This window comes from Heptranchias perlo, unplaced genomic scaffold (assembly GCF_035084215.1).
Source record: "Heptranchias perlo isolate sHepPer1 unplaced genomic scaffold, sHepPer1.hap1 HAP1_SCAFFOLD_63, whole genome shotgun sequence".
Classification (NCBI taxonomy): domain Eukaryota; kingdom Metazoa; phylum Chordata; class Chondrichthyes; order Hexanchiformes; family Hexanchidae; genus Heptranchias; species Heptranchias perlo.
In genome coordinates, this window is record NW_027139655.1 from 1,350,848 (window position 1) to 1,417,909 (window position 67,062).

Consider the following 67,062-nt stretch of genomic DNA (forward strand, 5'->3'; position numbering starts at 1 on the left):
GGATGCGAACGTCCCGAAATTGTCCCACCACCGCACTATACGCCCGATTGCCCACCCAAATCCACAAAAGGAAGGGTTTTGCAGGGTCCGGGAGACCCAGGGAAGGTGCATTAGCCAAAGTGATTTTGACCATTTCAATGGCTTCGACTGCCTCAGGTGTCCAATCCAGTCTCGCCTCTCCCGGGGGCCCTCCCTTTAGGAGGTTGTTTAAGGGACTTGTCAATTCGGTGAAATCGGCTATGTACATGCGGCAGTAATTGAACAAACCCATTACACTCCGCAGGCCGGAGACGGTTGCCGGTCGTGGTATTTGTAAAAGTGCTTGGACTCTCTCGGGGGTTAACATTCTCCCTTCTGGTTAGATGATCTGACCCAGATAGATAAACCGTGGGAGCCCCACTTGGGCCTTAGTCGGATTCAGTTTAAAAGCTCCTACGATTAGCGTCTCCAAGGCACATGTTAGGGCGTCTAAATGATCTGAGGGTGAAGGGCTTCCGATGAGAATGTCGTCTGCATACTGGAGACCAGCAGAGGTTTGCATGCGGACATCCACTATTGCCGGTTGGAGAGCCTTTTCCAGACTCTCGTGAAAAATAATGGGGGAATTGTGGAATCCCTGGGGCAGCCGCGTCCAGGTATATTGAATGGACCGCACAGTGAAGGCAAAACGTTCCCGGGACCCAACGTCCAGAGGACAGGTCCAGAACCCGTTTTGGATGTCCAGTGCCGTAAATATGGACAGACCTGGGTGGAGGCCAGGGTTTGGTAGCGGGGTTTGCTACGAGAGCATGGAGTTTGTCTGTGACTTTGTTCAGGGCCGTAGAGTCTATGATCAGCCTCGAGGACCCATCTGGCTTTTGCACAGGCCATCCGGGGAAGTTGGTCCGGTTTCCAACAAATCTCCCACTATTGACTTAACGGCACGTTGGGCCTCCAGCCGAAGGGGATACTGCCGGTGAGCCTCGTGGTAGGGTCCGTGGACCTGACAGGGTCCATCTGTGCCCGACCGCAATCTAGCTTGTGGGTGGCCCATGTGAGAGGGTGAACTGCGCAAACTTTCCCCCGGAGCCCGTCCTCCGCTCAAGCACGCTCAATCGATCGGAGGACCTGTACCCTACACTGTTGGGTAGAATCTGCTGAAAAGGGAAACCTCCCCCCTCCCGGCCCCCTTATTTGCATTGAATGGTCACTTAGAAGCAGGTTCGCCTCTATCTGGTGCAAGATGTCCATTCCCAGAATCAGACCCTCGTTATTGGGACCTACCCAGAGCGTGACCCACCAGGTTCATCCTCCGGGGGATAGCTGTATGGGAATTGTGATGCTCCGGTGAATGATTACGCTCTCCCCACTAACCCCGCTGATATGTATTTTTTTGTTTACGGTAGGAAAATCTGAGTCGGTTATCGACACCGAGGCTCCCGTGTCGAAAGAGCACAATACTTCGGGCCTCCTAACAGGACGTTTAGACACGGGCGGGTGGCCCCCGGTTATCCGACGGAGACCTTGATGAGGGGAAGATGGGTGGAGGAGAGTTCGCAGTCCCTCCAATTCACGGTCGGATAAACCCCCCTTTGGTGGTCTCTGCGACCCCTGATGGTCCCCCGGGGCCCCTGTCCTCCCTTGCCCCTCCTTTCTGTAACACATGGTTTGGCTATGCCCCGGGCGCCAACAATTGGTGCATGGTTTCCTTTTCACGGGGCAATCTCGATATAAATGGCCTGTTTCCTGGCAATTATAGCAGGCACGATCCTCTCGGGCTACTGCTACTGGTTCTCTTTTAATTTTTGGGCTAGTGTGGTGTGGGGTCCACGGCAGGACGGATGGGGTGTGGCCCTGGCGGTGAGTGTGGGTGTGTGTCAAATGGAACCCGAAAAGCCGACTCGTCCATTTCCGAAGCCCTGCCTCAGTGGCCTGTGGACTGGCCCCCATCCGAAGCGCTGTTTGGTATGGTTTATCCAGTCCCCGAATTAAGCTATCTATAAATGTTGGATCGTTGCGGTTAGCGGGGATGCCGTTGGTCTGTCCCCAATGTTCACACCATTCAATTACCCGGTCAATATACGCATTGGGGTCTTCCCCCGGGTTTTGTCGTAGGGCCGTGAGTCCTTTCCAGGTAGCAGTGCCGTTTCCCAATCCAGTTTGAACCCGGGTCCTTAGACCGTCAAATTGGGTGTTATACTCTACCATAGTGGCTGGGACCTGCAAACTCCAAGGGGGCAACGCCCCATAGACAGCGGAGGGGCACTTAACCTCAATGATATCTTTTATGTCCTGCATGGACAGATTAAAATGTCGCGCTGCGCTGCGTATCTTTGCCCAGACGTCAACATTGGGGTTATGTCGCTTCAAGTCGGGAATGAGAAGGATCACGCTGGATCTCTCCTGTGGTGTAAAAGGCTGAGATCTCCCCAGTGTCCCCCTGCCTCCCATTTCCCCATTTGCTGCCCCTCCGGCTGGGTTTACTCGGACAGGGGTCATGGATTTCGGCTCCCCATTTCCAGGTTGTACCGGTGTCGAAGGGCAGATACGGTTGTATTCGGGCAGGCACTCCGGCTGCGGCATTTTGTGCTGCTGAGCCTCCATTGCCTTAACAATTCCCCCCCCCCCAATCCTGTAAATCGTCTAACTCCTCCGTTGCTGGCGCTTCCAGATCCAAAAGACTGCTAACTCGAGATTTAGCCTCTTGTACAGGTCTCAAAAAGTCCTGCAGATGATACAGTCTCCCCCATTTGTCCACGATTAAAGGTCCTGTCTGACCTGCCCAACTAGCGAGCAGAACAGTACCATAATTAGCTTGTTTAGCAGCCTTTTGCCCCGCCCACCACTTAATTTGATCAACTACTGGACTCGTCTCCTTCCATCCGTTCCTGATCATTTCACTTTGATATTTTAAAGTAGCCTCTTGGACTCGTTTTACAACAGCAACGCTGGTGGGCATAGGCGGGACGTCCGGAGGAAGGGGTTACCCCTCGTTACTCATGTCAATCATTATGTATATCCTTATGCTCTATCTTATACTTTAATTTATTTTACTCTAATCTTACACTTTAATCGGCACAAACGGATCACCTTATACTCTAATTTATACACACTCACTAGTCACGGGATCACAATCCTGTGATGGTTGTCGTTCCCAACGCCGACTTAATCCTGGCCGTCACGTGGGACTACGCCCTCTTAATTCAGGCTCAGGCTCGGTGTTTGAGATAAACCACCACCCTTGTCCATGTTGATCACCATGTGACTCTCAAAATCCAATCTTATACTGTATCGGAATAACAGCATAAACTTGTACTATAAGTAAACAAACACTTATATTCTATCTTATGTACCTACAGGTCTAGTCAATTCCGTCAATCCGTCGTCTCCGTGAGGAATTTTACTGCATGGATAATTTTAATACTGTGGCAAGTGCCATTGCCAATCCTGTCTCCAATGATGAGCCGAGCCCCTACCATAGGTACCGGCCTCACCCTCGAGGGCTTTATACAGGGGCACCCCCTGTCTCGAGCACAGGGCTAACCTGTCTCACGATACTACCACGTCCCCTCCAATACAGGATCCGTTAGCCGATCTGCAGCGCAGTATGCCACTTCTGACACCAACTGTTAGACTCGAATTTTTGGAGCAAAACCAGATGGAGACGGAACTGCTGACCAAGTTAAAGTTTATTCGAAAGCTTTGCACACAAAGGGAGAGTGGTAAGCTTCCTGAAGCTCGCACCAAACTCTCAAAGGAACATCAGCACTGCAAGCATCTTTATACCTTCAATAAGCAACACCCACCTGCTGTGAAAGATGAGGGTACATGTTTACGTAACTACAGTGGGTTTCAAAGGGTGGTATCGTCTGCCACTCACTTGTCTGGGGCTGCCTTGGGTCATCCCATAACATTAAACATCTCACATTCCTGAGGAGGACCCTTATCAGTAATCACATAAGTCCCAGACATTGAGACGACACGGAGGGTCTTCCCAAACCCTTGATCCGTTAATCCCTCACTCCCTTTTGTGCTGGGGTGACCTTGGAGATCTGCACCGCTCCTCCCTTAATCATCCGAAGTAAGCTGGTTAGGATAAACAATGTCAGCCTCGCCCTTGTTAAACATTCCTTAATGTGTTCTGGAGATAAGAGAGGGGGTGGCCATAAATCCAACAAACCTGCCTTTGTCAGCTTTTACAGTGTGGGTTACGAACTGCTATCATAATGGTTGGGTATCCCATCACGATTTGCTGCTACCTAAATGCTGCGTGTGCGATTTAACTACTTATGTATTTGGGGAAAGGAGTGGCTAATCATTCTTTTATATATATATATATATATATATATATAAATGGTTAGGTGAGGGGAGGCTGGAGGTTTTGGATTTCTGTTCACAAGCCTACTTTTCCAGTCCCAACAGTGGGTAGAGTCCATGATAGGGGAGACTGCACATGGGATGTGGGAGGAGGTTAATAGGTCGGTAGAGTCGATGATAGGGGAGAGTGTACATGGGTGGTGGGAGGAAATTAAATGGGTGAGTAGAGTCCCTGATAGAGTATTGCATAGAATGCACAGCACAGAAACAGGCCATTCGGCCCAACAGGTCAATGCCGGTGTTTAAGCTCCGCACAAGCCTCCTCCCGCCCTATTTCATCTAACCTTATCAGCATATTCTTCTATTTAATTCTCCCTCATGTGTTTATCTAAATTCCCATTAAATCCATCTATGCTATTCACCTCAACAACTCCTCATGAAAGCGAGTTGCACATTCTAACCACTCTCTGAGTAAAGCTCTTGTCTCCCTGCAAGTGGGAACATCTTTTCTAATTCCACCCTAATAAACGCTTTCCTAATCTTAAAAGCCTATATCAAGTCTTCACTCAGTCTTTTTTCTGGAAAAAAATGCTCTAGCTTGCTCAATCTTTCCTGACACTTATCACCTCTCAGTTGTGGCATCATCCTTGTCAATCTTTTTTGCAACTTGTCCAGTGCCTCTCTTTATTTTTGATAATATGCAGACCGGAACTGTAGAGTGCACATGGGCTGTGGGAGGAGATTAAATAGGTGGGTAGATTCCATGATAGGGGAGAGTGTCCATGGGCTGTGGGAGGAGATTAAATGGGTCGGTAGAGTCTATGATAGGGGAGAGTGTACATGAGGTGTGGGAGGAGATTAAATGGGTGGGGGAGAGTCTATGATAGGGGAGAGTGTACATGGGGTGTGGGAGGAGATTAAATGGGTGGGTAGAGTCTATGATAGGGGAGAGTGTACATGGGGTGTGGGAGGAGATGAAATGGGTGGGTAGAGTCTATGATAGGTTACAGTTTACATGGGGTGTGGGAGGAGATGAAATGGGTGGGTAGAGTCTATGATAGGGGAGAGTGTACATGGGGTGTGGGAGGAGATTAAATGGGTGGGTAGAGTCTATGATAGGGGAGAGTGTACATGCGGTGTGGGAGGAGATGAAATGGGTGGGTAGAGTCTATGATAGGGGAGAGTGTACATGGGGTGTGGGAGGAGATTAAATGGGTGGGTAGAGTCTATGATAGGGGAGAGTGTACATGGGGTGTGGGAGGAGATGAAATGGGTCGGTAGAGTCTATGATAGGGGAGAGTTTACATGCGGTGTGGGAGGAGATGAAATGGGTGGGTAGAGTCTATGATAGGTTACAGTTTACATGGGGTGTGGGAGGAGATTAAATGGGTGGGTAGAGTCTATGATAGGTTACAGTTTACATGGGGCGTGGGAGGAGATTAAATGGGTGGGTAGAGTCTATGATTGGGGAGAGTGTACATGGGGTGTGGGAGGAGATGAAATGGGTGGGTAGAGTCTATGATAGGGGAGAGTGTACATGGGGTGTGGGAGGAGATGAAATGTGTGTGTAGAGTCTATGATAGGTTACAGTTTACATGGGGTGTGGGAGGAGATGAAATGGGTGGGTAGAGTCTATGATAGGGGAGAGTGTACATGCGGTGTGGGAGGAGATTAAATGGGTGGGTAGAGTCTATGATAGGGGAGAGTGTACATGGGGTGTGGGAGGAGATTAAATGGGTGGCTAGAGTCTATGATAGGGGAGAGTGTACATGCGGTGTGGGAGGAGATTAAATGGGTGGGTAGAGTCTATGATAGGGGAGAGTGTACATGCGGTGTGGGAGGAGATGAAATGGGTGGGTCGAGTCTATGATAGGTTACAGTTTACATGGGGTGTGGGAGGAGATGAAATGGGTGGGTAGAGTCTATGATAGGGGAGAGTGTACATGGGGTGTGGGAGGAGATTAAATGGGTGGGTAGATTCTATGATAGGGGAGAGTGTACATGGGGTGTGGGAGGAGATGAAATGGGTCGGTAGAGTCTATGATAGGGGAGAGTTTACATGCGGTGTGGGAGGAGATGAAATGGGTGGGTAGAGTCTATGATAGGTTACAGTTTACATGGGGTGTGGGAGGAGATTAAATGGGTGGGTAGAGTCTATGATAGGTTACAGTTTACATGGGGCGTGGGAGGAGATTAAATGGGTGGGTAGAGTCTATGATTGGGGAGAGTGTACATGGGGTGTGGGAGGAGATGAAATGGGTGGGTAGAGTCTATGATAGGGGAGAGTGTACATGGGGTGTGGGAGGAGATGAAATGTGTGTGTAGAGTCTATGATAGGTTACAGTTTACATGGGGTGTGGGAGGAGATGAAATGGGTGGGTAGAGTCTATGATAGGGGAGAGTGTACATGCGGTGTGGGAGGAGATTAAATGGGTGGGTAGAGTCTATGATAGGGGAGAGTGTACATGGGGTGTGGGAGGAGATTAAATGGGTGGCTAGAGTCTATGATAGGGGAGAGTGTACATGCGGTGTGGGAGGAGATTAAATGGGTGGGTAGAGTCTATGATAGGGGAGAGTGTACATGCGGTGTGGGAGGAGATGAAATGGGTGGGTCGAGTCTATGATAGGTTACAGTTTACATGGGGTGTGGGAGGAGATGAAATGGGTGGGTAGAGTCTATGATAGGTTACAGTTTACATGCGGTGTGGGAGGAGATTAAATGGGTGGGTAGAGTCTATGATAGGGGAGAGTGTACATGCGGTGTGGGAGGAGATGAAATGGGTGGGTCGAGTCTATGATAGGTTACAGTTTACATGGGGTGTGGGAGGAGATGAAATGGGTGGGTAGAGTCTATGATAGGGGAGAGTGTACATGCGGTGTGGGAGGAGATGAAATGGGTTGTTAAATCCATGAAGGCGGAGAGTGTTCATGGGCTGTGGGAGGAGATTAAATGGGTGGATAGAATTCATGATGGGGGAGAGTGTACATGGACTGCGTGGGGAGATTAAAATGGGTGGGTCGAGCTCATGATAGGGGAGAGTGTTCATAGTCTTCCAGAAACCATTTGGCCGCAGAGAACTCCCCTGAGCTTCGTTCAATTCGATTTCATCCTGCAACCCACTCCCAGGTATCCGTTATGCTATTTATAACCCCCCACCCCCCACCCGCAAACAGCTCGATAAGATTCCAGCCTCTAACTCACTCCCGGGTATCCGTTATTCTATTTTTAACCCCGCCCCCCGAACACCTCGATTAGATTCCAGCCTGTAAATCTCCCGAGTATCCGTTATTCTATATATAAACCATCTGAACCCTTCGATTAGATTCCAGCCTGTAACTCACTCCTGGATACCTGCTCTTCCATATATAAACGACCCGAAGCCCTCGATTACATTCCAGTCTGGAACTCACTCCCTGGTTTCAGTTATTCTGTATTGAAACTTTCTGGGGCTCAGTTCCACACCAGGTGAGATCAGTTAACTGAGCAAAGAAAGTCTGTTGTCAGGAGCATCTTAAAGGAGGAAAGGGAGAGGTTGTATAGATTTAGAGATGGAATTCCAGAGCTTAGGGCAAAGACAACTGAAGGCACACTCGCCAAAGGTGCAGCAATCAAAACTAGGGATGTGCAAGAGACCAGAATTGGAGGAGCACAGGGATCTCGGAGGGCCGTTGGGCTGGAGAATGTGACAGAATTAGGGAGGGGGCGAGACCAGGAAGGGATTTGAACACGATGTGAGGTTTTGAAAATCGAGGCATTGCCGGAGCGGGAGCCAATGTAGTAACACACGAACAGAAACATACGGTTCACTGCCCGGCAGACATGTGGAGAAGACATTGATGTCCGAGGGGGAACAGTCAGGGTCACAGCGACAGGCGAGTTCACAGACTCCCCCAGTCAGGTTACAGGTACAAATGGGAACTGCGGGAACAAGACACACACACAGAGATCTTACAACAGAGCACGGACGGTCTCAAAGACCACCTCCCTCCCTTGTCTGAATCCGCGTTCGCCATCATCTCCATCGCCCAAAATCAATCTGCAGACTTATCCTCCCACTGCTTCCAACGCACCGAATTACAGCCTCCAGATACCCAGCGCAACTCACTTAATAAAAAGAAACAATTACGTTTTTTTTTTGTTGTACAATTTTCAATGGGGTGCAGGAATAGAGAGACTTTATGATGGCCGGGCGATGCTATGGCTGTTAAATAAGTACACGGGATCAGTGGCTTTATAAATAGAGGCACAGAGTACAAAAGCAAGGAAGTTATGCGAAATCTTTATAAATCACTGGTTAAGCCCCAGCTGGAATAATTCTGTCCAATTCTGGGCACTGTACTTTGTGACGGATGTCAAGGCATTGGAGAGGGTGCAGAGCAGATTTACCAGAATGGTACCAGGGATGAGGGACGTCGGTTTGCGGAGAGACCGGAGAAGCTGGGGTTACTCCCAGGGTCCGTAATCAGAGGAAACAGATTTAAAATAATCGGCAAAAGAGCCAGGCGCGGAGGTGAGGAGACGAGGGTGGTGGAAGCAGATTCAATAATAACTTTCAAAAGGGAATTGGATCAATCCTTGCAGGGGGAAATTTGCGAGACTGTGGGGAAAGAGCAGTGGAGTTGGAATAATCTGCTCGCCCTTTCACAGAGCCGGCACAGGCGCGATGGGCTGAGTGGCCTCTTCCTGTGCTGTTTGATTTTCGGTCACTTTTGGGCTCCGACTCACTGCCCATTTGACTGGGAGACGGCAGAGTGACCGCTCCATCCTCCCCTTCCCCCGAGCCCAGCTGTTAATTGTATCCATGTGATTTATGTCAATTAGTGTTAATTGTATTCAGCTGGTGCGGATCAATTGGGGACTCTCTTGTATCAATAAAAATGACAGCTTATCCAGAGGGTGGATTGTGTTGGTTCTCTGTGAATAAAGACTTGGAGGCAACTGAAGACCAGATATTAGTATTCTATCCTTCAACACATGGATCTCCAGTTATAACACCAGCTGGACACCGGGCGCTGCGAGAGTCAATATTCACAGGGCCCGCAGGAGGCCCCAAGTAACTCCACCCGTCTCCCCACATCTGCTCCGTAAGACGGTCCCCTTCCCCGACAGTCCTTCCCCCAGTTACCCTCCTCAGTCTCTCCCATTCCCATCTCCCTACCTCTCACCCTCAGAGCTTCACCATCCTGTCCCTCCCCGTCTCACCCAGAGATCCTCCCCACCCCTCAGTCCCTCCCTTTCCCATTTCTCCACCTCTTCCCACTCAGTCCCTCTCCATCACCCATCATTCCCTCTCCACTCTCCCCCCTCAGTCCCTCCACCCGTCTCCGCAATCAGTCCCTCCCCTCCCAGTTTCCCCACCGATCCCACATCAGCCCCTCCGTCCGTCTACCCCTCAGTTCCTCCACTCCCCGTCGCCCAACTCTCCGCCATCAAAAGCCCCCCTTCACTGTTAATGCCTTCTCCCATCTCCCCCTTTAATCCATCCCCTTCCCATCTCCCCACCTCTCCGCCATCAGACCCTCCCCTTCCCCCAGCAGGCCGTTCTCCCGTCTCCCTTCTCTCGTTTCTGTCCCTCCCCTCCCCGTCTCCCCACTTCGCCACCCTTAGACCCTCCCTCCGTCAGTCCCTTCTCGAGTCTCCCCCTTCAGTCCCTCCCCTCCACGTCTCTCCACATCTCCACCCTCAGACCATCTCACTCCCCCATCAGTCCCTTCTCCCGTGTCAACCATTAGTCCCTTCTCCCGTCTCCCCGCTCAGTCCCTCCCTCCGCATCTCCCAATCTCTCTGCACTCAGTCCCTCCCCATCCCCATCAGTCCCTTCTCCCCTCTCCCACTTCAGTCCCTCCCCTTCCTGTCTCCCTACCTCCCGCCATCAGGCCCTCCCCCTCTCCTTCATTCCTTCCCGCAGTTACACCACTCAGTGCTCCCATTCCCGTCTCGCCATCTCTCCCCCTCAAACCTTCACCCTCCCGTCCTTCCCCGTCTCCCACTTCAGTCACTCCCCTCCCCTTCTCCCAACGTCCCCTCCCTCAGACCCTCCCCAGCCCCCATCATTCCATTCTCCCGTCTCCCCAACTCTCCGCCATCAGACCCTCCCCCTCCCGTTTCCTGCCTTGATGTTCCAAGTCGCGCTTTTTGCTGCTACATCGGCTGGAGATTGGGTCCCTCCGTCCCATGGGTCGCGGTCCCTCCGTCCCGGGGTCTCTGGCCCTCCGTTCCTGGGGTCTCGGTCCCCCCATCCCGGGGTCGCGGCCCCATTAACGCCGCTCGGGCATGGAATCAGATGAGCTTCAGCTCGGACCGCCCTCCGTGTGCGGGCCCTCCCTCTGTCGGTCTCGCCCCCGCCCGCCAAGCCCAGCCCGAGGCCGCCATCATCATCCTCCCGGCGCCGGCCTGTTGCTGTGGGAATGTGGCACAGGGACCGCGCGGCGCATGCGCGGCGTCCCTCGGGTGGGGGCGCTCGGGACGTTTCATGTCGCTTTCGCGTGTCACGTGATGGGAGGAGTCAGCCCAGGAGGAGGCGGGGGTCTGGGTTGGAGGTGAGAGCTGTCAATCAAAGGGCCTGGAGTCAGCATTCACAGCGCACAGGGTTTGGAGATTTTGTTTAAAATGCAAAATCTGCAAGAATGAATTAAAGACAAGAAATGTACAAAAAAGGGAAAAAACCGCAAATGCAATAATCTGCATTTAAAACAGAAATGTCCAAACTCACATAAATCTGTGACAGTCTTGAAATTGGGATCATTATTATTTATACATGTGCACAAACATTTATTGATTGGTGTACCTGGACATCCAAATACCTTTACTCCTCTGCAGTCACTAGTTTCTCACCATTAAGAAATTACTCCTATTTCTCACCTGATGCCTGCAATAAATGCTCTTTGTATAACTCCCCACATCTTTACTGTCCAGCTCTGTTTCCACTGTTCACTGTCCAATAATAACAGACACTGTGAGACTTTAACATTTTTTAGATTTCGAAATATACTTTATTTCAATAAATTAATGGACACACACAGTTCAATGTAAATATCACTTAACCAATTCAAAACAATACAATACAGATCGTGCACACTACGATTCCATTATTACAATTCAAAACAGGGTATATATCTTCCAATACATGCAGTACAATGCAAAGTGAAATGGCCTTACACAGTAACCATTCCCCATAGACCCTTTGCATAGGTCGCACTTTGCTTCAGTGCGTCCCACAGCACGTACTCCTGGACCTTGAAGTGTACCAGTCCGCAACACTGAGTCATGGACAGATCCTTCAGATGGAAGACCAGCAGGTTTCGGGATGACCAAACGGCCCCCTTCACCGAGTTGATGGTCTTCCATCAGCAGTTGATATGTCTCAGTGTGTGTCCCGGGGAACAGTCCGTAGAGCATAGCGTAATGTGTTACTGAACTGTTGGGGGTGAACCCCTCTTCGACTCCATGGTATCGGGATTCTGTGGAGGGGGGTTATCACCTTTTACCCGAGTACACGGATCCATTCGACCGCATTCATGTCAATGTTTGGCAAACACTGTCCGATGTCTTTCACACACCTGTCGAACCTTGGGGTCAGAGACGGAGGGGGTAATTTCACCTTCACTGCTTGGTCGGTAAACTGATGGAGCAGAAATTAAAATCGGGCCATTTCTATAAGGGGCGGGTGATCCGCTCCACCAGTTCAGCCCCCAGCGATGGTGAAATTATCCCTCCACGTATTGTGAATACAGGCAATTTGAGACAATGGACCAGCTTGTGGACTTCGAAGATTGATACTAGGGCGGAGGTCAGGAACGGTGTGGCCGATTTTAAGTATCTCCGCCTGGTGGAAATGGGGTGGGAGAGACTGGTAAATGGTGTCAGGTCACTTACCGCCCCTTTAACACTGGCGCTGCTGCCTCCACCATCGTGGGTAGGGTCCTGAGAAGAGCAGACGGAGCAACACCCACTTGTTTCCGGTCAGGCCACGTGTAATATGTAAATCAGAGTATTATGACGTACACGGGACACCATTAAATGTTGGTTACAAATGGGTGGAGGAGCCGCCCTGTCGATGGGCATTGAGTGGTCCAGAACACTGAGCCGTTTCTTAATAACTGATAATTTCTGGGGCAAAGAGGAGCAGGAGAGCTTTCCCTTGGCCTGCTGCGGTCGAGCGAAATCTCCCGACCCCTGATCGTCTCCGAAATGTATCAGGAGGTTTCCTCCTGTGTAACCAGGTCCAGCCTCATGTCCCATTAATCTCCCTGCAGTAAGTAAACATTGCTGCACAGCAGCTCAGAGAGCAAACGATCTCCAGAACTCCCCACTGGAGTTTGAAATTACATTAATATTTTACCAGTTAGGAACGGTCCGCGTGTTGGTCCATTAGTATTCTGTTCTGGTCAAAACAAAGGCCCCAATGAACAGGACTCTGTCTGACCCTGACAGCTCACCCTCAGTCCATCCCACCGGGCTGTGTGTGTGATGGGAAATAAACATCAACCGAAAAGGAGGATTTGATTGTTTTCATTTCAGGATCAAACATTTAATATTGAAATCATATTATTTCCAAACTAATAACAGCAAACCATTTCATGTTAGAATCACATCTTTTATCATTTCACAATATTGCATTTATCGGGTAAAATATAATTCCTGTCTGGGATTTCCAAATTTTATTAAAGCATTGGATTGATATCAGTTACTTTAGTGAACTCATTGATGTCAATGGATGGTAAAATCAGGCGCGGTGAATAACGGGCGCCCAATTTACTACCGCCCGACTTACGCCAGCGCCAAACTTGAAAATCTACTCTAGTTGACTCTTTATTTAATTTTGGATGAAAAGTCTTCAGATGTTTCTATGATTTGATTAATGTAACAATTAGATTGAGTGGGTATTTCACCCCGTTCTTCAGCTCCTCTCTGAATTTAGTCTGGGTCACAGCATAAATACACGTGTTTGTGCAGGAACTGAGAAGTTGAAGCATGAATCCGGCTGACTCAATGTCACTGGCAGGATAGTACTGGACATTTGTTGTCTGCAGAGAGATAACAAAGAAAACGAGTGTGCTCCATAACAATATAAAACTGCCTGATATACTGAAGAGTAAAATGATGGATTTCCTTCGGTTCTCCATCTCTGGATCCTTGTGATTCTCTCCATTGCTGCGGCCCCGGAGTCCCCTGCGGACTCTACTGGCCGCTAAAATGTGCCTGGCGGTGAGAACATTGAACAGCAAAATCAGAATGCATGGGAGACAAGGAGTTAACACAAGATAAAACAATTCAAACGCTGCCCACGCGGGCGAAGTGAAAAACATCGCTTTCAAGACACAACCCCGGGGTATATTGTCCATTTCATATTCCGGGTCAAGTACAAAGTACCAGGGAATGTTTAGTAAACAGCTCAGCGCACTCACCACCCCGATAACAGCAGCCGCAGTTTTCTCGGTGCAATATTTTGTTTTCAGCTTCTGACAACTAATGGCTGCAAATCGATCAAAGGTGAAAACCACTGTGAAACAGACAGAGGCCGTTGTAGCTGCTAATTTCAGGACGTCAATGAGACGGCACACGGGGGTGATGGTCAAGAATGAAACTGGGAAATAAATATCAACAATGCGCCACAACATGACATCAGTAATAACGACCAGGAGATCGGCCACTGCCATTCCCACCAGGTAGCGAGTGATACATTTGGAGAGACCGCACTTTCCTCGGGATAGGATCACAATCGCCACCAAGTTAACTGTAAGAGAGAGAAAAGGAGTCAGAGACATCAGACCTGGAGCGAAAGCAGCAGTTTGACAGAATCTCGGGTGAAATTTCAGCTTTATTGCTGCATCAAACGGTGGAAACTGATTCACGAATCTGGGCAGAGAAATGATTTTAAATAAAATTATCAGTAATGAATTGGGAAATTGATATAAATAGTGAATAAAGTGAGCACCGGATCCACTGGAAGTGCCGAATGAGGGCGCAGTGTTGGTGGGGAAGGAGAAGGCGTTTTACGGACCAGTAATCCAACGGTTTAAATCCAGACTTAGGCTCCAGATGGACGAGAAAGTGGGCGAGAGCCGGAAAGATTAGGGGACAGGGGGAGGTGGAGCTGGTTTGTTGCTCTGGGTTAAGTGGGCCGACAGGGGCCCGCACAAAAAGGGAAATATTGGGATCGGCGGCAGCGTGTTTGAAACTTCGGATCGGATTGGAAGAGGCAGCTGGAGGCCGAGACAGTGAGTGAGATTGGGAGGGAGACAAGAAAAATGACATGTAGGAGCTGGAGGAGAGTCAGGAGCAGATGGTTTGGGAAGTGTGTAACTGAAGCAACGAATGAGGAGACAGAGGATGCAATGCAGTGAGTGTAAATGCTGGGATTCACTGGGAGAGACGGCAGCAGATTGTCAGAGGAAGTCTAATCTATAGGTCCTAGCAACACAATGCAACTAATAAATTCAACTTTAATGTCTGTGGTTATTGATGTCACGGAACAAATCGTTGGTTCAATAAGTTTACTTTGCACTTTCAATGAAAACTAAATCAAAATGCATGAATTGAATTTGCCTAATTCTTAATTGAATTAATCTGACACACAGCTTCTAGAATAGAGTATCCTAATAATTCAATGCGATCAAGAAATCACTGATTGTATTCTTCAAATACAGTTGAATTATTTTATGTATTCAATCAGTAAACAAGTAAAATGAACATTCACATAAACAGACCGAGGACCTGATAGCGATGAACACACTCGGCGAGGCTACAATAAAACTCTCACAAGCTGACAATATCCTAATAACACTCTCAAGTCAAATTTCCGCATCAGAATTGTACTGGAAGTTTCAGCAATTTATTTCGATGAATTATTCTCACCTCCACCGCTCTCTCTCTCTCTCCCCCTGCCTCTCTCTCTCTCTCTCTTCCTCTCATTACTTCTCCCCCTCCCTCGTTTCCCTTCTCAGTATCGTTCTATTTCGCTCCTCTCTATCTCTCTGCAATGTGTCTACTTTCTTTCTCAATGCCCCTTTTCCCATTGGAGTAAATACTAACATCCTGCGCCTGCTTTCTCTTTACCAGCCCCGTGTTCCAACGATTCTATTCTTAGTGTCAGTTTGTTGAATGGTGACGCCTCCATGAATGTTTCTACAGATCGTCTAAGTCTCCACCTGTTCACCTACACTCTTCACTTCATCCATAATGCATGGAATAAACAGAATCGAATGCCACTTCCAGAAACAACTCTCCGTGATTGAAATTCCTAAAAAGTACAGCGTTAGATGGCGGCATTGTTCAATCAACAAAACACCAACATCACCGCTGCTACTTATAAACTACAGATAATTAGAAGGGCTCATGATTACAACAGATAAAGTGCAAACTGATTACAACATAACCTCAAAATATTGCATTTTACAGTGAATTCATCCACAGTTAATCAGAGAATGAGATGTGAAAGAATCAGCATCAAACTCAGTTCAATAACCAGACATCTGAAGCGGCGTCAGATACACACACAATGAAATAATCTTTCATAACAGTGATAACCAATAAATACATTGAAATCCCAGTTAAACTGAACCATGTTATCTGGGAGGGAGGACATTGAGCTGCCACCTTGTAACACCGAGACCGTGAGCTGTCTCATGACCAATCACTGAAAACACATTGATGAAAAAATATTCCAGGCGAGGTGAGTTCCACAACATGAAACGGTTAACAGCTCCCGGTGGTCTGATACCAGCTATTAGCCCAATTGGGTTCCAATACATTCAGTGCAGAGAATATTTCAGTAACAATGACAAGGTTAGATGTACAAGATCATACCGCATACAATGCAGCTGCTGCAAGACAAAAAGAGCAGACTGATAGAACGGAACAGTCCACTGCGTAATACATGATGGGCGAAAAATAGTGCCAAGTACAGCAGCGGAGTTAATATCGATTTACACCATGAACAGCTGAGATAATGGCTTACCTGGAACCCCAACGGCTGCAAGAATTGGATAATAAATACATTCTATCTGATACATTATTGAATATCCCATTTCTGTGAGAAGCAATGACTTCTGTTGTCCTGGAAACCGCAGCTCCGGCAGGCAGTCTGTGTGGATTCATTACAGCGATCCCTGATTTATACAGGGGGTAAATCTCCACTGACACGGTTATACCCCTGATCATTGCTATTAGTTACAGTCATCTGAACAAACACATTTCTTCAGCAGCTTTGACTCCGATGTAAATGATGACGTGGATATATCACAAACTTCTCAAAGTTCAGAACCTTGTCTTAATGAGACCTCTCTCAGGAATAAAGTAAAAATCTGTGCTCAGAAAGGACTGGTCCAACAATGAGCGGCTTCATTTACAGTTTTCATCTAATTGTATTGACCATGTTCACTCCTGCTGATTCATTTATACATTTTACACATTTCTCCATATTATACATTGAATCCCGGGACAAAAACAGACCCGTTTCACTCTGTTCCTGCAGTTTCCCAGTTATGATATGAATTTGGAGTCTCTGACACGAAGGCAGCCTCTAAAAGGGACCCCATCCTTTCAGGCAATGCTTAACAACACTGTGTGTGAAAACTATTCTCCTCACATCCCCGTCTTTATTTTATTTTAAACCTATGACTTCTGGTTTTCAATCCAGTTGCCAGAGTAAACAATTTCCCATATTTTCTCTATAAAAACACATCATTATTGTGAACACCTCTCCTTAACCTTCTCTGATCTAAGGCGAACAATCCCAGCTTCTCCAATCCCTCCACATAACTGAAGTCCCTCATCGCTGGTTTCACCCTGGTAAGTCTGCACTGAACCCTCTCCAAGGCCTTAACATCCTTCTGAAAGTGTGATACCCAGTGTTGTACACAATAGTCCAGCTGAGGCCTAACCAGTCTTTTGTAAAGGTTTAACATGACTTCCCTATTTGTGCATTCAATGCCCCTATTTACAAACCCCTGTATCCCATCCGCTTGCTTAACCGCCTTATCAACTTGCCCTGCCACCTTCAAAGTTTTGTGAATATGCGCCACCATGTCCCTCTGCTCATCCACCACCCTCAAAATAGTACATTGACTTACATCGAAACTCCAGCACTGAAACAGGCAATTCGGCCCAACTGGTTTATGCCAGTTATGTTGCTGCACACGAGCCCCCTCCCTCTCACTTCATCTAACCCTATCAGGATACCCTATTCCTTTCTCCATCTTGTGCTTATCGAGCTTCCCCTTAAATGCCTCTGTGTTATTTGCCGCAACTACTCCTTATGGCAGCGTATTCCACATTCTTACCACTCTTTGGTAAAGATCTTTCTCCTGAATTCCCTATTGGATTTATTAGTGACTATCTTATATTTATGACCTCTAATCTTGGACTCTCGCAAGTGGAAACATTTTCTCTACGTCTACCCTATCAAACCCCATCATTGTCTTAAAGGCCTCCATCAGGTCACCCCTCACCTTTCTCTTTTCTACAGAAAAGAGATCCAGCCTGTTCACCCTTTCCTGATAAGAATACCCTCTCAGTTCTGGAATCAACATTGCGAATCCTTTTTGCACTCTCTCCAATGCCTTTATATATGTTTTTAATATGGAGACCTGAACTGTGCGCAATACCACAAGTGTGGCCTAACCTAGGCTCCACACAAGTTTTACATAACTTCATTAGTTGTAAATTCTATCCCTCTAGATTTGAAGCCCAGTGCGTGATTTGCCTTTTTTAACCTGTGTCGCTACTTTTCGTGATTTGCGTATTTGTGCCCCAAGATTTTATTCTTCTAGTACATTCTGTGCAAAACAATGTGAAATGACCTGACACGGCAGCCTTTCCCCATAGACCCTTTGCATAGGCCGCACCTCGCTTCATTACATCCCTCAGCACGTACTCCTTGATCTTGGAGTATGTCAGTTGGCAACACTCGATCATGGACAGCTCCATCAGCTGGAAGACCATAAGGTTTCGGGCGGACCAAAGGGCCTCCTTCACCGAGTTGATGGTCTTCCAGCAGCAGTTGATATATCTGTCTTGGTGTGGGTCCTGGGGAACTGCCGGTAGAGCACAGCATCCTGTGTTACTGAGGCGTTGGGGATGAACCGGGACAGATACAAATGCATCTGTTTCCACACCTTCTGCACCAAAGAGCAGCCCACCAGGAGATGGACGACGATCTCCTGCCCGCCGCAGCCTCGAGGGAAGCTCACGGTGGTGCTGAGGACAGTGAACTTACTGCTGATCGGAGCAAACGTCGGTGACGTCGTCCATTTATTGGGAGGCCTTAACCTGAGAGCATCCGCTGCCTCGGGTAGTGACCCCCTGATGTCTGCATCCTACCTGATCAACGCAGCAAACTGCTCGATGCAACATACGATCAAGGCCGCGGAGAGAGGACAGACCTGCCTGACTCCATATCTGATGGAGGGCTCTCCGACACTTACGCGTTGGTTCGGACTGTGCTCTGGATGTCTGCGTAGTGCAGCCAGATCCAATCGCGGATTCCATCCCCAAAACACATTTTGGAGAGCACGCCCACGTGTGGGATATACTGTCAAATGCCTTCTCCTGGTCCAGGGTGATCCCTGAGCAGCACGAGGCTATCAGAGATCTTCCAGCCGGGTACAGTACAAGTCTGATCCGGGCCAGTTATCGTGGTGCATATAGGTAAAAAACGGGATGAGGTCCTACAAGCTGAATTTACCGAGTTAGGAGTTAAACTAAAAAGTAGGACCTCAAAGGTAGTAATCTCAGGATTGCTACCAGTGCCACGGGCTAGTCAGAGTAGGAATGACAGGATAGATAGGATGAATACGTGGCTTGAGAGATGGTGCAAGATGGAGGGATTCAAATTCCTGGGACATTGGAACCGGTTGTGGGGGAGGTGGGACCAATACAAATTGGACGGTCTGCATCTGGGCAGGACTGGAACCAATGTCCTAGTGGGAGTGTTTGCTAGTGCTGTTAGGGAGGGTTTAATCTAAAGTGGCAGGGGGATGGGAATCGATGCAGGAAGTCAGTGGGAAGTAAAGTGGTGACAGAAACAAAAGGCAGGAAGGGAGAGTGTACAAAACATGACCGGACAAATGGTCTGAGAAAGCACGGCAAAGACCAAGGGAAGTCCAGACTAAACTGCATTTATTTAAATGCAAGAAGTCTGATGGGCAAGGCAGATGAACTCAGGGCATGGATGGGTACATGGGACTGGGATGTTATAGCTATTACTGAAACATGGCTAAGGGAGGGGCAGGACTGGCAGCTAAATATTCCAGGGTACAGATGCTGTAGGAAAGATAGAGCAGGAGGTAAGAGAGGAGGGGGAGTTGCGTTCTTGATTAGGGAGAACATCACGGCAGTAGTGAGAGAGGATATATCCGAGGGTTCGCCCACGGAGTCGAAATGGGTAGAACTGAAAAATAAGAAGGGAGAGATCACTTTGATAGGATTGTACTACAGACCCCCAAATAGTCAACGGGAAATTGAGGAGCAAATATGTAAGGAGATTACAGACAGCTGCAAGAAAAATAGGGTGGTAATAGTAGGGGACTTTAACTTTCCCAACATTGACTGGGACAGCCATAGCATTAGGGTTTTGGATGGAGACAAATTTGTTGAGTGTATTCAGGAGGAATTTCTCATTCAGTATGTGGATGGCCCGACTAGAGAGGGGGCAAAACTTGACCTCCTCTTGGGAAATAAGGAAGGGCAGGTGACAGAAGTGTTAGTGAGGGATCACGTTGGGACCAGTGATCATAATTCCATTAGTTTTAAGATAGCTATGGAGAACATAAGAACATAAGAAATTGGAGCAGGAGTAGGCCAATCGGCCCCTCGAGCCTGCTCCGCCATTCAATAAGATCATGGCTGATCTGATCCCAACCACAAATCTAAAGAACACAAGAAGTCGGAGCAGGACCCGGCCACACAGCCCCTGGGCCCTCTCCGCCACCCACAGGGCATTGACCGATCCGAACTCAGCTTCATGTCCAATTTCCTGCCCGCTCCCCATAACCCCTAATTCCCTTTACTTCTAGGAAACTGTCTATTTCTGTTTTAAATTTATCTAATGATGTAGCTTCCACAGCTTCCTGGGGCAGCAAATTCCACAGACCTACCACCCTCTGAGTGAAGAAGTTTCTCCTCATCTCAGTTTTGAAAGAGCAGCCCCTTATTCTAAGATTATGCCCCCTAGTTCTAGTTTCACCCATCTTTGGGAACATCCTTACTGCATCCACCCGATCAAGACCCTTCACAATCTTATATGTTTCAATAAGATCGCCTCTCATTCTTCTGAACTCCAATGAGTAGAGTCCCAATCTACTCAACCTCTCCTCATATGTCCGCCCCCTCATCCCCGGGATAAACCGAGTGAACCTTCTTTGTACTGCCTCGAGAGCAAGTATGTCTTTTCTTAAGTATGGAGACCAAAACTGTATGCAGTATTCCAGGTGCGGTCTCACCAATACCTTATATAACTGCAGCAATACCTCCTTGTTTTTATATTCTATCCCCCGAGCAATAAAAACCAACATTCCGTTGGCTTTCTTGATCACCTGCTGCACCTGCATACCAACTTTTTGATTTTCTTGCACGAGGACCCCCAGATCCCTTTGTACTGCACTACTTTCCAGTCTCTCGCCATTAAGAAAATAACTTGCTCTCTGATTTTTCCTGCCAAAGTGCATAACCTCACATTTTCCAATATTATATTGCATCTGCCAAATCTCCGCCCACTCACCCAGCCTGTCTATATCCCCTTGCAGGTTTTTTATGTCCTCCTCACTCTCTACTTTCCCTCCCATCTTTGTATCATCTGCAAATTTTGATATGTTGCACTCGGTCCCCTCCTCCAAATCGTTAATATAGATTGTAAAGAGTTGGGGACCCAGCACCGACCCCTGCGGAACACCACTGGTTACTGGTTGCCAGTCCGAAAATGAACCATTTATCCCAACTCTCTGCTTCCTGTTCAATAACCAATCCTCCACCCATGCCAGAATATTACCCCCAATCCCGTGATTTTTTATCTTGAGTAATAATCTTTTATGTGGCACCTTGTCGAATGCCTTCTGGAAGTCTAAATACACTATGTCCATTGGTTCCCCTTTATCCACCCTATACGTTATATCCTCGAAGAACTCAAGCAAATTTTTCAGACATGACTTCCACTTCATAAAGCCATGCTGACTTTGTCCTATTAAATTATGCTTATCTAAATGTTCCGTTACTGTCTCCTTAATAATAGACTCCAAAATTTTACCCACCACAGATGTTAAGCTAACTGGCCTATAATTTCCAGCCTTCTGCCTACTACCCTTTTTAAATAACGGTGTTACATTAGCAGTTTTCCAATCTGCCGGGACCTCTCCTGAGTCCAGGGAATTTTGGAAAACTATCACCAAAGCATCCACAATCCCTACTGCCACTTCCCTCAAGACCCTAGGATGGAAGCCATCAGGTCCAGGGGATTTATCCGCCTTGAGTCCCATTATTTTACTGAGTACCATCTCCTGAGTGATTTTAATCGTATTTAGCTCCTCCCCCCCGAGAGTCCCCTGTTTGTCCAGTGTTGGGATATTCTTAGTGTCCTCTACTGTAAAGACTGAAACAAAATATTTGTTCAGCATTTTTGCCATCTCCATGTTTCCCACCATTAATTTCCCGGTCTCATCCTCTAAGGGACCTATGTTTGCCTTAGCCACCCTTTTTCTTTTTATATAACTATAGAAACTCTTTCTATCTGTTTTTATATTTTTTGCTAATTTCTTTTCATAATCTAACTTCCCTTTCTTAATCAATCCTTTAGTTACTTTTTGCTGTCTTTTGAAGAATTCCCAATCTTCTATCCTCCCACTAAGTTTGGCTACCTTATATGTCCTTGTTTTTAGTCGGATACTATCCTTGATTTCTTTACTTAGCCACGGATGGCTGTCATTTCTTTTACACCCTTTTTTCCTCAGTGGAATATATTTATTTTGAAAGTTGTAAAATAACTCCCTAAATGAACACCTCTGCTCATGTACCGTCTTACCCTTTAATCTATTTTCCCAGTCCACTTTAATCAATTCCGCTCTCATACCATCATAGTCTCCTTTATTCAAGCTCAGTACGCTTGTTTGAGAATCAACCTTCTCACCCTCTAATTGGATATGGAATTCAACCATGTTGTTGTCGCTCGTTCCAAGGGGATCCTTAACTAGGACATTATTAATTAATCCTGACTCATTACACAGGACCAGGTCCAAGGTTGCCTGCCCCCTTGTAGGATCAGTTACATACTGCTCAAGAAATCCATCCCTGATGCATTCAATGAACTCGTCCTCAAGGCTGCTCTGCCCAATTTGATTTGTCCAGTTAATATGATAATTAAAATCCCCCATAATTATGGCTGTTCCCTTATTACATGCCCCGACTATCTCCTGATTAATACTTCTTCCAGCAGAGTTGCAACTATTAGGAGGCCTATATACTACGCCCACTAATGTTTTTTTTCCCTTATTATTCCTTATCTCCACCCAAACTGTTTCATTATCTTGATGCTTTGTCCCAATATCATTTCTCTGTGTTACAGTGATTCCTTCCTTTATTAACATAGCCTCCCCACCTCCCCTTCCTTCCTGCCTGTCCTTCCTGATTGTTAAATACCCTGGCATATTTAATTCCCAGTCGTTGTCACCCTGCAGCCATGTTTCTGTAATGGCCACAAGATCATACCCATGATTCTGTAATAAATGACAATGTACTCTTACCCCTTCTGCTGTGTTACTAAACTGGACAGTGTCCCGCAGCACTCTCCTGTTCTGTTACTCTTACAAGTACTGTTTTTGTTTCAGATTAAAGAAAAATATGAATAACAGAGAAATGAACCAAATGCTCGATCAGACCTGCATTCAGATTGAGTCCAATTTTACTCTGATTTATTGATAGAAGCTAGAATTACAAACTCTACACAAAACGGCTCATTTGACTTTTCCTCCGAATGTCTGGTCTTTCCTTCTCCACAAGCATTACGCCCAAATAATCAAATGTTAATCCAATTTTTTGCAGAAGTTCACATTTTGGTCCTTGATTTCCTCACTGCTCCGCTGTCTTTGTGTTAAACACCAGCTAGTGCCAGTCTCACTCCATTTGTATCTTTAACTATAGTTCAACAGTGATTTAGCAGTAACAGCAAATGAACTCTCTCCATATCTCACACCACAGAGAGCTTCATCTTGCCCCTCAGTAAGATGGATGCCTTATTGGTGGCCATCAGGTTTCAGGATCAAGGCGCCCAATTTGTTTAAGCTTCATGGCGGCCAATTTGTTGAATATGATCATCTTGTCCCCCAGTAATTTGGCCAACTTGCCCCTCAGTTAAATGGCCGACTTGCCCCTCAGTATGATGTCCAGCTTGCCCCTCAGTAAGATGACTGCCTTACTGGTGTCCATTTTGTTTCAGGTTCATGACATTGAAGTTGTTGTTCATAGATTTAAGGTTTCATGGTAAATATGGCACAAGAGGAGGCCTTTCGCCCCACTGTGCCTGTGCCAGCTCTTTGAAAGGGCTGTCGAATTAGTCCCATTTCCCCCTTTGCTCTTTCCCCACATCCTTTATGGAGGCTTTGTAATAGTAGTTGTATTATGCAAATACATATATATGTAATAATGCAAATTGATGCTGTCGTATTTGCTGTAAGATATAAATACAAGTTGTTGTCGATAAAGATTGTCTCTCAATCTTTTACTACTTAGATTCTTCTCCTTTATAAACTGGGCTTTGTTTCTGTGTAAATGAATGTTGCTGAGAGATTGTCCCTGTAACGGATGAGGGATCTTGCCGTCCGTTCGGTTTTTTAAAAAGCTTTTTGCTTTGACTCTTTTGAATGTCATGAATTTGTTTGAACTCTTTGGCTGATTGGAAAAAGCCACAAACTGTAAGTTGACCACAAACTGCAGGCTTTCTCTCCACAGGGTACTGACCGAGGCCTTTAACACAGGCTGCACCCAATGGGACTCACGTGAGTTTTGTCTGGGTCACTGTGGGGTCACAGGTTGCTGTGGGATAACTGGGACACTGCAGGTCCACTGGGGTATTTTGGGATCACTGGGACACTGTGGGATCAGTGGGATCACTTTGAGAGAACTGGGGCACATTGGGATCAAGGAGACACTTTGGATCACTGCGGCAATATCACTGGGTGCACTGTAGGGTCACTGGGTCACGCTGCGATCACTGTAGGATCACTGGGACACTGTGGATCAATGGGGCACTATCACTGGGTGCACTGTGGGATCACTTGGTCACTGTGGGAACACTGTGGGATATTTAATTATCCAGATGGGCCGAATGGCCTGTTTCGGTGACGTGCGGAATTCTATGCAATATTTATATAAAGATATATTGTGTTGTATTTTATGTTAAAAAAGTAGCTGTTGTAAAGCAGAAATAGTAGTCGGGCCGAATGGACACTGTACTGTGCTGTACTTTACATTCGATGTTAAATATATATACGTAGAATATTACATTATGTATTGTATTATATTTTCTACTCCAGAAGTTGTTGTCAAATTAAAAAATCAGAGGAACTTCTTTATCCAGATGGGCTGAATGGCCTGTTTCTGTGTCGTGCTGTATTAGAACATAAGAACATAAGAAATTGGAGCAGGAGTAGGCCAATCGACCCTCGAGCCTGCTCCGCCATTCAATAAGATCATGGCTGATCTGATCCCAACCACAAATCTAAAGAACACAAGAAGTCGGAGCAGGACCCGGCCACATAGCCCCTGGGCCTTCTCCGCCACCCACAGGGCATTGACCGATCCGAACTCAGCTTCATGTCCAATTTCCTGCCAGCTCCCCATAACCTCTAATTCCCTTTACTTCTAGGAAACTGTCTATTTCTGTTTTAAATTTATCTAATGATGTAGCTTCCACAGCTTCCTGGGGCAGCAAATTCCACAGACCTACCACCCTCTGAGTGAAGAAGTTTCTCCTCATCTCAGTTTTGAAAGAGCAGCCCCTTATTCTAAGATTATGCCCCCTAGTTCTAGTTTCACCCATCTTTGGGAACATCCTTACTGCATCCACCCGATCAAGACCCTTCACAATCTTATATGTTTCAATAAGATCGCCTCTCATTCTTCTGAACTCCAATGAGTAGAGTCCCAATCTACTCAACCTCTCCTCATATGTCCGCCCCCTCATCCCCGGGATTAACCGAGTGAACCTTCTTTGTACTGCCTCGAGAGCAAGTATGTCTTTTCTTAAGTATGGAGACCAAAACTGTATGCAGTATTCCAGGTGCGGTCTCACCAATACCTTATATAACTGCAGCAATACCTCCTTGTTTTTATATTCTATCCCCCTAGCAATAAAAGCCAACATTCCGTTGGCTTTCTTGATCACCTGCTGCACCTGCACACCAACTTTTTGATTTTCTTGCACTAGGACCCCCAGATCCCTTTGTACTGCAGTACTTTCCAGTCTCTCGCCATTAAGAAAATAACTTGCTCTCTGATTTTTCCTGCCAAAGTGCATAACCTCACATTTTCCAATATTATATTGCATCTGCCAAATCTCCGCCCACTCACCCAGCCTGTCTATATCCCCTTGCAGGTTTTTTATGTCCTCCTCACTCTCTACTTTCCCTCCCATCTTTGTATCATCTGCAAATTTTGATATGTTGCACTCGGTCCCCTCCTCCAAATCGTTAATATAGATTGTAAAGAGTTGGGGACCCAGCACCGACCCCTGTGGAACACCACTGGTTACTGGTTGCCAGTCCGAAAATGAACCATTTATCCCAACTCTCTGCTTCCTGTTCGATAACCAATCCTCCACCCATGCCAGAATATTACCCCCAATCCCGTGATTTTTTATCTTAAGCAATAATCTTTTATGTGGCACCTTGTCGAATGCCTTCTGGAAGTCTCAATACACTACGTCCACTGGTTCCCCTTTATCCACCCTATACGTTATATCCTCGAAGAACTCAAGCAAATTTGTCAGACATGACTTCCCCTTCATAAAGCCATGCTGACTTTGTCCTATTAAATTATGCTTATCTAAATGTTCCGTTACTGTCTCCTTAATAATAGACTCCAAAATTTTACCCACCACAGATGTTAACCTAACTGGCCTATAATTTCCAGCCTTCTGCCTACTACCCTTTTTAAATAACGGTGTTACATTAGCAGTTTTCCAATCTGCCGGGACCTCTCCTGAGTCCAGGGAATTTTGGAAAACTATCACCAAAGCATCCACAATCCCTACTGCCACTTCCCTCAAGACCCTAGGATGGAAGCCATCAGGTCCAGGGGATTTATCCGCCTTGAGTCCCATTATATTACTGAGTACCATCTCTTGAGTGATTTTAATCGTATTTAGCACCTCCCCCCCCCCCAGATTCTATGCAATATATATATATATGTATATATAACGATATGTACGGGGTTAAATTCGATAACCTCCGAATCCGGGCGCGGGGGGCGATTAACCCCCACGTGATTAACCTGCACCCGGTCGTTGAGATGCAGACAGTCCGTGAGATTGGTGCTGCCTGGTGATTTACCTGATTCCTGCGAGCAGTCAGGCCTGGCTGAGCTGTTGAGCAGATTCTCACCAGCAAGGGGGGCCCCGATATTGCGTGAGTGTTTCGCACCTCTTAAAGGCAACCTGACCTCACAAAGTCAAACATTCGATTCAGATACAAACCTCCGGGGTCACAGTTTTGATTGGCAGCTGCGTTTGAATTAAACAGAACATTGCTTAAAATGACTGGCTCCCAGTCACTGTTTTGAAGGCATTTATCAGCCTGTCTTTTTCAAACTTGTAAATCTGTTTGGAATCTCTGAGAATATTAATCAAGTCGACAGCTTCCATAGTTTGTGAGAAAAAGACAACAAAGAACCAGGATGTTCAAAAGTTCGGTCACAGTTTCGTATAGTATTTGTGAATTATTTATTATTTTCTTTTCCAATAACGATCTGGTTGAGCTTCACAGTAAAACTGTTGTCTTATTGCTACTATTTGTTTGTTCTCTTACTGTTTCATCAATTTGTTTGGCAGTTAAAGTCTAAAACAAGGCCTCGTGTAGTGTGAATCTGTCACTCTCTGAAGAGCAGGCACTATTAGGCACTGGATAGAACGAGTGGGCTGAGATAATCTGAAGGGGTTTCACTGTTCATTACCTGTAGCCCTTCAAATGTTACATTGATATCAGGACAAGTGGAAACACTGAGACATTGGGAGTGAAGCCTCACCAAACAGAGGAGCTGCTTTTTCAAGCTTAGAAATACAGCTGATTTTAAATCAGCAAAATTTCACTCCATTAAAGTAGGCACAAAGGCAACTATCTCTGAACTGTCGCCACTATCTGAAAAACACGGACATTTTACTGATCGGCGAATAATGATCTTGTTCAAAAAATACAAAATAAAAATCAATTCTAATCTTTTTACAATAGCGATCTGATATGAAGCATTCTCCAACCAAACAAAAGCACCAAGCATTCCGAGGACTTTGAGAGATTATGTGAGTGGGCAAAACTGTGGCAAATGGAGATTAATGTGGGGAAATGTGAGGTCATCCAATTCGGATCTAAGAAAGATAGATCAGAGAATGTTTTATATGGTGAGGAGCTCGGAACTGTGGAGGAGCAGAGAGATTTAGGGGTCCAAGTACAGAAATCATTAAAAGCTGGTGGACAGTTACAAAAATAATTTAAAAGGCTAATAGAATGTCAGCCTTTATTTCAAGAGGGCTGGAATATAAAGGGGTGGAAGTTATGTTCCAACTGTACAGAGCTCTGGTTAGAGCCCATCTGGAGGACTACATTCAGTTCTGGGCACTGCACCTTAGGAAAGATATATTGGCCTTGGAAGGGCTGCAGCGCAGATTCCCCGGAATGATATCGGGTCTAAAAGGGTTAAATTATGAGGACAGGTTGCATAGACTCGGCTTGTATTCCTCTGAATATAGAAGATTAAGGGGGTGATCTAATTGAGGTGCTTAAGATGATTAAATGATTTGATAGGGTAGATGGAGAGAAACTGCTTCTCCTGGTGGGGTCGTCCAGAACAAGGGAGCATAACCTTAAAATTAGTGCTGGGCCGTTCAGGGATGATGTCAGGAAGGACTTCTTCACACAAAGGGTAGTGGAAATCTGGAACTCTCTCCCACAAATTTGAGGTAGAGATCAATACGAAATTTCAAAACGGAGATTGATAAATTTTTGTTCGCCAAGGGAATTATGGATTAAGGAACCAAGGCGGCAGATGGAGTTAAGATAAAGATCAGTCATGATCGAACTGAATGTCGGAACAGGCTCAAGGAGCTGAATTCTCCAGTCCTGTTCCTATGTAACAGCCTTGAGGGGCTGAATGGCCTCCTCCAGTTTCTAACTAATAGGCTCGAGCGGCTGAATGGCCTCGTCATTTTCCAGTGTAACAGGCTCGAGTGGCTGCATGGCCTTCAGTTCCTGCATCAAGGGCTAATTGGGCTGATTAGCCTCCTCTTCCTGAGTAACAGGCTCGAGGGTTTGAACGGCCTCCTCTTGTTGCTGTCTGACAGGCTTGAGTGATCGATTGGCCTGCTGTTCGTGTGTAACAGGCTTGAGGGGCTAAATGACATCGTCCTGTTCCAGTGTCATCGGCTTGAGGGTTTGAATGACCTCCAGTTCCTGTATAACAGGCTCCAAGGGCTGAAAAGCCTCATCCTGTTCCGACCTAACAGGCTTGAGGGGCTGATTGGCATCCTATTACTGTGTAACAGGCTCAAAGTGCTGAATGGCCTCCTGCTGTTCCTGTCCAACAGCCTTGAGGTGCTTGCAGCCATTTCATCCAAGGTGGCTGCCGTAATCGCCGTAATTTTGTCCAAGATGGCCGTCATACCTGTGGCCATTATGCCCAAGATGGCCACGGTGCTTGCCGCCATTTTGTCCAAGATACTTACCGTACTTGCCGTCATGCGGTCCGTGTGTAAATACACACACATGCATATATATATATATATATGTTATAAATGCAGGTTTTTGTTTTATAGTACTAGTTGTTGTGGTGGTGGTCTAAACATAAAGACTGCTACTCTGGGATCATTCCGAGGTGACTGGGTGCATTCTGTTATCCCTGGGTGCACTCTGGGATCACTCTGGTGTGAATCGTTGCACTCTGGGATCAATGGGTGTTCTCTGGATTCACTGTCGGGTCACTGTGGGATCACTGGGGACGCTCTGAGCGGTACTTGCCGCCATTTTGTCCAAGACGCTCGCATTACATGCCGCCATTTTGTCCAAGATGGTCAACGTATTTGCCGCCTGCTGGCCGTGTGTAAATACACATATATATGTCAAATATATATATATGATACACATCTTATAAATACAATTTGTGTAGTTGTGGTCGTGGTCTAAATATAAAGACTGGCACGCTGGGATCACTCTGAGGTGACTGAGTGCGCTCTGGGATCCCGGGGCGCACTCTGCGATCAATCTCGGGTGACTGGGTGAATTCCAGAAACACTCTGATGTGACTGGATTCACTGTGGGATACTGCGAGCACTCTGGGGTCAGGTCTGGGTGAGTGGATGCACTCTGGGATCACTCTGATGTGACTGGATTCACTCTGGGATACTGCGAGCACTCTGGGGTCAGGTCTGGGTGAGTGGATGCACTCTGGGATCACTCTGATGTGACTGGATTCACTCTGGGATACTGCGAGCACTCTGGGGTCAGGTCTGGGTGAGTGGATGCACTCTGGGATCACTCTGATGTGACTGGATTCACTCTGGGATACTGCGAGCACTCTGGGGTCAGGTCTGGGTGAGTGGGTGCACTCTGGGATCACTCTGATGTGACTGGATTCACTCTGGGATACTGCGAGCACTCTGGGGTCAGGTCTGGGTGAGTGGATGCACTCTGGGATCACTCTGATGTGACTGGACTCACTCTGGGATACTGCGAGCACTCTGGGGTCAGGTGTGGGTGAGTGGATGCACTCTGGGATCACTCTGTGGTGACGAGTTGCACTCTGGGATACTGCGAGCACTCTGGGGTCAGGTCTGGGTGAGTGGATGCACTCTGGGATCACTCTGTGGTGACGAGGTGCACTCTGGAGTCACTGTGTGTTCACTCGGACATTCTGGGGTCACTGTCATATCACTGTCAACAATCTGCGTGGTAATCTCCGCCATTTCGTCCAAGATGGCCACCGTACTTGCTGCCATTTTGTCCAAAATGCCACCCTGCTGGCCGTGTGTAAATAAATTTATACACAGTATATATATATATTATAAATACAAGTTGTTGTTATTGTAGTAGTTGTTGTGGTGGTGGTCTAAATATAAAACCTGCCACTCTGGGATCACTCTGGGGTGACTCGGTGCACTCTGGGGTTCTATTGCACTCCGGGATCACTCTGGGGTGACTGGGTGCACTCTGGGGTTCTAAGTGCACTCCGGGATCACTCTGGGGTGACTGGGTGCACTCTGGGGTCCCTAGTGCACTCCGGGATCACTCTGGGGTGACTGGGTGCACTCTGGGATCCCTGGGTGCAGTCTGGGATCACACTGGGGTGATTGAGTGCACTCTGGGGTCACTGGAACATTGTATGATCACTGTGGTATCACTGGGGACATTCTGCGCGGTATTTTCCACCATTTTGCCCTAGAAGGCCGCCTGACTTGCCGCCATTTTGTGCAGGATGGCCGCCGTATTTTCCGTTGTTTTGTCCAAGCTGCCACCGTGCTGGTCGTGTGTAAATACACATAAATAATATATATTATGCATATAAGTATTTGTTGTTGCACTAGTAGTTGTTGTGGTGGCGGTCTAAATATAAAGACTGCAACTCTGGTATCCCTCTGGGGTGCCTATTGCCTCCCCTGCAGGGGACAGACAGAATCCTCTCCCCGAGGGGACCGACCGGGGCCTCCCCCCGAGGGGACCGACCGGGGCCTCCCCCGAGGGGACCGACCATTGTTTCCCCCATAGAAGACCGTATGACGCCTCCCCCAGTGGGGACCGACCGGGGCCTCCTCAACAGGCTGCACCCAAACAGGGCCCACCTGAGTTCGGTCTGTTTATTGCCCTGGGGTTTAATTTCCTCTCTGGGCCCTGGTTTTGGGGCTTGGGTTTAACATATTCCTGTTCGATTGTAGCCTATGTCTAGAAGTGAATGATGCCTAATATTGCTCGCTGAACTGTCTGACATCTCCCAGTTCAGATTGAATGAGTTCACCTCAGCGACCATTAATTCGGATCCCCACAAGCGACTGAGTGAATGGATTAACACTTTCTGACCAAATCTTCAAAGGAGAAGTCAGAGGGCAAATCATGCACAACAGTGATTTATTAACTTGGAATTCATAATTATCATTATTTAACCATTGAGTATAACAATAATAATTACATATAAACAGAGCGACCGAACAATGTTAATAATAAATAATTAATATGCAGATAATTAACACAATGAATAACCGATTATAAAAGCAGCTGAGAGTATCACCGTAATTCAGCATTAGCTGGATCACTGATTATCACATTATAATTCAGATCAGTGTCTGACACGACTGCAGATTGGTGAGATTAATTTCGGATTCACCATTAAGATATCTGACAATTTAACCCCATTCGATCGCCAGCTTGGGCAATAGATCAGAGAATAAATTCACCTCGGGCATTGGAGCAAAACGGGCGATAGCGAATTGGCAGCTCTTTTTCCAGTCTGACTGATTTTATTTTCCATTGATTGTTGCTTTCACCGATGAGATGCGAAACCAGAGCTCACTCTGTCTGTTTCAGTGGACGGAACAGATCCAGGAACAATAACTGAAGAAGAGATGGGGAGTCCCTGGTGCTCCGATAAACATTGAACCAATGTTGACCCGGTGTCCCACGGCAGCCCAGTCTGAGCCCCACCCTGGGCCCTTCCTGTCTGTGCACTGACCCAGTGCCCCACAGCAGCCCAGACTGAGACACATCCTGGGCCCTTCCTGTCTCCACATTGACCCAGTGCCCCACTGCAGCCCAGACTGAGCCTCACCCTGGGCCCTTCCTGTCTGTACATTGACCCAGTGTCCCACTGCAGCCCAGGCTGAGCCACACCCTGGGCCCTTCCTGTCTGTACATTGACCCAGTTTCCCACTGCAGCCCAGACTGAGCCCCACCCTGGCCCATCCTGTCTGTACATTGACCCAGTGTCCCACTGCAGCCCAGACTGAGCCCCACCCTGAGCCCTTCCTGTCTGGACATTGACGCAGTGTCCCACTGCAGCCCAGACTGAGCCCCACCCTGGGCCCTTCCTGTCTGTACATTGACCCAGTGTCCCACTGCAGCCCAGACTGTGCCCCACCCTGGGCCCTTCCTTTCTGTACATTGACCCAGTGTCCCACTGCAGCCCAGACTGAGCCCCACCCTGAGCCCTTCCTGTCTGTACATTGACCCAGTGTCCCACTGCAGCCCAGACTGAGCCCCACCCTGGGCCCTTCCTGTCTGTACATTGACCCAGTGTCCCACTGCAGCCCAGACTGAGCCCCACCCTGGGCCCTTCCTGTCTGTACATTGACCCAGTGTCCCACTGCAGCCCAGACTGAGCCCCACCCTGGGCCCTTCCTGTCTGTACATTGACCCAGTGTCCCACTGCAGCCCAGACTGAGCCCCACCCTGGGCCCTTCCTGTCTGTACATTGACCCAGTGTCCCACTGCAGCCCAGACTGAGCCCCACCCTGGGCCCTTCCTGTCTGTACATTGACCCAGTGTCCCACTGCAGCCCAGACTGAGCCCCACCCTGGGCCCTTCCTGTCTGTACATTGACCCAGTTTCCCACTGCAGCCCAGACTGAGCCCCACCCTGGACCCTTCCTGTCTGTACATTGACCCAGTGCCCCATTGGGGACCATCCAGCCCCGGATATCCGGCAGAATCAGCGCTGGGGGACCGGGTGACTGAGTCTCGTGACCCTGTCGCTGGGCCTCTGACGTCACAATGGGAGATGACGCTCGCTCAGCTCGAGCTGGAAACCGTTAAAGGGCCGTTCGGATTGAAACCTGGAGCGCGGCCGGTTAAAGGGGAGGGATAGAGAATCGGCCAAAAATGTTCATATAATGAGACCAGGAATGGTTATCAATTGAAATGTTCATATAATGAGACCGGGAATGGTTATAAATTGAAATGTTCATATAATGAGACCAGGAATGGTTATAAATTGAAATGTTCATATAATGAGACCAGCAATGGTTATAAATTGAAATGTTCATATAATGAGACCAGCAATGGTTATAAATTGAAATGTTCATATAATGAGACCAGGAATGGTTATAAATTGAAATGTTCATATAATGAGACCAGGAATGGTTATAAATTGAAATGTTCATAGAATAAGACCAGAAATGGTTATAAATTGAAATGTTCATAGAATAAGACCAGAAATGGTTATAAATTGAAATGTTCATATTATGAGACCAGGAATGGTTATAAATTGAAATGTTCATATAATGAGACCAGGAATGGTTATAAATTGAAATGTTCATATGATGAGACCAGGAATGGTTATAAATTGAAATGTTCATATAATGAGACCAGGAATGGTTATAAATTGAAATGTTCATAGAATAAGACCAGAAATGGTTATAAATTGAAATGTTCATATAATGAGACCAGGAATGGTTATAAATTGAAATGTTCATATAATGAGACCAGGAATGGTTATAAATTGAAATGTTCATATAATGAGACCAGGAATGGTTATAAATTGAAATGTTCATAGAATAAGACCAGAAATGGTTATAAATTGAAATGTTCATATAATGAGACCAGGAATGGTTATAAATTGAAATGTTCATATAATGAGACCAGAAATGGTTATAAATTGAAATGTTCATATAATGAGACCAGGAATGGTTATAAATTGAAATGTTCATATAATGAGACCAGGAATGGTTATAAATTGAAATGTTCACACTACCACACTCAGTCTGTGTCTGGATTCCCGCAGTGACTCCAGGTGTCTCTTTCCGTTTGGACTGAACTGATTCTCCACCAGCCTGAAACAGATTAAAGATTAAACAGGAAATAAACAGATTGAACAACAGTGTAAATAACAGGGAAACTGCGGTTGATATTTCAATAATAATTACAGACAAATATTACCCATAAAAGGGACTGAATGACATTGATATTTTATATATTACTTTAAACTCACTGGATCCACTCCAGACTCCTGCAGGTCAGTATGAGGGAGCGGAGAGCGGGGACAGATTGGTCTGTGAAGGAGTTTGTTCTCAGGTTCAGCCATGTCAGTGACCGGTTTGTTCTGAGAGCGGAGTAGAGATCCTCGGCGCAAGAATCTGTGAGACGGTTATCACTTATACTGTGGATCAGAGAGAGAGAAATAACAGGAATCAGGTTGAATCCCCAGTGTTAATTAATAACACAATTACTGATACTAATAATGTACAGTATTTATTTGTATTATTATTACTTATACTGACATTAATGTACCGTGTCAGACTTCCAGTTATTATGAACACCATCTCACACAGTCTGATACTTACTCCAGTTCCTGTATTTTACAGTCCGGGTTCCTCAGAGCCGCAGACAATAGTTTCACTCCTGAATCTCCCAGGTTATTGCAACCCACGTTCAGTGCCGTCAGTGACCGGTTTGTACTGAGAGCGGAGGAGAGATCCTCGGTACAAGAAGCTGTGAGACCGTTATCCCATAACCTGGAGATCAGAGAGAGAGAGAGAGACGATCAGAGATAACAGGAATCAGAGTAAATTCCCAAAGTTTATTTGTATTATTATTACTGATACTGAGATTAATGTACAGTGTTCGACTTCCAGTTATTATAAACACAATCTCACACAGTCTGGTACTTACCACAGTCTCAGTATTTTACAGTCTGGGTTCCTCAGAGCCGCAGACAATAGTTTCACTCCTGAATCTCGCAGTTTATTGGCCCCCAGTCTAAATACAAACAGACAGAAAGTGAGAAACAAACTGAATCCAATCCCTGACCTGACACAATTTATCTCTGATATTGCAGGAAACAATTGAAAAATCTTCTGGAAATTAATAACCAGATTTCCCTGTCACTGACAATGAATCTCACTCTGCCCAGCTCCCCATATATTCAGGGACTGTCAGTAAATGTATTTATTAAATAAAGTGTTGTCTGTGTGAAGCCTATAAATGTCCCTCAGTCCGGTCTCATTTCCTGATGATCAGAATTACCCTCCTGGAGATCAGTGGCCGATCCCGTCAAGTTTGGCGAAATTGTCTCATTTCTGCTGCTTCTCAAATCCCAGATTTTATGGGAATCCATCGATTTTCCCTGAATTAAATGATAAAGCGGTGATTCCCTGTACTTTATGCAGTATTATATTAATCTGTGTAATATCTCGGGGTGAGTTATATTGTGAAACGGCTGTAAAATCCGTCCCACAGGATTTCATGTAACAAGGAGAGTTTATTCCGTCCTGTTACAAGTTTTAAATGTCCCTTTACTCCTAGTTTATAGGGGAGGGGAGTCTCTCACTTTATTCCCATTCAACTGGCTCTACATTTATTTCAGGTGAAACGGGCCCGACAATTTGTGGGGAATTTTCTGAAGTTCCGTCCCCGAGCGGGGCCTCACAAACAGGGGGCAGATTATGGGAAATTCCCGGGTTCACTGCCTCTCGTTAACCCAGGAACCTCCCGCTGTGTGTGGGGCCACACCGCTGGCCGGTATGTGTCTGCACTCCTGGGCTAATCCCTCACAACCCATTAGATTTGAACATTTTTACCGGCAGATTTCAGCTCCTAAATCCCCCTGAAGTGTCGGCCTGGATTAATGAGCGAGGGGCCTGAATCCACGACCTTCTGACTCAGAGGCACGAGTGCTGCCAGCTGGATGAAGAGATGGTGGATGTATTGGAGAGTGTGAAGGGCTGTGTCATTGATGAGTTAAGATAATGGACCGACGTCCTGCGGGGAAAGCTCAGCTCGCCCACTGGCGGTTGACTGCCCGAAAGCTGTGTTTTGCTCTTTGTTACTGAATTTTTGGTGTTTCTGCTTCCCTCTCCTACACACGTTGACAGTCCGGTGACGGTCACTTGCCCCCACACCTCGGTAAGAGGGTGGGATGCTCCGACACACGGACTGCTGCAGTTAGTGTCGGTCTCAGTGTAAGTAACAGTGAGAAGGAGCCTCTTCAATGGGCGTAACTCAGGCAGTGAGAAAAACAGCAACAAATATCATTTATTGCAATTAAATTATCAGACTCTTTCAGTGACCTGTATTTACTGATCCGATAAAGACTGTAAAATCCCCACTTGTTCACAAGGATCCATTTTAGATTCTCCAGTCCTCAGGGAATTACTAACCGATCATCTTATCATTTGTCATATTTGTGTTGAATCTGCTTCTCTCTGGTTTAACTGAACTGTTTGTTTCCCTTCATTACGGAGCAACAATACAATCCGTGACTGTTCTACGATTAGCCAAACAGTTAGAGACAAATAAACAGTTACCTCAACACCTGGCATTTGTGCAGTCCGGGTCCCAGCCGCTGGAATCCTTCACACTGAATGGAGCAGTACTCTAGATCGAGGTATTTTATTGTATCACAGAGTCCAATGACATGAGAGAGCACCGCACAGTCAATCGGGGTCAGTTGCAATGTGCACTCTGCTTCCCTGTCTCCAAATGTAAGTGTTTCCACAGATCCCACTGTGGCCCGAGCCAGTGCTGTATTCTGAGACTCAAACAGGTAGTGGAGTGTGTTCAGGAGGTTCCTTTTACCAGTTTTACTACCGCTCTTTCTAATCTGTCCTTCAATCATCTCCTTCACCCAGTCAATCACTCTGCAGATTGTTTGATGAAGAAATGGACCCAGAAACTCCTCCAGGGGCCGAGCTGACTGTGAGGAGGAGAGCCCAGCAACAAAACGGAGAAATATCTCAAATCGCCCATCATCCTTGTTGTGGGCTTCACTGAGGAGTTTCCGGATGTCCCCTGGATCTGGAGTCAGGAATTGTGCGAGTGCGGCTACAAACTCTTGGATGGTGAGGTGCGGGAATGTGTGAACCACACTCTGGGCAGAATCATCTCTCCCCAAAAGTTCCATCATGAACCCAGACAGGAACTGGGAAGGTTGCAGATTGTACTTGATCAAATCTCCACCTCTAAACACAATCTTCTTCTCGGAGACTCCTGTGTAGGCCATCTCACCGATCTTCAGTAACACATCACGGGGGGATTCAATCTCTCGGCCATGGTTTTTCAGAATGTTATAAATATAGTAGGAATATAGTTGGGTGATGGTCTTGGGAACTTTCTGCTGTTTCCTGTCTCTTTGTGTGAAGAAGGGACCCAGTGACAGACCGAGGATCCAGCAGTAGGAAGGGTTGTAACACATGGTGTACAGGATCTCGTTCTCCTCCACATGTTTGAAAACAGCTGCTGCCACCGACTGATCTTCAAAAAACTTGTTGAAATATTCCTTCCGTTCCTCACCAACAAATCCCAGGATTTCAGCCCAAACACTGATCTCAGCCTTTTCCAATACATGTAATTCAGTGGGGCGGCTGGTCACGAGCACTGAACATCCTGGGAGCAGCTTGTGATGTATTAAACTGTACACAATGTCAGACACTTCACACTGGTCTTCAGGATCTGTGCAGATGTAATCAGCCTCTGTATTTCTCCGATTGTCAGCAAAATCGATACTGTCCTTGAATTCATCTAAACCATCGAATATAAAGAGTAATCCCTCTGGGTTCTTCCAGAGCTCTCCCAGAATATTCCCAAAGTAAGGATACAAATCCAGTATCAGATTCCTCAGGTTTATTCTACAGTTAATAGCGTTCAAATCCCGGAATTTAAAACTGAAAACAAATTGAAGGTGTGGGTATATTTTCCCAGTGGCCCAGTCATAAACAATCTTTTGTACCATTGTTGTTTTTCCAATCCCCGCGACTCCGCTCACTGCTGCTGTACTCCCAGATTTGGATTTTCTCTGGGAAAAACTGCTCTGGAACAATTGATCAGTTCGGATTTTTTCCAGTTCTCTCCGGAGATGTTTCTCTCTCCACTCTTCATGGTCTCGGCCTCTTGCCAGTAGTTCATGTTCGACAAGTGTCCGATCTCGAACAGTAGAAATAACCGTTAGCTCAGTGTATAGAGTGACCAGCTGGAAAATCTTAACCTTTTCCTTTATTAGGATCGTGTTCACTTTCAGTGTTTCAGTTTGGACCCGGAGTGTTTCCTTGTGTTTCTGTTGAACATCTTCAATTAGAACAGACAGAAAGTGATTCTTAATGTTAGTTGTATTGGCATAAAACCAAATTCTCAATATCACTTTACTATTCAGTAAAATGTTCCGAGATTGAATTTGCAGCTTCAATAGAGGTGCGAGCAGGAAATTAAACTCAGTTACTGAAAACCTCGCTTGAAAGTGAATAACGGCTGAGAGAAGTTTCAAGTCCTCACGATTCAAATATTGACTGCACATGGAGATTTCTGTGAAAGTGATATTTTCCCTCTGATGATTAATACTATCAGACCTGGCCTGAACCATGGACATCTCATTACAAATCTAAATGTGATTCTGGTTCTACGAAACTGGAGGTGCTAGTGGATTATCCTATGAAACCGTCAGAGGTGCTAACCTTTTGCGGAAATGGGAAATATGTTATTGTGTGCATTGGGAGAGGGATAGACTGTGAATGGACAGAAGTTCCACTGTTATTGTATCAGAGCTTGGGCAGGTTTTCTGTGATATTGTGGGCACTGGGAGAGGGACAGGCGAAGAATGGACAGAAGTTCCACTGTTATTGTATCAGACCTCGGGCAGGTTTTCTGTGATATTGTGGGCACTGGGAGAGGGACAGACTGTGAATGGACAGAAGTTCCACTGTTATTGTATCAGACCTCGGGCAGGTTATCTGGGATATTGTGGGCACTGGGAGACGGACAGACTGTGAATGGACAGAAGTTCCACTGTTATTGTATCAGACCTCGGGCAGGTTATCTGAGATATTGTGAGCACTGGGAGAGGGATAGACTGTGAATGGACAGAAGTTCCACTGTTATTGTATCAGACCTCGGGCAGGTTATCTGGGATATTGTGTGCACTGGGAGAGTGAAAGATTGAATAGACAGGAGTTAAGTTGCTGTTGTTTTCGGACTCGGTGGGGTTATCTGGGATATTACATGCATTTCTATCGTCACCTGATCACAGGTAAAGATTACTGCCATTCTGAAGGTACAGAGGCGAATCAGAAAGATGAATTAAGGTATTTGGACTTTAGGTTGAAGGAATGGTGAGAGTGTTTGATGTATTTTGTTTGGGCAAGAAACTTCGGAATTGAAATGTTTTAATGGAATTCCCAACATTAGTTAGGACAAAAGAACATAAGAAATAGGAGGAGTGGGCCATAAGCCTGCTCCAGCAGTCAATCAGATCATGTCTGATCTACCTGAAATCCACTTTCCCGCCCAATTCCCTTATCCACTGATTCCCTTCGTGTCCAAACATCTATCGATCTCAGTCTTGAATATACTGAATGGAAACCGGAAACAGGCTCACAAACAACACAATAATTAATATCGGAAAAGGGAAGTCAGGGTAATTTTCTCACACAAAGGGCCAGATAAACATGGGAAGGACACTAAAAGGGCAGTGTAAGTGGGGTAAAGGGATAATTGAATGTGTTACGGATACACTGAGAGGAGGGGGAGTTGGTGTCATCTCTCTTAGGGACAGGCTTATATGGGCCAAATGGCCTTTTCCTGTCTCTACTCATTCTCCTCTTATATTGTGTTTCAGAAATTGTGAACAATTTTGCAGCAGTTTTTCACGTACATTCATTAAATGTGTTTTTATAACAGTCCTGTCATATCATCGATTAGAATTAGAATTACTGCCCACATCATTCAGTGTGCTGGTGGAGCAGAAAACATTCACAGTTCATTTCAATTGTTCACCCAATAATTACACTCCATTGTTCCATTTTGGTCTGAATTTCCTATAATGAAGGTTTGGGAAATTACAAATCTCTTTCCATTAGTCATTACATTGGGTCTAAAAAGACCCCTGAGTTAAAGGACTATTCTTTGAGCAGAATAAGGTTCTCACTTTCTCTGCCATTCGGAAGTTAACCCATAACTTCTGAATTACCCTGAATATTGTCTTTCCCTCCACGGATTAAAGATCTATTGTGTTAACATCTGCACATCTTCTGAGATCAGATCGAACACTTTAACGTCTCATTCTGTGCTGTGAAATGATAACATTTTAATATTTCGCATTTCTCCACCTCTTTCCCTCTAGCTGATGGTGGGAAGATTTCTGGGAGGGGGGTGCCAGGTAACCCATAACATCTGGCTCAAGGCACTGCTCATTAAATTTGAGCCTAGAGCATCTGTGCGGTGCACACCTGGCAGGATCCCGATACATTGTGAATCCTCATACACACCCGGCAAGAACCTTTTGCACTGTGGGATTCACAGTGCAAAAGGTTCTTGCCGGGTGTGTATGAGGATTCACAATGTATCGGGATCCTGCCAGGTGTGTATGAGGATTCACAGTGTATCAGGTTCCTGCGAGGTGTGTAAGGGGATTCACAGTGTATCAGAATCCTGCGAGGTGTGTAAGGGGATTCACAGTGTATCAGGATCCTGCCAGGTGTGTATGGGGATTCACAGTGTATCAGGATCCTGCCAGGTGTGTATGGGGATTGACAGTATATCAGGATCCTGCTAGGTGTGTAAGGGGATTGACAGTATATCAGGATCCTGCCAGGTGTGTATGGGGATTGACAGTGTATCAGGATCCTGCCAGGTGTGTATGGGGATTGACAGTATATCAGGATCCTGCTAGGTGTGTAAGGGGATTGACAGTATATCATGATCCTGCCAGGTGTGTATGGGGTTTCACAGTATATCAGGATCCTGCCAGGTGTGCAAGGAGATTCACAGTGTACCAGGATCCTGATGTGGAGATGCCGGTGATGGACTGGGGTTGACAATTGTAAACAATTTTACAACACCAAGTTATAGTCCAGCAATTTTATTTTAAATTCACAAGCTTTCGGAGATTTTCTCCTTCCTCAGGCAAATGTTTCAAGATCTCCTTGAAGCCTACGCATTTATACATATTGAACAATAATAAATGGTGTTTACAGACTGCCCCTGCAACTGCCCGTTGCCAAGGCAATCACCGTGTTCAGACAGAGAGGTGTTACCTGCAGAACCTCCGAATACACATTCAATAAAAAAACAAACAGGGAAAAAAAACAGAGAAAAAAAAAAACACAGAGAGAGGCAGAAACATCCGGAAGGCAGAGAGAGCCAGCAAATGACCCATTATATTAAAAACAGATAACATTTGTTCGCTGGTGGGGTAACGTGTAGCGTGACATGAACCCAAGATCCCGGTTGAGGCCGTCCTCATGGGTGCGGAACTTGGCTATCAATTTCTGCTCGACGATTTTGCGTTGTCGTGTGTCTCGAAGGCCGCCTTGGAGTACGCTTACCCGAAGGTCGGTGGATGAATGTCCATGACTGCTGAAGTGTTCCCCGACTGGGAGGGAACCCTCCTGTTTGGCGATTGTTGCGCGGTGTCCGTTCATCCGTTGTCGCAGCGTCTGCATGGTCTCGCCAATGTACCATGCTCTGGGGCATCCTTTCCTGCAACGTATGAGGTAGACAACGTTGGCTGAGTCACAGGAGTATGAACCATGCACCTGGTGGGTGGTGTCATCTCGTGTGATGGTGGTATCTGTGTCGATGATCTGGCATGTCTTGCAGAGGTTACCGTGGCAGGGTTGTGTGGCGTCGTGGACGCTGTTCTCTTGAAAGCTAGGTAGTTTGCTGCGAACAATGGTCTGTTTGAGGTTGGGTGGCTGTTTAAAGGCGAGTAGTGGAGGTGTGGGGATGGCCATAGCGAGGTGTTTGTCCTCATTGATGACATGTTGAAGGCTGCGGAGAACATGGCGTAGTTTCTCCGCTCCGGGGAAGTACTGGACGACAAAGGGTACTCTGTTGGTTGCGTCCCGTGTTAGTCTCCTGAGGAGGTCTATGCGATTTTTTGCTGTGGCCCGTCGGAACTGTCGATCGATGAGTCGAGCGTCATATCCCGTTCTTACTAGGGCGTCTTTCAGCGTCTGTAGGTGTCCATCGCGTTCCTCCTCGTCTGAGCAGACCCTGTGTATTCGCAGGGCCTGTCCATAGGGGATGGCCTCTTTGACGTGGTTAGGGTGGAAGCTGGAAAAGTGGAGCATCGTGAGGTTGTCCGTGGGCTTGCGGTAGAGTGAGGTGCTGAGGTGCCCGTCTTTGATGGAGATTCGTGTGTCCAAGAAAGAAACTGATTCTGAGGAGTAGTCCATGGTGAGCTTGATGGTGGGATGGAACTTGTTGATGTTATCGTGTAGTCTCTTTAGTGATTCCTTGCAGTGGGTCCATAGAAAGAAAATGTCGTCGATGTATCTGGTGTATAGTGTTGGTTGGAGGTCTTGTGCAGTGAAGAAGTCCTGCTCGAACTTGTGCATGAAAATGTTGGCGTATTGGGGTGCGAATTTGGTCCCCATGGCTGTTCCGTGTGTTTGGGTAAAGAACTGGTTATCGAAGGTGAAGACATTGTGATCCAGGATGAAGCGGATGAGTTGTAGGATGGCTTCCGGAGATTGGCTGTTGTTGGTGTTGAGTATTGATGCTGTCGCAGCGATGCCGTCATCGTGGGGGATACTGGTGTTTTGTGCCGAGACGTCCATCGTGGTGAGAAGTGTTCCTGGTTCAACTGGTCCGTGGGTACTGAGTTTTTGTAGGAAGTCTGTAGTGTCACGACAGAAGCTGGGGGTTCCCTGTACGATGGGTTTCAGGATGCCCTCGATGTATCCAGAGAGGTTCTCACACAGGGTTCCGTTGCCTGATACGATAGGACGTCCGGGTGTGTTGGCTTTGTGTATCTTTGGGAGGCAGTAGAAGTCTCCCACGCGGGGATTACGTGGGATGAGAATGCGTAGGATGCTTTGAAGGTCTGGATCGAAGGTCTTGATCAGTTTGTTGAGCTGGTGGGTGTGTTCTTTGGTCGGATCTGCGGGTAACCGTCTGTAGTGTTCCTGGTTGTCCAGTTGTCGGTATGCTTCTTTGCAATAGTCTGTTCTGTTCTGTATGACTATGGCTCCTCCTTTGTCCGCTGGTTTGATGACGATGTTGCGGTTGGTCTTGAGAGCGTTGATGGCGTTGCGTTGTGCTCGGGTGACATTCTGGACTGTCTTCTGAGTGCGGCTGATGAATCTGGCATTGACGCATTTCCTGACAGCTTGAGCATACATGTCCAGCTGAGGGCAGCGACCCTCCGGAGGAGTCCAGTTTGACTCTTTCCTCTTCGGTTGCTGTACCGCGGATCCCTCTGTCTGCTGTTCCGGATCGTCGATTGTCTCATTGGGTTCGCTGCTGAAATCTTGGGGTTTGTGGTAGAATTCCCGGAGCCTCATTCTCCTGATGAATTCCTCTGTGTCCGCCGCGAGACTAGTGGGGTCCATTTTGGTAGTGGGGCAGAAATTGAGCCCTCGGCTGAGAACTTCGATTTCGTCTGGTTGAAGGGTGTGGTCGGATAAATTGACAATAGACTTCCCTGTGGTTGCAACCGTGGTACCAGGGGAAGCTTGGTCGTTGCTGGTGGTGATGCCGAGTTTCTCAAGCTTCCTGCTCTTGGTTTTCATGTAGGCAGCGTAGTTCCGTTGCCTCGTCTGTTTGGCGGTATAACGTAGCTGGTCTGCTGTGTCCTGAGTACAGGTTGAGAGTATGGACTCTATCTTGGTTTCGAGGTTGTGGCGTCTGCTGTAGAGTTGGTGTATGAGATGGTTGCGGAGTGTGCGAGAGGTACGGCGGCAGAGTCTCTCAGCGTAATCCGAGTTGTATGTGGACTTGAGTGGGTTCGTGATCTGGAGTCCTTTCGGGATCTTGTCTGCTTTCTTGCAGCTCTGTAAAAACTTGATGTCTGTGTCTAAATGCGCGATCTTCTTGGATATCGGGGAACACTTCAGCAGTCATGGACATTCATCCACCGACCTTCGGGTAAGCGTACTCCAAGGCGGCCTTCGAGACACACGACAACGCAAAATCGTCGAGCAGAAATTGATAGCCAAGTTCCGCACCCATGAGGACGGCCTCAACCGGGATCTTGGGTTCATGTCACGCTACACGTTACCCCACCAGCGAACAAATGTTATCTGTTTTTAATATAATGGGTCATTTGCTGGCTCTCTCTGCCTTCCGGATGTTTCTGCCTCTCTCTGTGTTTTTTTTTTTCTCTGTTTTTTTTCCCTGTTTGTTTTTTTATTGAATGTGTATTCGGAGGTTCTGCAGGTAACACCTCTCTGTCTGAACACGGTGATTGCCTTGGCAACGGGCAGTTGCAGGGGCAGTCTGTAAACACCATTTATTATTGTTCAATATGTATAAATGCGTAGGCTTCAAGGAGATCTTGAAACATTTGCCTGAGGAAGGAGAAAATCTCCGAAAGCTTGTGAATTTAAAATAAAATTGCTGGACTATAACTTGGTGTTGTAAAATTGTTTACAATTGTCAACCCCAGTCCATCACCGGCATCTCCACATCATGACTACCATCGACACCACAAACTGCCGGCTCACAGTGGAAAGGATATCCAAGAAGATCGCGCATTTAGACACAGACATCAAGTTTTTACAGAGCTGCAAGAAAGCAGACAAGATCCCGAAAGGACTCCAGATCACGAACCCACTCAAGTCCACATACAACTCGGATTACGCTGAGAGACTCTGCCGCCGTACCTCTCGCACACTCCGCAACCATCTCATACACCAACTCTACAGCAGACGCCACAACCTCGAAACCAAGATAGAGTCCATACTCTCAACCTGTACTCAGGACACAGCAGACCAGCTACGTTATACCGCCAAACAGACGAGGCAACGGAACTACGCTGCCTACATGAAAACCAAGAGCAGGAAGCTTGAGAAACTCGGCATCACCACCAGCAACGACCAAGCTTCCCCTGGTACCACGGTTGCAACCACAGGGAAGTCTATTGTCAATTTATCCGACCACACCCTTCAACCAGACGAAATCGAAGTTCTCAGCCGAGGGCTCAATTTCTGCCCCACTACCAAAATGGACCCCACTAGTCTCGCGGCGGACACAGAGGAATTCATCAGGAGAATGAGGCTCCGGGAATTCTACCACAAACCCCAAGATTTCAGCAGCGAACCCAATGAGACAATCGACGATCCGGAACAGCAGACAGAGGGATCCGCGGTACAGCAACCGAAGAGGAAAGAGTCAAACTGGACTCCTCCGGAGGGTCGCTGCCCTCAGCTGGACATGTATGCTCAAGCTGTCAGGAAATGCGTCAATGCCAGATTCATCAGCCGCACTCAGAAGACAGTCCAGAATGTCACCCGAGCACAACGCAACGCCATCAACGCTCTCAAGACCAACCGCAACATCGTCATCAAACCAGCGGACAAAGGAGGAGCAATAGTCATACAGAACAGAACAGACTATTGCAAAGAAGCATACCGACAACTGGACAACCAGGAACACTACAGACGGTTACCCGCAGATCCGACCAAAGAACACACCCACCAGCTCAACAAACTGATCAAGACCTTCGATCCAGACCTTCAAAGCATCCTACGCATTCTCATCCCACGTAATCCCCGCGTGGGAGACTTCTACTGCCTCCCAAAGATACACAAAGCCAACACACCCGGACGTCCCATCGTATCAGGCAACGGAACCCTGTGTGAGAACCTCTCTGGATACATCGAGGGCATCCTGAAACCCATCGTACAGGGAACCCCCAGCTTCTGTCGTGACACTACAGACTTCCTACAAAAACTCAGTACCCACGGACCAGTTGAACCAGGAACACTTCTCACCACGATGGACGTCTCGGCACTATACACCAGTATCCCCCACGATGACGGCATCGCTGCGACAGCATCAATACTCAACACCAACAACAGCCAATCTCCGGAAGCCATCCTACAACTCATCCGCTTCATCCTGGATCACAATGTCTTCACCTTCGATAACCAGTTCTTTACCCAAACACACGGAACAGCCATGGGGACCAAATTCGCACCCCAATACGCCAACATTTTCATGCACAAGTTCGAGCAGGACTTCTTCACTGCACAAGACCTCCAACCAACACTATACACCAGATACATCGACGACATTTTCTTTCTATGGACCCACGGCAAGGAATCACTAAAGAGACTACACGATAACATCAACAAGTTCCATCCCACCATCAAGCTCACCATGGACTACTCCTCAGAATCAGTTTCTTTCTTGGACACACGAATCTCCATCAAAGACGGGCACCTCAGCACCTCACTCTACCGCAAGCCCACGGACAACCTCACGATGCTCCACTTTTCCAGCTTCCACCCTAACCACGTCAAAGAGGCCATCCCCTATGGACAGGCCCTGCGAATACACAGGGTCTGCTCAGACGAGGAGGAACGCGATGGACACCTACAGACGCTGAAAGACGCCCTAGTAAGAACGGGATATGACGCTCGACTCATCGATCGACAGTTCCGACGGGCCACAGCAAAAAATCGCATAGACCTCCTCAGGAGACTAACACGGGACGCAACCAACAGAGTACCCTTTGTCGTCCAGTACTTCCCCGGAGCGGAGAAACTACGCCATGTTCTCCGCAGCCTTCAACATGTCATCAATGAGGACAAACACCTCGCTATGGCCATCCCCACACCTCCACTACTCGCCTTTAAACAGCCACCCAACCTCAAACAGACCATTGTTCGCAGCAAACTACCTAGCTTTCAAGAGAACAGCGTCCACGACGCCACACAACCCTGCCACGGTAACCTCTGCAAGACATGCCAGATCATCGACACAGATACCACCATCACACGAGATGACACCACCCACCAGGTGCATGGTTCATACTCCTGTGACTCAGCCAACGTTGTCTACCTCATACGTTGCAGGAAAGGATGCCCCAGAGCATGGTACATTGGCGAGACCATGCAGACGCTGCGACAACGGATGAACGGACACCGCGCAACAATCGCCAAACAGGAGGGTTCCCTCCCAGTCGGGGAACACTTCAGCAGTCATGGACATTCATCCACCGACCTTCGGGTAAGCGTACTCCAAGGCGGCCTTCGAGACACACGACAACGCAAAATCGTCGAGCAGAAATTGATAGCCAAGTTCCGCACCCATGAGGACGGCCTCAACCGGGATCTTGGGTTCATGTCACGCTACACGTTACCCCACCAGCGAACAAATGTTATCTGTTTTTAATATAATGGGTCATTTGCTGGCTCTCTCTGCCTTCCGGATGTTTCTGCCTCTCTCTGTGTTTTTTTTTTTCTCTGTTTTTTTTCCCTGTTTGTTTTTTTATTGAATGTGTATTCGGAGGTTCTGCAGGTAACACCTCTCTGTCTGAACACGGTGATTGCCTTGGCAACGGGCAGTTGCAGGGGCAGTCTGTAAACACCATTTATTATTGTTCAATATGTATAAATGCGTAGGCTTCAAGGAGATCTTGAAACATTTGCCTGAGGAAGGAGAAAATCTCCGAAAGCTTGTGAATTTAAAATAAAATTGCTGGACTATAACTTGGTGTTGTAAAATTGTTTACAATTACCAGGATCCTGCCAGGTGTGTAAGGGGTTTCACAGTATATCAGGATCCTGCCAGGTGTGTAAGGAGATTCACAGTGTATCAGGATCCTGCCAGGTGTGTAAGGGGATTCACAGTGTATCAGGATCCTGCCAGGTGTGCATGGGGATTCACAGTGTATCAGGATCCTGCCAGGTGTGTATGAGAATTCACAGTGTCACAGGATCCTGCCAGGTGTGTATGGGGATTCACAGTGTATCAGGATCCTGCCAGGTGTGTAAGGGGATTCACAGTGTATCAGGATCCTGCCAGGTGTGCATGGGGGTTCACAGTGTATCAGGATCCTGCCAGGTGTGTATGAGAATTCACAGTGTATCTGGATCCTGTCAGGTGTGTATGGGGATTCATAGTGTATCAGGATCCTGCCAGGTGTGTGTGGGGATTGACAGTGTATCAGGATCCTGCCAGGTGTGTCTGGGGATTCACAGTATATCAGGATCCTGCCAGGTGTGTATGAGAATTCACAGTGTATCGGGATCCTGCAAGGTGTGTATGAGAATTCACAGTGTATCGGGATTCTGCCAGGTGTGTATGGGAATTGACACTGTATCAGGATCCTGCCAGGTGTGTATGAGAATTCACAGTGTAACAGGATCATACCAGGTGTGTATGGGGATTCACAGTGTATCAGGATCCTGCCAGGTGTGTCAGGGGATTCATAGCGTTTCAGGATCCTGCCAGGAATGTATGCAGTTGGATTAATTGGAGTAATACAAACTTACCAATAATTCAAAACAAGTAGTGACTTTTATCTTCAAGCTGCGCAAAGCATTTTTTTCCTGCTATACCAGGGCATCTCACAGACGAATATAAAGCGCTGCAGTGTATTAGGATCCTGCCAGATGCAAGTGGTTTCACGGGATTAACGACAAATCGAAATGAACTTTTATTCTCTTTCCTCCACCCTTTGAATTTCTGATTCCCAGATTCTGACAATCTCTAAACAAAAAACTACAGTCAAACATTCTGATTCTCAGGAGTGAAATAAACGGTTTGAAATCCCCATTTCATCACTTACCTTTCAGGTGACTGGGTATTTCAGATAAACCTCGTCCGATGTCCATATAATCAAATGGATCAGGACCTGTATAAATCAATGAGCTTTCATGAAATCAGATCTGTGTAATATTATAGTAAATTCTGCAATGTTTCAATCTGAAATTGAATTCAGTGTGTGATTTTACCGTACCAAGTTTCTGCATCTCTTTCAGTATTTTGACCAACTTTGGTAACCTGTGCATTTTCAGAAAGGATTCCCACATCACCCTTCGGGCCTGAGAGCCTTTCTCCATCACCAGATTTAGGAGAAGTTTGGAACTGTCCGCCCTGTTTCCCTTCACCGCGAGCTCAGTGACTTTCTGTAAAGAATAATAATGAAAATATTGAGGAGTGGAGTGAAAGACAAAGATTGAGAATGAAGGAAAGGAGCTGCTCTCTGATGGGATCTCCCAGTTTATATTGAGGAGTGGAGTGAAAGACAAAAACTGAGAATAAGAAATAGGAGCAGCAGTAGGCCAATCGGCCCCTCGAGCCTGCTCCACCATTCAATAAGATCATGGCTGATCTGATCCTAAACTCAAATCTAAATTCATGTCCAATTTCCTGCCCGATCTCCATAACCCCTAATTCCCTTTACTTTTAGGAAACTGTCTATTTCTGTTTTAAATTTATTTAATGATGTAGCTTCCACAGCTTCCTGGGGCAGCAAATTCCACAGACCTACTACCCTCTGAGTGAACAAGTTTCTCCTCATCTCAGTTTTGAAAGAGCAGCCCCTTATTCTAAGATTATGCCCCCTCGTTCTAGTTTCACCCAACCTTGGGAACATCCTTACCGCATCCACCCGATCAAGCCCCTTCACAATCTTACATGTTTCAATAAGATCGCCTCTCATTTTTCGGAACTCCAATGAGTAGAGTCCCAATCTACTCAACCTCTCCTCATACGTCCGCCCCCTCATCCCTGGGATTAACCGAGTGAAACTTCTTTGTACTGCCTCAAGAGCAAGTATGTATTTTCTTAAGTATGGAGACTAAAGCTGTATGCAGTATTCCAGGTGCGGTCTCACCAATACCTTATATAACTGCCCCAATACCTCCCTGTTTTTAGATTCTATCCCCAAAGAGAAAGGAGCTGCTCCGTGGTGGGATCTCCCAGTTTATATTGAGTGGAGTGAAAGACAAAGACTGAGAATGAGAAGGAAAGGAGCTGCTCCGTGATGGGATCTCCCAGTTTATATTGAGCACTGAAAGTAATCACTGGGCCGGGTACTGATCCATTCTGAACATGGGCAAAATATTCTGTAAACATCTTGATTCATCAACAAAAACATAGCACCTTTAATGTAGAAAAATGTCCCACAGCGATTCACAGGAGTGGAATCATACAATGGGCCCGAGACAAAGGAAGGCATATTATTCGGGGTAACCAAAAGCTGGATAAAGAATCAAATTTTCAGCAGAAGAGGGAGGTAGAGAGGTGGAGGGGTTTAGGGAGTGAATTCCAGAGCCTGGGTCCAAAAACTACAGAATGCTAGGCCACCGCTGGTCGGGCGATGGGGAGAGGCACAAGATGCCAGAGTCAGAGCAATATAGATTTCTAGTGAGGGGCGGCACCATGAAGTGATTTAAACAGGAGGATGGGAATTGAAAATTGAAGTTATTCGAGAACTGCGATAGGTGAACGAGCACAGGAGTGAGGGGTGAGCGGGATGGGCGAGGGACAGGTTACAGGCAGCAGCGTTTTGGATGTGTTGAAGTTTAAAGAAGGCGGAGAATGGGAAGCCGGCCAGGAGAGCATCGGAATAGTTGCGTCCGGAGGAAATTTCCTCCAATTAAATATTGGGAAGACCGAAACCATCCCTTTGTCACTTCCACACTCCACCATTCCAATGGTCTCCTGGCCGGCCTCTCACCTTCCAGCCTCCGTAAACTTGAGCTCATCCAAAACTCTGCTTCCCGTAGCCTAACTCACACCAAGTCCCGTTCACCCAACACCCCTGTGCTCGCCGACCTACATTGGCTCCCGATCCTGAAACTGATCGATTTTAAAATTCTCATCGCTGTGCACAAATCCTACCATGACGTTGCCTCTCCCTATCTCTGTAACCTCCTCCAGCCCTACAAACCCCTCAGATCTCTGCCATCCTCCAATTCTGGCCTCTTGTGCATCCCCGATTGTCGTTGCTCCATCATTGGTGGTTTTGCCTTCAACTGCCGAGTCCACAAGCTGTGAAAATTCTCTCCCTAAACATCTCCGCCTCTCTACCTCTCTCTCCTTTCCTTTAAGACCTGCCTCTTTGACCAAGCTTTTGATCACCTCTCCGAATATCTCTTCATGTGGTTTGGTGTCAAATTTTGTTTGATAATCGCTTCTGTGAAAAGGCGCTGTATAAATGCATGTTGCTGTTGTCGTTACCCTGTCCTTTCTCTGTGCAGATATTGACTGATCCATTTGGGTATTATCATCTCTTCCTATCATTGGTTCAGATTCAAATATATTCAGTTTTATGCACTTCTTCCCTATTTGGCCTGTTTCTGTCCTGTAACATTCTATGATTCTAAGATGTGATATTCTGTCACTTCTGTTACTTTTAAATCATCCAAACTCATTCTGTGCCCATTCCACTTACGTGATATTCTTGTCCACTGAAATGGTCCTCGCCTGTTAACATGAGACTGAGTCCCTCCACTCCCTCTTCAATCGCCTGTTCCAGTCTGTCCCGATAGAATTTCGTCAACTGGAACAGCTGGTAATCGTCGCACTTTGTCAGGAACTCAGTGATTGCAGTGTTCGGATCTGTGAACAAAAATGGAGAAAACTAAACACATTATTTACTTTCTATCCGGGCGGTTACATTTCCTCTTATACCAAACGTCTGAAGCCTCCTGTGAGTCACATTATCAAACACCTTCTGAAAACCGATAAACACCGCATGTGCTGCCTTCCATCGTTCCGTACAGTCAATTCTTAAAAACCGGTGTTTAAATATGTGAAACACGGCTTGTCTACAGCGAATCAGTTCCAGCCTCCCCTGATCATCCCGTGTCTCTAAATGTTCATTAATTCGACCTGGAATGACAGATTTGAGGAGTTTGCCCACTGCTGACGTACACTAATTGATCTCCAGTTACCGGGTTTACCTTCTCTCCCTCTTGAACAGATACATTACTTTGTCTCTTTCTAATCCGTTTTTATTTCCAAAGTCTCCTCCCTGACTTCATTTAACCGCATTGGTTGTAGGTCCAGCCGCTTCTCTACTTTTCTCAGATCCAAATCCTTCTCCAGTTATCTCTGACATCCTCCTCCAGTACACCGACATTCCCACTAACACCATCAGTGTTAGAATCTTCATTAATCTCCCCGCAAAATGTTATAACCAGGAAGATTTCGCTGAATCCGTGTAAACCTAAACCATGTGGTCTGATAGCTCCTGGACCATATCTCTTATGATTCTGACTTTCCAAATGTGTTTGGAATGATTTGTACATTCATAGACACATAACTTAATCCAAACTCCGATTTTGGGGGTAATTTACCTATAATTCGTTTTTCTTTCCCCCCTCGACATCCATAACTTTATCTCGCAATACTTAAAAACCTCCTACCCTTTTTCCTGCCAATATCATTTCATTACTTCATAAATCATCTGTTCCTGCCCCAACAGTTTTATTAATTCCACGCTTAAGTCTCAGATCCAGATAGTTCCCCCTCTCCGGTCATATCAACTGAAACCTTCCCGCTGCTCCATTCACCCAGTCTGTAAAACCATTGTTGGTCGGTTCAGACCGTGACCGTCCCTTCCCTTCTCCCTGAACTCACTCTAGTCCCCAAGACCGTGAACCCTTCCCTCCTGCTCCATTCACCCAGTCTGTAAAATCATTGTTGCTCGGTTCAGACCGTGACCGTCCCTTCCCTTCTCCCTGAACTCACTCTATCCCCAAGACCGTGAACCCTTCCCTCCTGCTCCAGCCCTGCAGCCACACATTGACCTGCCGCATATTTCCCTCTTTAAGTGGCCCACCGTAAAACAATCCAGAGATCAACACCTGAAGGCCTTGTTTAATGTGTCGAGCCTCAGTCTCAATATTCCCTGTATAATCGTATTTCTATCCATGTTATTGGGTCCGACCATGACTATTCTCTGCTCCCCTTTCCTTTCCAGAGATCGTCCCACCTGTTCCTGGAAATTTTTCCCTCTGACACCAGGGAGGCAACTTACCATTTGGAACCTGCTCAGGGCTGCAGAAGAGTCTGTATATTCCCCAGACTATAGAATCTCCCACCACTATCGCTTTCCTATTGCTGTGCCCCACCTGCCTCTCACCCCTGCCCCACTCGGGGTGTCCACCTGCTCCCCGGTCTCACACTGTTAATCCTCTGAGACGCTGTCTCTATCCACCTTACAGTACCCAACACCAGTTATCTATTGGACAGTTCCAGTACTCAGGAGATCCCTCCACCTGTGACTGCACTGTCCCTCTAGATGGTCACTCACTTCCCTCTATCTGCACAGTATCTGTGCTGTTACCTCTTCCTGTGGTGAGCTGCAGGTTACTGCTCGTGATCTGGACCCTTTGTGAGGTCAGAAATTATATTTTGATGAATTTTTGAACCTACCTGTGTCTATTCTCATTCTTGTTGAAGATGTTGGATCTCCTCCCCTGTTTGAACCTTCAGCCATGGTGGTAACAGATTCCCAGATTCTGATGCTCTGTAATAAATATATTAATATGAAGTTAGACAGAAATATTAAAATGAGGAGAGCGTTGCCTTGTTAAACATGATACCAAGTCCCTCCTCCCCCATCAGTACAACATTTGTTAGCTCTGGGATCGAGCATTTCACGAGTGTTATGATCAACGTTCCACATCAGGTGTGAAACAGACAGCTGCCCAGTGAAACCCACTGAGTCCTTGTTCTCCACCATAAATTCTCCCGCTTCTGACCGTGATGGACTCACATTTGTCTTCACTAATCTTTTTCTTTTTAAATACTTGTAGAAGATTTTACAGTCCACTTTTATGTTCCTTCCACGTTTACTCTCATACTCTGTTTTTCCTCTTAATCATCTTGGTCCTTTTTCGCTGAATTCTAAACTGCTCCCAATCCTCAGGTTTGCTGCTTTTTCTGGTAACTTTATATGACTCTTCTTTGAATCTATCCTTAATCTCTTTTGTTAGCCTCGGCGGAGCCACGTTTCCTTTTGTGTTTTTGCACCAGAAAGGAATGAATGACCAGAAATACGGCCCACTCTTCGTCTTAGGATAAACCCAATCACTGAAACTATCGATAGTTGGTGGGGAATTGAGGGGAAACATCTCTCGGGGCCTCTCCAGACACAAAGGGGAATGTGTCTTTTCTGATCCAAAGTGGATGACCTCACACTTGCCCACATAAAACACCATCTCCCACAGTTTTCCTCACTCACTGAGTCTGTCTGTGTCCCTGGTTTCCAGTTCCCGAATAGGGTCAGATTCTGTTTTCAGCACAAAGTAACAGGTAATGAAATCTACCCTTTTATTAGGTATATTAAGGTGACATGCAGCTAAGGCGGGAAATGGAGTTGAGGTACAGATCGGTTACGATCTAATAGAGTGACGGGACAGGTTCGAGGGGCTGAACGGCGTCCTCCTGTTCCTGTATAATGTCATTGGGTGGAGTGTGAAACAAACGAGTAATGATGCACAGTGTCATACACTTTGGGGAAGGCATTGTGTCACCACACGATGGCAGTGTACCATGTGAGAGAGACAGTGAGAGAGGATGTGTGTGTCTATCAGTGAATGACTGAGTGAGTGTGGGAGAGAGAGGATGCCTCTGAATATCAATGAGTGTGAGAGAGAGAAGATGCCTCTGAACATCAATGAGTGTGAGAGAGAGAGAGGATGCCTCTGAACATCAGTGAGTGACTGAATGTTTTGTGTGGGGAGAAGTGCCAGGATGATGAAACCCGACCTTTAACCATCAACAATTTGTAAAATCCGAAACAGACAGGGATCGAACAAGTTAAATTGCCAGAAGACACGTGTCCATATCACAGGTTGGATCAGACACAGCAAGTGGCGTCTCGGGGCAAAAGATCAGAAACCTCTTCCTCATATCGATCTAAAGTTGGAGGAAGTGAGGTTCCCACAAACGGAAAACTTTCGCTTCTGTCTCTGCGAGTTTCAGCATTTTGCTTTTACTTTGTGTCACTCGGGCATAAATGTTGAGACCCACTCAGTTCCCCCTTCAGTGTGATTTTTTTACCAGAAGGCTTCTACAATCCCAGTGCTTTTTGATTAAAGTAGATCTGGGTTTCAATTCGTCCCTAACATCCACCTGAGAATAATGGGGTCACCCGCATTTGGTGTTGATTGATTCTCTGCATTAGGTTTTATCTTTAATTCTGATCACCATCTGGTTTCCACCCAGAACCGTGTGTGTGACGAGAGAAAGAGGGGAGATTGACTTTACCCTCCAGTCTTCAGGTTACAAACCTCAGTCAGCAGAGGGGGGCGATGCAACAGATCTACTTTATCCCCCAGTCTCCAGGTTACAAACCTCAGTCAGCAGAGGGGGGCGATGCAACAGATCTACTTTATCCCCCAGTCTCCAGGTTACAAACTGCTGTCAGCAGAGGCGGCCGATGCAACAGATCTACTTTACTCCCCAGTCTCCAGGTTACAAACCGCTGTCAGCAGAGGGGGGCGATGCAACAGATCTCGTTTCCGTTCCTTGAGCTCGCTGACAACTTACAGCCGCCAAATGGAAAGAAATGTTTTGAACTTTGTGTCGCTGCAATTATATTTGCTTTTCGTAGAACACATATTATAACCCCACCATTTCTTAACAATGGTATTACTGAAAATGATCTCTTTATAATATGAAAGTAACTTTACACGCCAGACTTGTACTTTAATCTAAAGGACCTGTCTCAGTGATGTTTTAAAATCACATATTAAAACACGGTCCTCTATTTATACCTGTTAAGTTAGATTAAAGATATTTATTAATCGATAAACGGATGGTTAGAAAAAGGCTTTTAAGATTAATGTGTGTCGATAACCAGGGGACACAGATTTAAGATAATTGACAAAAGAAGCAGGCGGGGGGAGATGGAGATTTTCATTTTGATGTGGCCAGATATTATGATCTGGAATGCACTACTTGAACGGGTGTTGGAAGCAGATTCAATAGTAACTTTCAAAATGGAATTCGATAGAATAACGGAATGATTACAGCATCGAAGGAGGCCATTCAGGCCATCGATCCTGTGCCGGCTCTTTTTAAGAGCATTCCAGTTGGTCCCATTCCCCCGCTCTTTCCATGTAGACCTGCAAATATTTTCCCTTACACAATTTATCCAATTCGCTTTTGAAATTTACTATTGAATCTGCTTCCACCACCCTGTCAGGCAGCGCATTCCAGATCATTAAACTCACTGCATTTGGTTCTTTCTCCAATCACCCTAAATGTGTGTCATCTGGTTCTTGACCCTTCCGCCAATGGGAACCGTTTCCCTTTATTTACTTTATCTGAATCGCCATGATTTTGAACACTTCTATCAAATCAAATAGCACGGACATGAATCTGGATTATATCGGGACAAACATCGCTCTCAGTTTATTAAAAAGAACCCTCGGCCGAGGCCGGCAGCTGGAACAGGTGATCACCCAGAACATTATTCTGACAACACACAAAATAATCAATAGGAAGAATTTTTACAATCCATTCAATAAGATTTACGTATTATTTTATCACCAGTTTATATTTAAATGATAATCATTTAATTCAACTACAATTGTGAAATCCAGAAATCGATTTACTGATGGGAAATAACATTATGTGAAACCCAGTATCCAGTTCCGAATTTTAAGTTGATTTATTTTGACTGTTGGATATGAAATATATTTCAATCCGGTAACACTGTCTGGCACTACCTTAACTCAAAGTGTAATATCGATATTATGGGGGCTATAAAGGTGGGTTATTTCCGAGTTGGTGCTGGGGGCGGGGAGACACTGTATATCTGCTGGGCTCTGCCTCAGACTGGAGTCACCTCTCAGATCAAACCCCTTCACTCTAAAACACACACAAGATTAATTTGTAACTGTGTGTTTTGAGACAGAAACTGATCTCACTTCACGTTTCATTGCACGGCCTCATGCTGGATAATTGTACTCGGTGATCAGACTCTCACAGCCTCATTCTCACCATTTCCACCCTTACCTTGTAACCTTTGTGTACTGTCTACAGGACCAGTGTTTATCTGAGTAAATGGAACTTTCTCTTACCTTTCTCCCCAGTCGATCTATGGAAGCTCTTTGAATCGGAAGGGTTCTCTCTGGTTGCTGCTCTCACAATGCTGTGCTGATTCACCTGCTGTTGTTCCTCAGTCTACAATCCCTGTTTACTTCCAGCTGTGGACTTTTCTCAATCACTCCTTCATTCACCGGGAGATCTAATTATGGCAGTGCAGAAAATGAGACCAATACTGACGGTGTGAAGGAGAATCTAATCAGCACTTTCCCTCTAATGTATTATTAAAATAAAAGTAATTGAAACTTAAACAATTGAATATCAAATATTTGATTGAATAAACACACTGTTTGAGGAACTCTGTTCTCACATTCCATGTCTCTTTACCACCCCGACCACAATATGTGATCGTTTCATACTCCAACCCCAGTTAGAGGCAATTCCTTCTCAATGTCCCGTCATTGTTTTTAGGATCGCATTTGCTATTTGTGAATCAGTGGCCATTCCTTTATATTTTCTGCCTGAACTCCATCGAGGGGCGAGACTCCAAGTTTCCAAGTGTATTTTACTGGCATCATCGACAACAGGGAGAGTTGATGGGACAATATCCACAGCGACATGGTTCTACCCACAGAAGGCAGCTGTACTGCCCCAACACCGTGACTGGGAAGTGTGACTATTGCAGTGAGTTCACTTCACTGAATATTTACATAACATAACATAACATGGGACTGATTTCTCACAGAAAGAAGAGATTTCGCTTGCTGTGAGTGTTACTCTTTAGTGTGGACACTCCGATGAGTAAATCTCCTGTTTACAGCTGTGGAGTGGGTTTCTAACCGTCTTGAATTGACAGTTCCTGACTCAGAGACTGGATGTGTCTCCAGTTAGCTGCAAATTCCAAAGTGCTGGCATGTGGGGTGGGGAAGGAACGTTTGTAACCACAAGTGAGACATTTTAATAAGAATACATTACCGTCAAATAGGTATTAACTGTAATAACAACATCTCTGTGTGGGAATATGGAGGGAACGTTGACCATATTTAAGAGAACAAGAGAAAATAGAAGCTCTCAGCAATTAACTTGTTTCTATTTTGCTCTAAATGGTCATTGATGTGCACAACTTGACTATAGGTTACAACTCATTCTCATGCCTTTAAGAAAATATCTCTGATTAGAGAGAATCAGGATCAGTAACTGAATGATTTGAAGTAGAATGTGTGAACAAATATGGCCCACTCTTAGTTTTAGGATAAATCAAATCACTATCTCCAAAAATATCAGTAGTTGATGGGGAATTAGAGTTGAAAATTTATCGGGGCCACTCTCCAAACACAATGGATATGATTAAAGGACACACACTTTGGGGAGGGCACGGTGTCACCAAAGGATGGCAATGCACCGTGTATGGTACAAGTGGGCGGGGAGCGCACTGTGTCACCACAGGACGGCTGTGTACCGTTTATGGCACAAGGGGGCGGGAGTGCGCTGTGTCACCACACGATGTCTGTGCACCGTGTCTGACACAAAGGAGCGGGGAGGGCACTATGTCACCACAGAATGGCAGTTTACTATTCCTTACAAAAGGGGCGGGGCAGGCACTCTTGGGCACCGACCCCAAACGATGGCAGTGTACCATATGAGATAGAGAGCAGACGTGTGTATATCAGTCAGTGACTCTTTGTGTGTTTGATGGAGAGAGATAGGGGAAGTGAATGCCTGTCGATATCAGTGAGTGCATCTGAATGTGTGTGTATATGAGAGTGAAACAGATTTTATCAGTGGGCAACTGAGGATTGTATGAATGTGAGAGAGAGACAATGGATGCCTCTGTATAACTCTGTGAGACTCTGAATGTATGTTTATCTGAGAGAGCCAGATACATAGTATATCTGTGAACAACTAATTGAGTGTGTCAGTATGAGAGAGACACATACAGAGAGAGAGACAAAGGGTGCGTCTGTATATCTGAGTGACTCTGAGCAGGTGTGTGTATATGTGATGGAGGGAGACACTCAGTGTATCAGTGAGGGACTGACTGAGTGCGTGTGTATGTGAGACGCAGAGAGAGAGACAATGGCTCTGGATATCTGAGTGAGTGTGTGTGTGAGAGAAAGAGACAGAGGATGCCTTGTGTATCAGTGAGTGACTGAGTATCTGTGTGTATTTTCAGTTGGGGAGAAGCGGCAGGATGATGAAAACTAACCTTTAACCATCAAACACTTCTAAAATCCTACACAGACCGGGATTTAACAAGTTAAATTGCCAGAAGACACGTGTCCATATCAAATGTTCAATCAGACACAGCAAGTGCAGATTACATGCAAAGTGCAAAAGCCTCTTACTCTTATCGATAAACAGTTTGAGGAAGTGAGTTCCCGCAAACGGAAACCGTTCGCTTCTGTCTCTGCAAGTTTCAGCATTATACTGTTACTTTGTGTCGCTCAGGGGCAGACATTTTGAGACCCACTCAGTTCCCCGTTCAGTTTAATTTTTTACCAGAAGGTTTATTCAATCCCATTGTGTTCTGATTAAAGTAGCTCTGGGTTTCAATTCGACCCCAACATCCACCTGAGAATAATGGGGTCACCCGCATTTGGTGTTGATTAATTCTCTACATTAGGTTTTATCTTTAATTCTGATCACCATCTGGTTGCCACCCAGATCCGTATGTGTGACGAGAGAAAGACGAGAGATCTGCACTTCATGTATTCATGTTTTTCCTTCTATATAATAGTAGACTCCGAGTCCAAATAACTAAGGTGCCCCTTTCATTTCCCCATCTTTTTCTCCAATCCATCACTTTCACTCTCTCCTTTCCCTTTATAATCCTCCACTCTGAAACATTCTCAGTCACTCACCCAATTCATCCATTGAAAAGACTGAAGCGACATGTGATCTGGTCCGCACGGCTCCTGTCCCCAGTCAGGACTCTGATACTCGGGGATTCGGCTGATCCCCCCTCCTTGCTCTTCCTGTCCCTGGTCAGGACTCTGGTAGTCGGGGATTTGGCTGATCTCTCCGCCTTGTTCTCCCTGTCCCCAGTCCGGACTCTGATACTCCGGGATTCGGCTGATCTCCCCGCCTTGCTCTCCCTGTCCCCAGTCCGGACTCTGATACTCCGGGATACGGTTGATCTCCCCGCCTTGCTCTCCCTGTCCCCAGTCAGGACTCTGATACTCCGGGATTCGGCTGATCTCCCCGCCTTGCTCTTCCTGTCCCCAGTCAGGACTCTGATACTCGGGGATTCGGCTAATCTCCCCGCCTTGCTCTCCCTGTCCCCAGTCAGGACTCTGATACTATGGGGATTCGGCTGATCTCCCCGCCTTGCTCTTCCTGTCCCCAGTCAGGACTCTGATACTCCGGGATTCGGCTGATCTCCCCGCCTTGCTCTTCCTGTCCCCAGTCAGGACTCTGATACTATGGGGATTCGGCTGATCTCCCCGCCTTGCTCTCCGCTCGACACAATCTGAATGGAGCCTCCAGGAAGTATCAGCGCACATCAACCTCGCTGTCACCTCTTCCGCTAAATGTTATTGAAATATAAAAATCGTGTGGGGCATAAACCGAAACCTCGCGTTGCCTTTACTCTTCCGACCAGCTGATTCACGTGGGTTTGATGCGAGTTAACTTTCCTATTAAGTGCTCAAATGATATGAATGCTTCGATTTACAATCACCCCATTGATTTAAATCAAACAACACAGAAGGAGGCCTTTCGGCCCCTGGTGTCTGTGCTGGCTCTTTGAAAGAGTTATCCATTTTTTTCAGATTCATCTGCACTTTCCCCATGGCCCTGCAAACTTTCTCCTTTTCAAATATTTATCCAATTCCATTACTAAACTGCGTCATTTCACCGCGAGCGACTGGACAGACAGAGCAACAGTTATACGTTGAGTCATTGGCGGGATTTAAAAAACGAATCTGCTTCTGCCGCCCTATTATTGAAGTCAATGGAAGTAGATCAGGGATGAGGGAAATCTGAACAGTCAGAATTTTACATCAAAACACGTAAACCAATAGTACAGTTTTAAGTAAGGGTTTCTATGTCATTCTATCTCTGCCCCCTCCCATCGCCAATCACTGATTAAAGTAAGGGGCACCCTGTCATCATCCCTCTCACCCCTCCCCCCACCCATCACTGATTAAAGTAAGGGGCTCACTCTCATTCTTCCTCTCCCTCTCCCCGACCCAACACTGATTAAAGTAAGGGACTCTCTGTCATTCTCCCTCTCACCCTCCCCCCGTCACTGATTAAAGTAAGGGGCTCGCTGTCATTCTCCATCTCCCCCTCCCCCCGCCCATCACTGATTAAAGTAAGGGGCTCTCTCTCATTCTTCCTCTCCCCCTCCCCCCACCCATCACTGATTAAAGTAAGGGGCTCTCTCTCATTCTTCCTCTCCCCCTCCCCCCACCCATCACTGATTAAAGTAAGTGGCTCTCTGTCATTCCCCCTCTCGCCCTCCCCCGCTCATCACTGATTAAAGTAAGGGGCTCTCTCTCATTCTCCCTCTCCCCCCTCCCGCCGCCCATCACTGATTAAAGTAAGGGGCTCTCTGTCGTTCTCCCCCTCCCCTTCCCCCGCCCAACACTGTTTAAAGTAAGGGGCTCTCTGTCATTCTCACTCACCCCCCTCCCCCTGCCCATCACTGATTAAAGCAAAGGGTTCTCTGTCATTCTCCCTCTCCCACTCCCCCACCCATCACTGATTAATGTAAGGGGCTCTCTCTCATTCTCCCTCTCCCCCTCTCCCCGCCCATCACTGATTAAAGTAAGGGGCTCTCTGCCATTCTCCATCTCCACCTTCCCGCGCCCATCACTGATTAAAGGAAGGGGCTGTCTGTCATTCTACCTCTCCCCCTCCCCCCGCCCATCATTGATTAAAGTAAAGGGTTCTCTGGCATTCCCCCTCTCCCACTCCCCCCGCCCATCACTGATTTAATAAGGGGCTCCCTGTCATTCTCCCTCTCACCCTCCACCCACCAATCACTGATTAAATTAAGGGGCTTTCTGTCATTCTCCCTCTCCCCCTCACCCCGCCCATCACTGACTAAAGTAAGGGGCTCTCTCTCATTCTCCCTCTCCCCCCTCCCCCACCAATCACTGATTAAAGTAAGGGGCTCTCTGTCATTCTCCCTCTCCCCCTCACCCCGCCCATCACTGATTAATGTAAGGGGCTCTCTCTCATTCTCCCTTTACCCCCTCCCCCCACCCATCACTGATTATATTAAGCGGTTCTCACTCATTCTCGCTATCCCCCTCCCCCACCAATCACTGATTAAAGTAAGGGGCTCTCTGTCATTCTCCCACTCCCACTCCCCCCGCCCATCACTGATTAAAGTAAAGGGCTCTCAGTCATTCTCCCTCTCCCCCTCCCTCCACCCACCACTGATTAAAGTAAGGGTCTCTCTGCCATTCTCCCTCTCCCATTCCCCCCGCCCATCACTGATTAAAGTAAGGGGCTCTCTGTCATTCTCCCTCTCCCCCTCCCCCACCCATCACTGATTAAAGTAAGGGGCTCTCTGTCATTCTCACTCTCCCCCTCCCCCCACCCATCACTGATTAAAGTAAGGGACTCTGTTTCATTCTCCCTCTCCCCTCCCTGCAACCATCACTGATTAAAGTAAGGGGCTCTCTGTCATTCTCCCTCTCCCCCCATAGTTTTGGTCCGTATTGCATCAATCCCGATTGAAAATTCCCTCCCCATGTCCTCCCCAACCCACTCCCCCCCACCCTGGGCCCATTCGTGGTGGGATATGCGCTCTGCCTACTCGGGACAAATGAACGCCTACCCCACAGACACCGCACTTGATTGACCGACTGCAGAAAGGGTCACGTGCCTCCAGATTTTTAAACCCTTTCGGCCGTTTCACCAACTCAGCGCGGGCCCAGATGCTTGTTTGATGTCAGCAATCCGGCGGGGTCGCGACCTGACTGATTGGAGAGTCCAAGGGACTGGAGACTATCAACCGGTCCCCATCCACCGCCATCATCTCAATCCACCGCCATCCTCCCCCTGGAGAAGATCAACCTGTCCCCATCCACCACCATCATCTCAATCCACCAAGTCCATTCCCTGGGTCGCCTCATAACAACATAAGAATTGGAGTAGGCCATACGCCCACTCCAGTCAGCTCCGAAATTCAAGAAGATCCTGGCTGATTTTCGACCTCAAATTCACTTTCCTTACCGATCCCCATTTCCCTTGATTGCCTAAGAGTCTAAAAATCTATCGATCTCAGCCTTGAATATATTCAACAGTTCAACACCCACCGCCCTCTAGGGAAGAGAATTCCACAGATTCACAAACCTCAGAGTGAGGAAATTTCTCCTCATCTCAGTCCTTAACTAAAATGTCCGACGCCATATCCTGAGACTATGCCTCCTTGTTCGAGGCAATCCAGCCAGGGGAAACAACCTCTCAGCATCTACCCTGTCAAGTCCCTCAGAATCGTATTGCTCTCAATCTTCTAAGCTCTCATTCTTCTCAACTCCAGTGCGTATAGGCCCATTCTACTTAATATCTCCTCACAGGACAACGCCTTCATCTGAGGAATCAATCTAGTGAACCTTTGTTGCACCGCCTGTAAGGCAAGTCCACCCTTTCTGAGATAAGGAGACCAAAACTGTGCACATTACTCCAGGTGAGGTCTCACCAAAGTCCAGTACAATTGTCGGAAAACTTATTTGCTTTTATACTCCAACCCCCATGCAATAAAGGCCAACATGCCATTTGCCTTCATAATTGTTTGCTGTACCTGCATGTTAACTTTCTGTGTTTCTTCTACGAGGACACCCAGATCTCCCTGAACACCAAAATGTAATAGTTTCTCACCATTTAAAAATATTCTGTTTTTCTATTCTTCCCACAATAGTGAATAACCTCACATTTCCCCACATTATACTCCATTTGCCATCGTCTTGCCCACTCACTGAACCTGTCTATATCCCTTTGCAGATTTCTTACGTCCTCCTCATAGCTTACTTTCCCACCTAGCTTTGTATCGTCAGCAAAATTGGATACATAACACTCGGTACCTTCATCTGAGTCATTAATATATAATGTAAATAGCTGAGGCCCCAGCACTCATCTTTGTGGCACTCCACTAGTTAGAGCCTGCTAACCTGAAAATGACGCGTTTATCCCGACTCTCCGTATTCTGCCCGTTTACCATTCCTCTATCTTCAATATTACCCCCAACCCAATGAGCCCCTATCTTGCGTAACAAACATTTATGTGGCAATTTATTGAATGCCTTTTGAAAATTTATATATGCAACATCTACGGGTTCCCCTTTATCTACCCTGCTCGTTGCATCCTTAAAAAACTCCAATAGAGGTTCTCATAGGCGAGTGACTTCCGCCCTTTCTATTATTTTTTTATTCGTTCATGCGATGTGGGCGTCGCTGGCGAGGCCGGCATTTATTGCCCATTCCTAATTGCCCTTGAGAAGGTGGTGGTGAGCCGCCTTCTTGATCCGCTGCAGTCCGTGAGGTGAAGGTTCTCCCACAGTGCTGTGAGGAAGGGAAGTTCTATTCAATTGGTTCATAACAAGCGGGAGTGGGGCTGTGTGTGGGACCAGGCCCTGATTGGCGGGTGGGGTATCAATCACTTGTTTTGAACCAAGAGAAGGGGCGTACTCAGTGAGCGGCATTAATTTCTGCAGCGAGTGAAAGTGTCGATTAGATTCTCCTCCATACCGTCAACATTGGTCTCATTTTCTGCCCTGGCATAATTAGATCTCCCGGTGAATGACGGAGTGATTGAGAAAAGTTCACAGCTGGAAGTAAACAGGGATTGTCGGCTGAGGAACAACAGCAGGTGAATCAGCACAGGATTGTGAGAGCAGCAACTGGAGAGAACCCTTCCGATTCAAAGAGCTTCCATAGATCGACTGGGGAGAAAGGTAAGAGAAAGTCCCATTTCCTCAGATAAACACTGGTCCTGTAGACAGTCCACAAAAGTTACAAGGTAAGGGGGGAAATGGTGAGAATGAGATTGGGAGAGTCTGATCACCACGTACAATTATCCAGCATGAGGCCGTGCAATGAAATGTGAAGTGAGATCAGTTCCTGTCTCAAAACACACAGTCACACATGAATCTTGTTTGAGTTTTCGAGTGAAGGGGTTTGATCTAAGTGGTGACTCCAGTCTGAGGCAGATCCCAGCAGATATACAGTGTCTCCCCGCCCCCAACACCAACTCGGAAGTAACCCACCTTTATAGCCCCGATAATATCGATATTACACTGTGTGTTAAGGTAGTGCCAGACAATGTTACCGAATTCAAATATATTTCAGATCCAACTATCAAAATCAATCATCTTACAATTCTGAACTGGAAGCTGGGTTTAACTTAATGTTATTTCCCATCAGTAAATCTATTTCTGGATTTTAGAATTGGAGTTGAATTAAATGATTATCATTTAAATATAAACTGGTGATAAAATATTATGTAAATCGTATTCTGATAATGCTTTCAGCAGAAAATATAAACACTGTCTTTCAGCCTTTTAAACACTAACTGGAGTTTCCAGAAATGTTGTTCATCCAAACTTTGTAGCATTCCAGATGTATAAAGAATATGACGATCAGATGTTTTGCAATCGAATTCAGTATTGTGGCAGTAATTTAAATGGTCACTGCTAACAGTTACAGGTTTAGATGGTTTAAGACAATCAGATTTTCAGAGCAGATGGGGTCTGTTTTTAATAATGTGACTGTTTGATCCTTCTGTAGATACGGTGCTGCTTAATATTCTGTGGAGCTCGAACTGACGGTACATTCAGTAAATTCCCAGTATCAGGTCTCGTGGTGTAAAAAAAATCGTTATTGGAATGGCAGCTTTATGGTTAGAAAAAGTGTCTGAATGTTTAGGATTAATGTTCATCTTAACTAAACTCCAAACACGACGGTAGTTTTTGTTATTTCCGTTTCAGTTATTTTCGTTGAGTGATTTCCTCTATTGCCAGGGTAACAATCTGTCAGATCTCAGTGCAAGAGGCGTTGGTTCCAATTTATATCCGAAAGACCATGAAACGTTCAGTGTAAACTCCTATCGATATATTCAGATCATGAAACATTCAATGTAAACTCCTATCTATATATTCAGACCATGAAACATTCAATGTAAACTCCTATCTATATATTCAGACCATGAAACATTCAGTGTAAACTCCTATCGATATATTCAGACCATGAAACATTCAGTGTAAACTCCTATCGATATATTCAGACCATCAAACATTCAGTGTAAACTCCTATCTATATATTCAGACCATGAAACATTCAGTGTAAACTCCTATCTATATATTCAGACCATGAAACATTCAATGTAAACTCCTATCTATATATTCAGACCATGAAACATTCAGTGTAAACTCCTATCGATATATTCAGACCATGAAACATTCAGTGTGAGCTCCTATCGATATATTCAGATCATGAAACATTCAATGTAAACTCCTATCGATATATTCAGACCATGAAACATTCAGTGTAAACTCCTATCGATATATTCAGATCATGAAACATTCAATGTAAACTCCTATCGATATATTCAGACCATGAAACATTCAGTGTAAACTCCTATTGATATATTCAGACCATGAAACGAGGACACCCGAATCTCTCTGAAAACCAACATTCAACAGCTTCTTACCATTTAAAAAATATCCTGTTTTTCTATTCTTCCTACCAAAGTGAATAACCTCACATTTCCCCACATTATACTCCACCTGCCAACTTCTTGCCCACTCACTTAACCTGTCTCTATCCCTTTGCAGACTCTTTGTGATCTGCTCAAAGCTAACTTTCCCACCTACTTTTTATCGTCAGCAAACTTGGAGACATTACACTCGGTC

The 67,062-nt window shown here is 46.4% G+C and overlaps 1 protein-coding gene across 2 annotated transcripts; it reads right to left on the reverse strand.

Annotated features, from left to right (window-relative positions):
- Positions 1–33,955: 33,955 nt before the first annotated feature.
- Positions 33,956–60,719, reverse strand: LOC137317692 (NACHT, LRR and PYD domains-containing protein 3-like). Of its 2 annotated transcripts, none has more exons than XM_067980868.1 (11): positions 60,062–60,719; positions 57,236–57,402; positions 53,577–53,670; positions 51,589–51,755; positions 49,147–49,315; positions 48,976–49,041; positions 36,773–38,528; positions 35,139–35,225; positions 34,811–34,981; positions 34,459–34,626; positions 33,956–34,300 (listed from the first exon to the last, which is right to left on the reverse strand). In XM_067980868.1, exons 3-11 carry the CDS (start codon positions 53,638–53,640, stop codon positions 34,213–34,215), a joined length of 2,736 nt encoding a protein of 911 aa, XP_067836969.1. In that variant the 5' UTR covers positions 53,641–53,670; positions 57,236–57,402; positions 60,062–60,719; the 3' UTR covers positions 33,956–34,212. The 2 variants fall into 2 exon arrangements, with proteins under 2 accessions (XP_067836969.1, XP_067836970.1); XM_067980869.1 differs by having other exon boundaries at positions 34,212–34,300; positions 34,448–34,626.
- Between the last annotated feature and the right edge of the window lie 6,343 nt (positions 60,720–67,062).

Coding starts and splice junctions, on each gene's coding strand:
- LOC137317692 (XM_067980868.1), bottom strand. CDS start 53,640: ATGGCTGAAGGTTCAAACAGGGGAGGAGATCCAACATCTTCAACAAGA. Junction 49,316..51,588: donor TCAGTGGACAAGAATATCAC/GTAAGTGGAATG, acceptor TATTCTTTACAG/AAAGTCACTGAGCTCGCGGT. Junction 34,982..35,138: donor TGTAAAATACTGAGACTGTG/GTAAGTACCAGA, acceptor TCTGATCTCCAG/GTTATGGGATAACGGTCTCA.